Source organism: Oryza sativa, chromosome 7 (assembly GCF_034140825.1).
Source record: "Oryza sativa Japonica Group chromosome 7, ASM3414082v1".
Lineage (NCBI taxonomy): Eukaryota > Viridiplantae > Streptophyta > Magnoliopsida > Poales > Poaceae > Oryza > Oryza sativa.
In genome coordinates, this window is record NC_089041.1 from 16,528,519 (window position 1) to 16,600,607 (window position 72,089).

Below are 72,089 nucleotides of genomic sequence, written 5' to 3' on the forward strand. Positions count from 1 at the left end.
TTGCAGAATTCCTGCACCACTCAAGCAAATTCTATATTGTCGCTATGAACAACACATTCATGAAACAAGACAGAGTGGTCAAATCCTTCACCTACTACTAATCTATTTATAGCCACAATAAACACCTAACATTCAATTTTCTTGACAGTACTTCATAAAAGAATTTTCGAAGAAATATGTAGAGAATATGGGTACCGGATACCCACACGGCCTCCATATTCGACTAGAGATAGGAGGTGGGCCAGATTCATATATTATGTAATAGAGTAGAACTCGGTTGCTATGTTATCTTGTACCTTAAGGCAGGGTATAGAGCCCCGACAGGTACTACCATGTAATAGATTAGAAAACTGATGTCGTTTCTAGCTAGGTTTCTACTTCGTAACCCTGCCCCCCAACCTATATAAGGCAGGCAGGAAGCCCCCTCCAAGGGCACGAACACATAATCACACTTGAGATCGTCAGATCAATACCACAATTGACGGAATATTTCCCCAGACAAGAGTAGGGTATTACTTCTCATCGAGAAGGCCTAAACCTATATAAACCCTTTCTCTCATAACCCATCCACTTTTATATAGCTTGTTCACCACCCCCTTTCAATATTGCTGAAATCTAGTTTCGACAAAATACATAGCAAAATCTTGTGCAAAGCAAGACAGAGAGCATTCAAGTACAAACTGCATGCAGGAGGCCCCTCAACCGCCATGCTTCTTCACAAACCAATAAATGGTTTCTACAACCTCACAGCAGGATGGACACATTTTGCAGCAACCAATAACATACAACTACAGACGATATGTATCTTCCACTTCTACAAAACAGATCGATTGCAGGCAACAATATATCTTCTGTGAAGGTTATTTCGATGCCTTGTGCCATAACCATCCATCTTTGCCATCAAAGTGCAATGCCAGGCTCCACGAGAAGACCACTGCTATACTTATTGCTTTTACCCTTTATGTGCTAAGCTATGTGCGCTGAATTTTCCTGTAAATACTACACCTGAACCACCATGTCTACTTACCTTATCATTTTCCTCTGCAGTTTTCATTGTACTTATGCCAAGTGAACGATGCACCATGTTTCCCACAAACAGCTACCCTCTTATGTTCTGTTTGTGATGTGCTTATTTACTCTTCCTAATTTCAAGTTGCTACTGGAAACAACATCGTCATCTTTTAAACTACCTGTATACAGGCGGTGTGCCAATGACATGCCCCGACATGTAGTGCAGATAACAACAGATATTCTATATGAATGGTTGGCGCACAAATTCGTAGTCATAGGAACCGGCAATGTCCTCGACGAGGTTGATAAGGTGACCTAATTTCTGTAAGAGTAGTCCTCCTTCCATCCTCCTCTCCCAATATATATGTGTATGTGTACACGAAAAATAACCAATATCATCTCTCTAATTATATGGGTCCCCTCCCAATATATATGTGTACACGAAAAATAACCAATATCATCTCTCTAATTATATGGGCCTGACTCGTTAACATACAAACTTCCAATCTATCCCTAATTATATAAGCTTGACCCGTTACAACGCATGAACATGTAACTAGTAAAAATGAAAGTAGGAGGTTTGGTGATAATTGGCTTCGTCATCCTCTGCAGCTGTTTTAGAAGATGGATCAGTCGACAGCAAGGCTCCCAAACCACTAGTAACCGCACATAAAGTGGGGGTACGGTGAGGGTTACTGGTGCTAGGGTTTGACAAAGAAAAAAATTTGACCACAAATTTTAGAAAAAAAAATGAGGAAAAAATCCCCCCAAAAATTCCTAGAAGTAGTGTATGATTTGTAATGATATCCGGTGATAAAATTTTGTGAAAAATACTAAGCTAACTCCATGTGTTGGCTGGACTATAAGGTGGCATTACTTTGAAATCAAGGTTTTGATAGTCGTGGGCATTATTTTGGTAGTATTGGACATTATATTATGGTATTTCTATTGTTGTGTTATGTTTTTTTTATGATTTTCTTTATTTTCAAGTCAAAGACAACGGTTATTGTGCCTTACCACGAGATTACTGTGACCTTACCATGGGATTTAAAATTTTTGAATTCATTTTGAAGATAAAATTCATGTGGTTTTCAGTGGTTACTACGGTAACTGTGTTATTGTGGGGAGGGGGAGGGGGTGACAACCTCCCCACAGACAGTTTGGGAAACCCTGGTCGACAATTGTTACAAAATGGTAAGGGAATAATGAGTGCAAAGGGAGACAATTGATGATCCAATGTTATGCAATGGGGAATGGAAAGTAGGCGGCGCAGCTACACTAGTTGGGCATAAAAGTGGCATGTCCAATTCGCTTAGATTTGCTTTTAGAAAAAAGTACGAATTACCTCCCCCACAAACTATCGTGGTCGACCGAATTACCCCCCCCTGAACCACAAAAGCGGACATTGTTCACCTCCAACTTTGTAAACCGAACAAATAACCCCCCCCCCCGGCTCAATCCGTGGTGGTTTTAATCCTACGTGGTAGTCCAGTCAGCAATTCATTTATAAAAAAAAATAGGTGGGCCCCACCTGTCAGTTTCTCTCTCTGTCTCTTCTATCTCTTTCCCAATCTTTCACTCTCTCTCTCTTCTCCATCAACGGCGGAGGAGGCGAGGCAAGGCGGCAGTGGCAGGCGCGGCTGGGTGGCGACTGGCGGCACGAGGCGGCGACGTCGCCCCCCTCCCCCTCCCGCCAACCGCCTCGCCGCCACGCTCGCCTCCTTAGCCACCACGCTTGCCTCGCCGCTGGAGAGGACAGAGCTCAGGGCGGCTAGAGGAGGGGAGGCGGAGGACGGAGCTCGGGGCGGTAGGAGCACAGGGTGGCGGAGGGAGCTCGGAGGGAGTTCATGGTGGTGCTCCACCTCACCTCGGCCAAGTTCTTGACGACGCTCGTATTCTTCCTCATCGCCTTCACACTACTCACCCTCATCCCGCAGCTCACCCACGAGATCCGCAAGTCGCTCGACCGCCACACCGTGCTCTACACCACTATTGACGGTCGTTATCGACCAATTTCGACCGTCAATACTACCCAATATATGAAGACTAGCTATGCTTGCAATGCATTATTCCATAAATAAAATATTCTATTCCACTATATGCTTGGAAAACTAACCATGCAGGAGAAGCTATCAAAATGGAGGAGAATCGACAGTACAACAATCGATCAATCAAACAGACGCTGTCGAAAATCAGACTTATGGATGGATGGGCCAAGAACTCAGAAATGAGCTATCATTTTGACCCAAAACATTGTGTACCATAAAGTGGGGCCCACATGACAACATCCTGAAGAAGGTTGTGGGCCAGGGGAGCTAGCCAGGGTTCGACCGAACCCCCTAGTTCGGCCGAACCACCAGCTGGCCCAATCCAGCCCATCTTCGGCCAGGCAGTTACTACCAGCATCCTATGACGGTTGGAGCTAATTCTACCTGAAGAAACCGTCATGGACACATGGCAAGAGGAGATGAAATATGCCCTTTGGATGCTTGACCATGCCACTTGTCATGATGAGAGCAAAGATGCTCATAGGATGCTTGGAGCATCTCCACTCTCCCAAGGCACCTCATGGCCTATAAATACCCCTCCTCTCATTCATTCCCTCAAACACCTCAAGAAGAAGATCAAGAGCTCTCTGAAGTATTGTTTAGTAGTTCTAATATTAGTGGAGTAGGAAATAGAATAGTCTTCATAGTCCTCGAGTCTTCAGGAGAATTCGGGTATGGCTCTAGTAGCTTTTCTCTCTTCTTTTGTAAGACTTATTGAATTAATAGAATATTCTTCTTTATACACTTTTGGTAATTTATTCCATTCATATTACTTGAGTGCCGACTTTACTTTATACTTGAATCAATATAGTCGTGTAACTAGCTTTCCAGATAGGTGTATTGGTGTGGGTTTAGTGTCTGATTATTCGGTTGCTCTATGTCGGTTGCAAGGATGTAGAGTAGTATTTAGTAATGTAAGCACGGTGCTTAGATTATTAGATACCATTAATTGGGGTTATATATTGCGGATGAGAGGTGGGCCGCTGATGGTGACAGCTCAGTACGGGTATTCCTCCGTGCTGGTATATAATCCTAAGTTAATTCCCTGGGGAGGGTATTCCTACGTATTTAGCCCCGGTTGTATGGTCATGACGGGCTGTCGTAAGGAACTCGGCAGTGAGGGGTGGCTTCTCGAAACACCAGGAGGACACTGGGTACGGGGTATTGGTTGCATGACTATATAATAGCAAGTATAGATTAAAGATGTATGTATACTAGAAGTACAGGAATGATACTTTTCTTATTCTTTCTCCACTTAGCTTAGACTATATTTTAGTGAGAGTAGTTCTTAGTTCTGTCTTCTGTGTGTCACCCTACCCTTTGAACTGAATTAACCCTTGCATAGACTTTGATGTATATAAGTAATATATAAACTATTAGCATAGTACTCTCTTATCATATCTTCCCTTGGGATAAAATAAATACGATACCTTGCAATACTCTCGGGTGAAATGCTGCAATGGTATATCCGTGCGCTTGTGGATCACGTCTGTAACCATAGTATACCAGGATTATTTCTAGTGCTATTGCTCGGAATTATATTTCCAGTAGTGTCGCTAAGAAATACCAACAACCACCCTCATCGAGCTCTCCAGGGTGCTCGGCCTCACCAACTGCGCCGTCTGGATGCCCGCCGCCGGTGAAATGTGCTTGACGCACAAGCTCCGGAGGGGCGGCAACGACGATGGCGTTGAGGTCGGCGGCGTCGACAACGCGAACATCGTCGAGGTGCGGGGGAGTGATGGCGTCAAGCTGCTCGGGCCAGACTCGGCGCTAGCCTCGGCGAGCGGCGGCAAGGAGCAGGGCTCTGGCGCGGTGGTAGCGATCCAGATGCCGATGCTGAAGGTGGCCGACTTCAAGGGTGGACGCTAGAGGTGATCCAGACGAGCTACGCTGTGCTGGTGCTCGTGCCCCCAAGCGGCAAGAGCTGGGGACAGCACGAGATGGAGATCATCGAGGTGGTCGCTGGCCAGGTCGCCGTCGCACTGTCGCACGCGACTCTGCTGGAGGGGTCGCGGGCGATGCGTGTCCGGCTGGCAGAGCAGAACCGCGAGCTGCTGTAGGCGCAGCGGGACGCGCTCATGGCGAACGAGGCGAGGCAGGCATTACAGGGCGTGATGAGCCAGGGGCTGCGCCGCCCGATCCACTCCATCCTCGGCCTCGTGTCCATGGTGTAGGAGGAGACCCTGGTGCCAGAGCAGAGGCTCGTCATCGACACCATGGCACGCACGGACAACGTTGTCTCCATGCTCATCAACGACATCATGGAGATGTCGGTCGACAACCGCGAGCGCTTGCCGCTCGAGATGCGGCCGTTCCACCTGCACGCCATGATAAGGGACACCGCCTGCGTCGCCAGGTGCCTGATTGGCCGCACCGAGCTAGGGCATGTCACGCTCCGGGTGCACTCCGCCACTGACGATGTGCTGGAGGGTTTGGAGAGGGAGAGAGGGAAAAAAATTGGGGACAGATAGATCATAACTAAGGATAAGACCTTCAAAGATCTAATCTTTTACTGATGTGATGTTGGTACATTAATTCTGCAAGTTGATTAAGCAAGCAACCTATCATGGTTACATCACAACCCATCGATGTAAACCACGCGCTACACACACAAGCAAGAAACAAACGCCTAAAAGAAAACAATGGAACTCTTGGTAGCGTAGGTTCAACTTGAGGGTTCTTCGGGATCTTCACTCCTTGGCACTTGGAGGGGAAACTTTGGAGGCAGGTTCCTTCTTCACAACTAGCTCCACTGCTTCCTTTGCTTTCTTGCCACCTCGTTCAACTATTATGTGTTGAATCCAAGCAAGGGAGGGAGATATGAACACTTTGCAAATAGCATATGGGAAGAAGCAGAAAGGGATTTTGCAAAGTCTTTTACAAAATAAGTCCTTAGGGTTTGTCCGTTTGGCTTATCCTACAGTCGAGATGGCACTGATACCAACTTGTCACGCCCGGAAAATACCTTTCCCGAACACTAGTGTATTAATCCCCGTCCCAAGAGAAGCCGGGGTACACCACAACAAACTTGATACAGAAGACACATCTTTATTAATTATCACGATAATATTTACATTATTACAAAGGCACATTACGCCTGACAACAAAAGAAAAACAACTGCGGACTAGCGGGCCTACGGCTCCATCTTCACAGGCGCTCATCTAGGGTATAAGCTAGGACTCCACCTAAGACTTCTTCTTCAAACAACTTCTCTGAATGGAGGGGGGAAAATTGAGCAAGAATATAACCACCGTACTCAGCAAACCATGCTGAGAAATGAATTATAATGCAAAGGGGAACAAAGAGTTGGCATAATAGGGTTCATTTTTGCGTAAAGCCAAAGTTGCAATATTTTAATGTTTTTAAAGCATAGTTTTAAACTCGGTCCTATATCTAAGCAATATTATCACGGTTGTGAACCCACGCATACCAGCTTTAAACTCAGGTTAACCACCTGTCCAAAGTGTCATGAATTCCATCCATCGCTTAGAAGAAAAACACTAACTTGGGTACATTGCTAGGCTTGCCCATAACTGAGGGCGCGGCTATTCGGATAGTTTTACTCTGATCAGAGGTGTACATCTTTACCCACAAGACACAATACTTGACTTCATGTCAGCCATGAATCATGATACCTCAAAGGTACCCGAAAAGTCAAGATTGTGACAAGACTATCCACCTACCTCAACCCAAAACAGAAGGACCTGCTAAGGTTTCGCCGCCCGCCGGTCCCCGACAAGGTAAAGGTTGCCGGATCCCCCAGGATGAGACAGGCCCCTTCTTGCGCCAGGTCAAAGTCGGCCTCCCCTGGCCCCAGACCTATCATACCAATGGCCTTTGTTTTGAGATGATCTAGACTTCTAGTCAGGCCTTACCAATTAGACTTGTGGTTGCACTGTTATGTTTCGCAACAGAGGCCTGAAGACTGGTCCTTGTAGTGACCGAGGTGCTTCTAACAAAACCATGCACCTCGCGCCCCACCAAAAAAAATAGGTTTAGGGAGTTTTGAATGAGATTCCACCATGTCCAAGCTCAACCAGTCACCTAATCATCATTCTTACATATTTTAGTTGTTACCCACAGTCTAATTTATAGAAAGGGATTCTATGTTAGATCTAAGCATAGATAAGCCCAACCTAGAGCAACTAGTAAGTCCATCATATAGGGAACCATACTAGTCATTTTATCATTTTACTAAGGTTGACAAGAGCATGGGTAGCAATTCAATAACATGGCTATATAACGAGGATCACAGGAATATTAACTATTAAATAAATAATAGTGAACGTTATATAATTTATAAAAGTGATGCATATAGAAGTAAAACAACATAGTTTTTTTTGCAAAAATGGGATTCAATATGTTCAAGGAATATGGTATGACTTGCCTTGCTCGAAGAGAAGGTCTTCTGACAACTTGACCTGCACTTCGGGAACTTCCGAAACGACGACAGCTACACGAAAAAAAAACAGGGCTACAAATCTAAGAAAGAAACGATAACAATACATAACAACATCAAACACCGGTTCCTTAAGTTATAACAAAAATTAAACAATTTGAACGAGTCAATTAGGAGCTCGTATGGCCGAGAAACGACCAACCGAATTTTAAGTGCAATTAAAATGGATATTTCAGAGTTGTTTAATTATTATTATTATACCATTAAATTATGTGCAATGAAATATCGCTCGTAGAAAGAAAGGATCAAGCGACAGGCAGCCGGGACTACCACGTGAGCTGTATATGTGGGCAATCCACACGTCGACCACACGGTGAGGACGAGGATAGGGAAGCGAGGGAAGAGGTTCTCACCACGGGCACGACGCGGCAAGGGAACAACGACGGCGACCAGCGACAACCTTGGCGTGGTGACGACGAACGGAGGAGGGCGACAGAGATGAACGGGTCGACAACAAGGGGATGGCTCCGACGGTCTTCAGGCTTGGCATAGAGGCGGAGGACAACGGGCTTGGCACTGTGGACTTGACGACGATGAAGACGGGCAGCACTTCATCTTGACGGGAACGACGACCGGAGGGAGGCGAGGCGATGGGGCGGCGTTCCAAGAGTCTTCGGGCAGCGAGGAGACGTGGTCGATGATGAAGGTGACGAGATGAAGCCGACAGCAGCGACGGCGCAGTGAGGCAATGCTCCGGCGAGGAGGGAGGGCTACCAGAGAGCAAGGATGAAGGCTACATCACCACTGCTCACCAGCGAGGACGAGTTTCCGGCGGTCTCCAGGAGAAACGGAGGTGAGGCCGGGGAAGAGGAGGCCGCTGCGAAGCCGATGGTGGCGACGCCGGGCTCCGATGAGGACCCGACCGCCGGCGAGGGGCGGCCGGAGTTGCACGACAGCGGCGGCACGGGAAGAAGGCAGCACAGCGGCCAGGGAGAGAGGAGGAGGAGGGCTGCGGTGTGTGGGGAGAGAGGAGGCGGTCAGGGCTCCCTTTTATACGCCGGGGTGGAGGAGGGGGATGGCCGGGAGAGGAGGGGAAAGACCAGGGAGCTCGCTGGCCGGTCATCAATGACGGCCACAAATTTTACTCTTGGTTGATTATCCAAAACAGGGTGTGGACTGTAGATAGACTCCAAGCGAGACAGTGGCCAAACCAACTCCTATGCCTTTTATGCCGCTCTGTGCCAGAAACGGCAATCCACCTACTAGCCCACTGTAGGTTGTCGAAGAGAATTTGGAGTTCAATTGAAGCCTGGCTGCAGTTTGATCTCCACCTCTCTGAATGGACCAACTTCCTCACTGTGCACGACTGGTGGTCCTTCCTACTAAAAATTCCAAGCAGCTCGAGGAAAGCCCAAAAATCCCTTGTCATTCTTGTTTCCTGGGAACTTTGGAAGGAGAGGAACTCTAGAATTTTCAACCACTTGGCAAATACCCCGACCAATATCATTGCAAAGATTAAGGAGGAGGCTAAAATGTAGGTGACAGCGGGGGCGAAATGGTTGACGGAGATACAACTATTGGGAGAATAAAAACACTGCTTTCGGTCGGGGAATGACCTAAACTCCCATAATGTATATATTGTTATGTACTCCCTTCTCTATCAATATATAAGGCAAATTTCTTGCCTTCTTTTCAAAAAAAAATGACGGCAGTTCATCGGAGGGTAAATTCGGCGAATCAAGGCCGAATTAAGAGGGGAGAACGTGGGGGAATTGATGATGAGGAGGAGAGGAACCGATTTTTGGTAGAGGAGAACGAGTGGGGAGGGAGATCAAGAGGGGCCGCGGCGCTTCTGTTCTTTGGCTGGGAGAAGAACAGGCGGCGGTCAGCTGGAGGAGGAAGACGACCGGCTGCTGGGCCAGCTGGGCCGCAGGGGGAAGAGGAATGGACTTTGTCCGAGGGAGAGGAAGGAGAGTTGGGCCGAGCAAGGGAGGGGAGGAGATGGGCCACGGAGAAGGAAAAAGGCCCAGGAGGGAGGGAGAGGAGGATTTGGGGCCGAAAATGGCCCAAAGAGAAGAAGAGAATTATTTTTAGCTTTTCATTTTTAATTAACTCTTAACTTGGTTTTTGTTGCATTTAAATTATTTTTTGTGCTCTGAAAATTCAAGTAAAAAATTGAGGGACCAATTTAGAGCATGGAGGATTTAAAAAAAAATACTCCAAGCCATATTCAGATTTTTGTTGTATGCATTTTAATGTTTGCCTATTTAACTTCGAATTTTAATTAATTTTATTATTCCTTTTAGAGAATGATTTTTAATTTAGGATGGATTTATCAGGGCGTGACAAATTCACCCCCTACAAGAATCTCGCCCTTGAGATTCGAAGGGTTAGAAAGAAGGTGGGTTCGGAAAGTCTTTGATTTGCCTTCTCATTCTTTGAACAGCTTCCACTTTTATCTTGAATGATCTAACCAGATCCTTCAATAGTGAATCATGTAATCTTTCAATAATAAATCATGCGTTCCTTTTCCGTTCTATGTTTCTCTAGTACTCGTGTCGATTTTTGTCATAGTCAATAGCTTGGTTTCACCCTGATTCTTCCATTTTTAGCTTTTATCTGAGTTGCGAGCACTTGGAGGTGTTGCTTCAATTCTGAGTCTGAGATCTACAACATTTGTATATGTCTTTGATTTGGACAGGGGAGGAGGAGATGAATTAGGGTTAAGGGGTCTGCACGAATCTTAAAGCATATCTAATGGTCCAAAATTTAAAAGATAGGAGGTAGAATTTTTTGTAAACAAATATGTAGATAGTTTCTTTTTAGTATGGCCCAGCCCATATGTTCCAATGAGAGATGTTGGCAACGCATCTGCGCGGAATAGGCTTTCTCACTTAAAAGTGATAGGAGTCAGTACAAGTAGGATAGAGAGTATTGTATGCCCTGGATTTTGCGCACGAGCTACGGTTTGCATCATGTTCAAGTTCACATATGGTGAACACAATTTACTCTACAAATAAATTATGATAAAAATCTGAGAAATGACATTGACAAGCGTCCCAATCCATGAAATGCCATCGACAAACCCAACTTCCTAGAAATACCATCGTACAAGCGCTTGTGTCCCAGAAATACCGTCGCTGTTAAGTTTCCATTAGTAGACCTCCGTTAAGTGTTATAAAATATCATTTTACCCCTACAAATTGTTGAAAGATGATTACAACTTTTACTCTTTCTGACAATGTACAATAATTTAGTTTAAAGAGCAAACTACAAATTAGTATAAGCTAATGGAAAGAGTAAAAGTTTTAGTCAACTTTTAACAATTCATATGGGTAAAATGATCTTTTTATAGCACTTAACGGAGGGATGCTAACGGAAACTTAATGGCGATGTCATTTCTAGAATAAAAACGCTTGTACGATTGCATTTCTAGGAAGTTGGGGATAACATTTCTGAATTGGAGCGCTTGTCAATGATATTTCTTGGATTTTCTCATAAATTATTTAAAAAACTTCACATACAAAATATAAATTACTTTTGGTTACACTGTTATTTTTATGAAATTTGCCACTGGACCCACCTATCAAGGCTCACATGTTATATACAGCGAGTGACAAATTCTTAATTGCCACATTTTAAAAGTGGCAAATAGTTAAATGTCGCTATTTTTATACGGCAATCAGTTTTTAAAACCGAAGCGGCTGACAAGGTGTACAATATTTCTTTCTTTTATAAAACTGGCTAATGGAAGTTCACTTTTGTTTAATTTAATGAAAAAACAGAATTACTTTAAGAAAAAGGAGATTCGGTGTTCGAGCCTCAGTGGCTGAACTGAACTGAACTTACAAAAACTGACCGTTATCTCTTCTCCGCCTCACCTTTCCCCCCTCTCTCTCTCCCACGCACTCTCGCCTTCTCCACACAAAGCTCGCAAATGGCGATCTCCACCTGGAGCACGCGCCTCCTCCTCTCCCCCTCCGCCTCCGCCTCGAGCCATAGACCTAACCCTACCCGCCGCCTCGCCTTCCCCTCCCCCATCTCCGGCCCCGGCCGCCAGGCTCCCCGCGCCTACATCTCCGCGCCGGCGTCCGGCCCCGACGCCTACCCGTCCCCGGCCCTCGACGCCGCGGCGGCGGCGGCGGACGTCGCCGCGGCCATCGCCTCCTCGGACGCCGTCACGTGGGCGGGGGTCTGGGCCCTCCTGTCGCCGCACAGGGCCCGCATCGCGGTCTCCCTCGCGGCGCTCCTCGCGTGCACCACCTGCACCCTCTCCATGCCGCTCTTCTCAGGTTGGTTAGGTTGGGGTGGTTGGTTCAGGGCACACACACGCCTCTTGCGCGCTGATGCTGGTTTGGTTGTGAGATGTGTGATGTGATGTGATGTGATGTGGGCGTGTGGCTTGGTTTGGATGGCAGGGAGGTTCTTCGAGACGCTGATAGGAAGGGGCTCCGAACCCCTGTGGAGGCTGCTGTCCAAAATCGCCGTGCTGTATACGCTGGAGCCCATATTTACAATCGTATTCGTGATCAACATGACCGTGATCTGGGAGAAGGTGATGGCGAGGCTCCGGAGCCAAATATTTCGCAGGATTCTAATCCAGAAGGTAATTTTGCTTTAGCTCATTAGCTGTGTAACGGTTGCATTGCACCTACAAGTATTTACAGTAGCAATTACAATTGCCAGACTTGGGGTAAAAAGATGTTGGGTTATTCCATATGATCGCCTAAGTTCTGTTTGCTCATTGGGTATGCAGCTGCTTCAATCATGTCCAAATAACTAATTTTAGGCATGGTTGCGCTTACACACGAGTCCTTTGCTACTACTGTATCATTTGTATGATGAATAAGTTAAAAGCTGCTAAGTGGGTAGCAACTTAGTTCATATGCTTGTTTTTGGATTGTTTACAAATTATGCCCACATTAGTTTTAATACCATTATGAAATTATTCATCCCATTCTATTACCAGGTTGCATCAACACTTAGTAGGTTTTACTAGGGTGAAGTTGTTCGTTGAGGTCTCCTATGCTTTGCACATTGTACATTAATGAAATATGAAGGACTAGGGACATACTGTGTGGAGTTAACGTAGGTAGTACTAATGCATCGTGAAAATATATTTTTTTATTGTGCATGATTGTGTAGCCTTGAGGGGCGATAATGCACTGCTTCTTCATCTTAGCAATTTGGCATTCACCAACATGGTTATATCAGTTTTCATTAGTCATTTCATAGTTTATGTTGATAATGAATGATTTATTCTGTTTGGTTGTTTGCAGATGGTATTCTTTGATCGTCACAAGGTACCGACTACCAGCATACCACATTCATATTAAATTGTCACAATTAGTTAGAGAAAGATAACTTCATTTGTAAGATATTGTTCCTACTAAATTGAAAATCTTTGTATTTTTATGTTCAGTGTCTGTATTCAAGTTTTCAAATCATCCAACACGGATTTTGCTTTGTGAAAAATATAGTTGAGCAATGTAGATAGGTAGCTTGGTAAGCCACTTTTTCCTTCTTCCATTATGGAAGGCATGTAATTAATGTTGGGTTAGGGTTATGCAAAAAAAAAATGTTGGGTTAGGGTGTGTGGATAGTGATAACAGTGAAAGATTTACTTCTAGGTTAAAAAATAACTAGATCTAATTCAATTTACCAAGAAAAATGGTGGCTATGATCAGTGTATTATGCATTATCTGAATTAGTAAAGCAGTCATTGTTTAGCTTGGTCTGTTATACAAGTTATAGAGAATTTTCTTTCATACCAAAGTACATTTTTTCTGAAAATTATGCAAATGAAAGGATACACTGCTGATTATTCCTTGCGTGTGTTCTATGTTGCTTCAAAAATTTTACGAATAAAAGAACCTTACTATCATTTGATGGCAGGTTGGCGAGTTGACTGGTTTGTTGACATCTGATTTGGGTACTTTGAAGAGTGTCGTAAGTGACAACATATCAAGGGATCGTGGGCTAAGGGCACTCTCTGAGGCAAGAAACTTTACACTATGAGAATGTAAGCTTGATACTGCTAATGGCCTAGAATTTGCGCTATACAATCACTGAATCACATATTCTCTCTGTGCTATTAGCAATGCTTTCAAAAATACTGACATCTCGAAGCATTATTGACCAGTTAGTCCATTTATATCATATACTTGATTATTTGGAAATCATGCCATTACCTGTAAGGTCAATTATCTCAGCATCTTCTAAAGCAGTTTTTCCTCTTTTCTTTTTCTCCAGATCACCGGTACACTTTGTATACTTTTCACATTATCCACTGAGCTAGCTCCTGTACTAGGACTCCTAATGGTCTCTGTCTCCGTGCTAGTTGGTAATTATCCAAATGATGACTGATGCCATTTACTATTCATTATTCTCTATATCACATGTCTTTAAGCGTAGAATGACTTTCAATCTTTCATCATCCTGAGGTCCATCATATGTTCTAGAAACAAGCTGATTTGTGGTAAATATCACACATTAGTTTTGTCAGGTCCTTACCGTGGAAGCTGGTCCCTCATGTCTTATACGTTTCTAGTTAGCTGTTGATAATGAATTGGGCCTAAATTTAATCACCACACTTGATTTTTTATTTCTCTGTGAAATATATGGGTGCTATGCTGAACCATCCCTGGTATTTTGCTAATGCAAAATAGAAGTCCTATTTAGGAATTTGCATGAGTGGAATGATATTGAATTATTGATTTGGGAGCTTTTGATGCAAATGTCCATAATGTTATTTTTTAGTTTGAAGTAATTGATTAGACATATTTGAGATGATACAGAACTTTGCAAATAAGAAATAATACCTTTTTTACTGGCTCGTAAAGTTTCACCTTTTGCTCTGCTTTTATTTCTTTCTTAGATCATTGCCGCGGATATTTCCTTCATGTTATTCTTGAACTTATATATGTTCGATGTTGTTTGATTATAGTATTTTACAATTTCATTGAGTGATTTGTCTTCCAAATATATTTTTGTCTTGAAGGATTAACATAGTGTGGCCTTCTAAAAAGATATTATTTACTGAAGTAGTGTTGGCAGTTGTATGTCAATTTTCAAAAGCATTTATGATCTGACAAGCTATTTTTATTAAATCAGCTCTTTTCAAGAGGTCAACTGTTCCCACATTTAAATCTTATGGAATTGTCCAAGCACGTATATCAGACACTGCATCAGAAACATTTTCAGCTATTCGTACTGTGAGTATTTTTTCGTCAGAATTGTATACTTCCTTGTAATACTTGCATTAATAGATTTTATCTCTTTATTCTGTTAAATACCAGTCCACATACTTGGGGGTTATCCTTATTTTAGTCAAAAATACATTTGCAGGTTAGGTCATTTGGGGGTGAAAAACGACAAATTTCTATGTTTGACAATTTGGTAAGTCTTATGGCCTTTCACCTATGCACTTCTCGGGCCATCCATTAGAATATTACTCTCATTGTTCATTTCTCTATTACGTAGAAGGAAATGTGTCATTCTACCAATCGTTATTTATATTAACTGGAGATTTGTAAAACTCCACATTAATCCTAGGAGGTAAAACGATGATAAATCCCCACTATGTAAAATAAAAGGGTAGATATGCCCACATTAATTGGAAAAAGAGAGAGAGAGAACATCATATCCATCCAAGTTATTGCACAGACATCATGAAGCGTTAATTTGACTTATGTGTTATTGTAGTATTGTACTGGTCCCCATATAATGTGTTGAAAAATGTCCAAGTCTTTATCTGATTTGGATTTGGCAGATTCTGGAATGAAGGCCACATGTCTAACATACACTAATAGAAAAGCATTTGTAAAGTAGCTAACTATGTTATTTTCTTTCCTACAATTTAGTCTACTATATATGTTATAGACACAATACAAGAAAGGGTTACACATTTGTTCTTGAGGGCTAAATTTTTTTATATCAATTGGTGGAAAAGAGAGATTTACATCGTCTTTTGTTGTGAGCCCAAATTATAACTATGCATATTTCATGTTAGATTAATAATAATGAATTCCATGTTTTGCTCAGCTAATAATACTAACCTATACCAAAAAGTCAAATAGTTTACAACAAAATCAGACTACTTTATGTATTTGAGTAGAGTTATGATGGGTGGCTCTAAATTCTCTAAACCTGTTTGGTTTGCTCTCCATGCATAGTCACATATCCACAAGCTTGATAATAGTTTCTTTTTATGTTTTTTCAACATATTTTCTTCAAATTTTTAAACAAACTCTTCAAATACCTCTTATTAAAAATAAATCTTTTGGCAGCTTTGCTAGCAAATGTTTACATGCTATGAACCATGGTGTGGCAACAGTGACTTGCCACACCAACGTAAGTGCTGTGCCCAAATCCTTGCCAAGCCATTGTTTTTTAATCCTTGGCATTTTATGTGGCCATAAGGTTCAGTCTGGAAATAAGTTTCAAGAGGGTTTTGACAATTACATTCAAAAAAAGTACAAAAAGTAATAAAAATTTGATGATACTTATCAGTCATGACCTGCACTTACTACACCCATGAATCGATGCACAAGCTGTAGTGCCGCACCACGATCCAGTAAGGCATGATGTGGCATAACTTGGCATGGTTGCTAAGTGCTTGCTAGCTGTGTTGTCTGACCATGGTAATGCGTGCCGCTGCCAATTTGTGCTTACTATAAAAGGATCTTGAAACTGTAGATTTAATGCCATAAAAATTTAATGCATCTTGTCTATCAAATCCTGTTAGACAAGATAAGGTAAAACAACTATATTACAAAGGTTCATGCCTTTGTGGATGTGATCTTACCCTGTGAGAGCTTATATATATAATTGTATGAACCCATGCTCTAAAATGGTGGTAAGTAGTAACCAAACTTTCACCCCACCTCTTAACACTTAAAGCTATGTTAATCATTTGAGTTTTGTAAAAAAGTGGGAGCATTATATTTTGAAGGAAAAGAAGGTAATATTTGTAGCTTCTACATTGCCTTCGATATCTTGTTAATTCAAGTTTTTGTTTGGCAGGCACTTGCTTTCCAGAATAGTGGCACAAAACTAGGCGTGCTGAAATCTGCCAACGAGTCATTGACTCGGGTGGTAGTCTATGTTTCCCTAATGGCACTTTATGTTCTTGGTGGAAGCAAGGTTAATGCGGTAAGCCTCTGAATTGCTTGGAGTGTGATATTTACGTGTAACCTCATTTTCTAAAGCTGCAACACATTTCATGTAGTTTGGTTCTGCCATAGAATAAGTTCCATGTTATCCTGTAAAACATCCTGATAGTTTTTACAAGTACAAAACCGGGGGGGGGGGGGGGGGGGGGTGGGCTAGATTTCTGGTGGTTTTTCTGAATAGTAAAGCTATTCTATAAAGCATAATGGCCGTGTGAAGTGTCCTGAAGTATTTCCTTGTACAATGTAGAATGATCTACACTTTGATAGATGTCCCATCCCACCATACATGGAAATCTTAAAAGATGCATGAACAGTTCTTTAGATGTACAAGTGTGACTCATACAACAGCACTGAACCCCTGGACAATGGCTATCCAATGCTGAAATTTGCATAGATATTTTGTTGCTTCTGGGTTCTGGCCAATTCCATGGAACTTAGGTGCCCTCTAGTTTCTCCCTATGCGCAACACTAGGTCAGCTGCAGCCCGGAAGCCCTTTACCATGTGAATTTGTGCTATATGTATTGAATAAAATATTGTTAACACTTCTGGCAGCAAACATAACCACAGCTGTAGGATTAAGGACCTGCCTAAAGCTTCTCTTCCTTTTTGCCCGTAACTTTTGTTTAAGAAAATAATAAAACCACTTCAGCTTTTAGATCTAGCATGTGTTATACAAGAATTACCCTCAATTTGTACCATTGATATTCAGTATCTACAAGTAAACTAATTCACATCAGATACATCATCCAAATATTTCAGTATCAATACTAAAAATTGATTCTCTTGTATGCGCCGGTGCTCTCGAGTTGAATATCTATAGAAGTTCTCATTTTATTTAGGACCTCAATTTTAACTGTTGGAAACACATTTTATGCCTATCAAAAGACCACATGCATGCAACCATGTCAATTTTACTAACCTGTATGGTCATTTAGATATTTAATAATCATTTGTCTTGTCATTGAAATCTGAAAATATGATACACATGTATTTCAGGGAAAATTGTCTGTTGGAACCATGGCATCTTTTATTGGTTACACATTCACACTGACATTCGCTGTAAGTATCAGATTTTACTTATTGCATGACTTTTTGTAGCTTGATGTGTTTATTGTATTTTGGTCATCTTACTTGTCAGAACATGCATTTTAGGTTCAAGGAGCTGTTAATACTCTTGGTGATCTACGTGGGACATTTGCTTCTGTAGAAAGAATAAATTCTATTCTATCAGCAGAGGACATTGATGATTCACTTGCATATGGTTTAGCCAAAGAACTAGAAGATTCAAATGGTGCAGTGCACGAAAATGGCACTGCTAACAAACATTACATGTCAGCACTAAAATCATCAAGCAGCTGTAGTAATCTTGCCTGGTCTGGTGACATTCACCTAGAAGGTCTGCTCGCCACTATTCATATTTGTTTTATACATGCAGTTCTTTTTCCATTTCAAAATATTTTTATGCATATGCATATTTCTTTCATACTATAATCTTCTATACAATAATTTTTCTTAAGTAATTTGTCTCTAGTTCCACTAGGCAAGATGAAGAAGTTCAGAACTGGGATGCCAAAAAGAGCCAATTTGCATCTCACATAATAGGTTAATTTCCTTTTGTATCATAAAAACTACTAGATTAAGACAACAAAGGGGACACTCTCCTCTTCAAATGTTGCTGGAGTCATATCACTTGCTTGCCTAAACTACATTTGTTTTAGCTTATGTAGCATTTACATGGATAAGTTTATGTCGATGTGGCATCCATGTAGACAAATAACTCAGCAAAGCTCAATGATATAAAATAGCTCTGGCTGTCAGCTATCTCAGCCAAAACTCATGGGGCTTTACTTTGGTACTGCCTACACCCAGTTAGCTCTGCACTTGAAAAGCCAAATCAGCCACTGAACTCTTTTGTGTCAGTTGCCCCTGTTTGATTTTTCTATTCATGAAGCTTTCATCTTCCTTGAATATTGATTCATGCAAATGCGTAGCGCCATGACAGAGCAACCAGAGTAGGCAGGTCTAGTCTGTGAGCCTCAAGACAACTCCACTCATGTACATGTCACAGGGGCAGGGTAGTATGGGGTTGTGGTGGCTGGTAGTTTTGAGCTATAGAGCATAAGGCAAGGACATCAAGCAGTCGCACTGAAGCTCTAATGTTTGTGCAGAAGGGGCACAAAGTAGGTAGCCTTGCTATGTCCAATGAGAACTAGCTAGTATTTCTGAATTGTAAACGTCCAGGCAACAGGTTGTTTAGCGTGGAAACAAGCTCCTCCAGTGCCTAATATCTAAGTAAGAAGAAAACTCCATGAAAAGCAAGAACGAAAACAAATTGAGCTGTATGAAGCATAAAAGTCCACATCTTTATTATCAAAGACAGAAATTTGTCAACACCTTCATGTGGTGTAGCTCAAAGTTGCTGAAGCCAAGCAATTTTGCAAATGATGGCTCGAGACATGCACTGTACCAGGATGAGGCAACAAGTGAGGTGTAGATAGAAAAGAGGGATGTATATCAGTGTGGAGATTATTATGTCTTAAGATATAATTTCATCTTTGAATGTATCGGTACTTTTTTTGTGTCCATTTTCCTTGTGTTTTGCCTTTTTTGTGTGAAAGCCTAACATAAGAGGTGTTTCCAAGAGACACTTAAATGAATAATGAAGTGCACACTTATGAACATTGGCCTTTTTGTGTAAATCTCTAACTTATATAGATGTTTCCAAGATGTACTTCAATGAATAATAAAGTGTGTAGTTATGAACTCTATTTACTAAAAAAACAGAAAATATGATTAACTAGATTATTCTTGGACCATTGGCATGCAACTGATGCTCATCTATATTTTGGCAGGTGTCCACTTTTCTTACCCACTGAGATCTGATGTGGAGATCTTAAATGGGCTTGATCTTACAATTGAGTGTGGAAAAATTACAGCACTTGTTGGACCTAGTGGTGCTGGAAAAAGCACAGTGGTGCAACTTCTTGCACGGTACTATGAGGTACTTCTGTGTATCCACATTAATGTTACAATGTTTCATAATTAGATCAACATCTCAGTTTTTATTCATTTCCCGCAGCCAACTCATGGTCGCATCACTGTGGCTGGGGAAGACATCCGTGTATTTGATAAAAGAGAATGGTCTCGAGTTGTATCCTTAGTGAATCAGGTATAGTGGTACATTATCTGTCTTTTTATACCACGTATCATCCTCCTGTCCTACATATTAATTGAGGTACACAAGTTTTAGTTTCTCTGGTAAAGTAGCATTTGGAATAGTATTTTGTTCTGGTGATATTCATTATGTGGTTGTAAGTTCATGTGAGAAGGGGGAACACAATATATTGTACCCAGTCTTTTGGTTTGCCATTAATTATTCTGATTAGGTATAGAGAACAGCTCTGTTAGTGGGATGTGTGGGACTGTCATCTCTAGCATATAGGTTTCAGTCCTTTTATTTAGAACTTGGGTGCTTGATCTTTTATTCATTTTGATGCAAAATTTATCATGGAATGAAAGATGATTCCACTTTTCTTTAATTATATTATTTTGGTATGAAAATTTCAGGACCCTGTCCTATTCTCAGTTTCTGTCGGAGAAAACATCGCTTATGGTCTTCCGGATGATGTTGTTTCCAAGGATGAGATAATAAAGGCCGCTAAAGCTGCCAATGCTCATGAATTCATTGTCTCTCTTCCACAGGTTGAAACAATATTTGTCATACATTTTAGTTGTAGTTCCTGGTGTCCAAATGATATGAGATATGACAGTAGTTTGATTCTCATAATTTGTTTGGGATTTAGGGCTATGACACACTTGTTGGTGAACGTGGCAGCCTCCTAAGTGGGGGACAGAGACAGGTAATTTGCTACTCCCTCCAATTGGACACATTGGTATAGGAACAAGATCTGTTGTACTTTCTAAACTTGGCTATCAATATCTTGGACTGGACCGTTGAAAGTGATACATGTGGATTGTTCTGAAAATCTCTTTTATAATACTGTAAATTTATTACTCTATGTAGATATATAACAGTGGAAGTTTGTAGTTTTCTTGGGCACTATGTCAGTGTCCCAAATATCACTCACTTTGTGACTTGAGGATACCTTAACATGTAAACACTCTCTTTGACCATATATGTTCACTTGGGGTCCATATGCTCAAGGTTTCAAAATATTGTCCCTGGGTATATGTTAAAATATATAAACTCACAATACAAAAACAGTATTGTTGGATTTGTTTTAGAAAATACATTCATTGTTTGTTATCATTACTACTTTACAATTATTTTGTTGTTTTGCAGAGAATTGCTATTGCTCGTGCTCTTCTGAAAAACTCTCCTATTCTAATACTTGATGAGGTATGTCCTACAAAAAGTTCGCAATTTTGTTGTTAGTTACTATTCAACGTGTCTTATATCATACCTACTTTTTACTGTGATGTCTTATACCCTACATAGCTATACAACATTTTATCTTGATAGGAGGCAAGCTTTAATTTTTGTGTAGTACCATTGACAGGCCTTGCAAAATGGGAACCCAGGCATAGCACATTTGGGCACGGCCTAATTAACCCACTTAATTAAGGCCATGTTTGATTCAGCTTAGGATTATTATAATCTAAATTATTAGTAGTAAGCTGAAACAAACAAGTAGATTTTTATGATAGATTATTATAATCTGTAAACCAGATTACTATAATTTAGTAATCTCCTTTGAAGGAGCTTTTTCCAGATTATTGGGTGGCTAAAGACCCACTACCCTCAGATGCCTTCAATAATCCAGAGAAACAAACAACTCGCAATTTATTTTATATTAGCTTATTATAATCCAGCTTAGAGTAATCTGATTTAATAATCTAGATTACAATAATCTTAAGCTGAAACAAATAGGACCTAAGTGCATTCTTTTTACCGTGATGTCTTATACCCTACATAATTATAGAGCATTTTATCTCAATAGGAGGCAAACCTTAATTTTTTTTGTATAGTGCCATTGACAGGCCTTTCGAAATGGGAACTCAGGCATAGCACATTTGGCCACGGTCTGATTCACGCGCTTAATTAAGTGGGCCAAGTCGCGCTAGCCACCAAGGTCATCCTTCGGCGAAGGCACAGTACAATGAAGTTCATGGGCTTTGTCATGCTCGCACAGCCACTGTTATATGCTCTATTGGAGTAGCCAATTCTGCTTGTCTGGACTAAAAAAATAGAACATACAAAAACACCTTGAAAATTATATGAAATCACAAAATAAATGTTTTGAGCTTATAAAATGCTGCGGCTCACGTTACACTAGTCTAGTTGGGCAAGGTTGTAGTGCAACCACAACTGATTAATCGGAATATCCTCATTAGGCTATGGACTATTCTTTCTTCCGCTGGTCCAACAGTAGCACACGGTGCACACCCTTGACCAGTCTGGCTAGCGGTCGCCCATTAGGTCATTTCTGGGCCCTGGCCATTGAAGTATAATCATGGGATGCCATCAGTGCCTTCAATGGTTTGCCTTCAACTGATGTTCAGCAAGTTTGGTTATTTTTGTTTAGCCAAGCAAATCAATGGTAAGTTGCATCAAACATACCAAAGAAATTAACAAAAACTGCCCTTTTGAGATTAATGATTAATTTGGTGTTGACTACTTAGTCACCCAGACCACAACTCATGCTAAAATGTATATCACCTTGCATTAAAATAAAAAAATATACTTACAGGAACAGTTAATGCCTGCAATGCTTCATCTGCGGCAAATTTCTTAGGTTTGGTTATATGTTTGTGTCTAGGGAAACTCAGAGAACATTCAAAACATGTGTTAGGGCCAAGATTCAGGTAAGCTGCTGGTCAATTTAAGCTGGCATCAAGTTTCAAGTTCAAAATTATTCTTGGGCTGAGGCCCTTGCTACCTGCGAGCCTCTAGTTTTAGTTTTGGACATGAAACTATGGGTTAATGTGACTGTGTGTTTGTAGTTGTACTAGAACAGTGGGGACGGAGACAAACTGACCAATATTGATGAACTTTGTTTTTGTGCATCCCAATATTTTTAAATTCAGAAGCTAATGGCATGCATTATTGTGTTGTTTTTGTCCAATGTTTTTGGATAGGTCTAATTGCATGTTATGCATTAGCTTTTTATCCCTCGTTTTTGGTCTGTCAGTGTTCATTTTGTACTCATTGAAGGAACTTGCGATGTTTTACAGGCTACCAGTGCACTTGATACGACCAGTGAACGGCTTGTACAGGAAGCTCTCAATCACTTGATGAAGGGAAGGACTTCTCTGGTGATCGCGCACAGATTGAGCACCGTGCAAAATGCGCATCAAATCGCTGTCTGCTCAGATGGCAAGATAGCAGAACTTGGGACTCATGCTGAACTGGTTGCTAGCGGTGGCCGATATGCGTCACTTGTTGGTACACAGAGGCTCGCATTTGAGTAAGCAACTTCAGAAAATTTCTGTTTCCCGAAAGACGTTGCCGACGAGCTCTCTCGACCATATTTTACATCATCTGACATAATATACGGTGATAGGTTTACGAAACACATGTACATGAATTACGAAAACCACATGTATCAAAGTTTACACTCAAAACACCGAAGGTCTCAATAGGCTGTGCTCACAAAATCAATGTTGTGTTCTGGAACCGCAGTTTCCCCTATTGTCCTGGGATGGCCAGCAATATTTTGTTTACGTTGTATTTACCTGATCTGTTACAGAAGATCCAAAAGAAATAACACCTCTTTTCCTTTTGGAAAGGAATAACCGTTATTTCCGTCGGATTTCCCGTGAAGTTATCATGAGTACAGAGGTTAGATAATAATGCAAGACCAATAATACAATTGCTGGTGAACTATGATGATGTTCAGATTCATTGTAGTAGAATATATCGTCACATTCGGTACGAGATTGGTTTATTTACTGACGGAGGGAGTGGTCATTTGAGTTGTTCTGTGTAGTAAAGAATAGACTACATTATGTAACTGTTGTATTGTCACTATACTTCCCTTTGACCACCTCCGTGTCAAGCAAGCAGTATCATGGCCATACCCAAAGGAAACGATGTAACAGTTCTATTGTCTCATTGTCAGACTTGCTTCCATTGGGCGAGAATCTGTATGGCACAAAACAGATCTGACTAATTTAATCACGCTCAAATGATTTAGACTTATCCAAACAGTGCGTGCGCACTATTTAATCTAATCGCGCGGCCAGTCTAGTGAGATTCAAGCACTGTTTCGTGCGAGCCGGACAAAAACACATTGATTGAACGTGCCGCACGCTACAGCTTTAAACTACGAGAGCATCCACAATGTAACGATTTGGTAGTAAGCATTAAATGTTCCTCTATTATCTAATATAGTAACTATTCTAAAACTAGTAAATAAATACTATTGGGTAATAATAGACTTGCTATGGACGATAGTGAAATAAACAAAGCTATTTTCATAATTGAGAGAGAGAAAAGACCGAGGCTTGGAAGCATCTACCTCTCCTTCCAAAAAAGAAATCCAATCCTTGCTATGAACATGAACATATGTGTGTCCAAGTTCGTGGTTAGGATTTTTTTTTCTGGAATGGAGTAGTAGCTCACGAGAGGGTGACTGATGAATATTTAATTTGTGGATTCCGCCTATATTTATCTATATACATTATACATTATGCAATATGGTTACAACTACTACTATATCTGAAAAATGATTCTGATCCTATTACCCACTTCGGTCAAATACCTTCTTGTTGCTATCACACGTAAGCAAAAAAAAGGCTGCACGTGAATTGATTTGATCTACATGAATACATAATATCATATTGCAGCACCATTACTAAAAACTCATTGCACCTCGTGCTCTTTTTTCGTGATGCCTACTGAAAAAATAGAACACCAAGATTAATAATGATTCTGTTGCGTCCCTCGGATGCTGTCCTATACAAAGGTACTTCCAAAATTTATATGAATTACTTCTATACTTTATTAATTTTATTTCCCAGATAAACTTCTGGGATGATTCCTCGATATCATGTACTCCTAGTTATCTACTTACCTTTGTTAGAGTTATCCAGCTTTGTGTTTTCATAGTAAAAGTAACTTTGGTTTTAGATAACAACTTTGTGTTATCATATCTTACTATAAAGCTGATGCCTATTACTTCTAAAGCTCAACATGCAAGTGTGTCACATCATCACTTATTACTCCCTCCGTCCTAAAAAGTAAGCATTTTTAGCTATGAATCTGGACACTTGTGTGTCCAGATTCATAGCTAAAAATGACTATATTTTGGGACGGAGGTAGTAGCAATTAATTTTAAATATCATGTAAATATGACATATCATTTACATTTTTTTTATATTTTTAGAACTCAATATGCAATTTATGTCAAATTATTATCTCCACATCATTTTTCAATTATTTAAACATGTACATATATCATTTCTGTATAACATACATTCATCCACATATCCAGCGGCAAAAGCGTAGGGTATCAATTAGTAATAGAAGTAACTTTGATCATAAATAATAAAAGCAAGTTTATACTCCCTTCGTCCCAGAATATAAGAAGTTTTAGAGTTTGACATAGTTATTAAAAAAGTAGGTAGAAGTGAGTGGTGGAGGGTTGTGATTGGATGAGTAGTAGAGGTAGGTGGGAAAAGTAAATGGTGGAGGGTTATAATTGGTTGGGAAGAAAATGTTGGTGGAGAAGTTGTTATATTTGGGACAAATCCAAAGAGCTAAAAGTTGTTATATTTTGGGACGGAGGGAGTAACTTGTTAATTTTATATAGAAGTAGCTTTGTTTTAGATGTAAGTAACCTCTAGTTACCATTCACCGAAAGCAGATCTAGAGATTTTTAGCAACAATTATATTTTGGGAAAATAATCAAATCAATACACTACAGGATTATGCATAAAGAAAAGAGATTGATGATCAGTATAATGTTTACATATTTTTTTTAAACAACATGCACCAAGATAGTGCTTTACCATCCTATCCGATCCATATGTGCCATAGTACTGCACATAATAATACTTTTTTTTAGTGAAATCATACACCAGGAAAGGAGCTAGTTGGTACAACAAAGGATAACCTGCCTAGGCGAATAAAATTTGCTGCTGGATACCGGAGTAATAATGGACTTTGTTTGCAGGACATCATAATATGTACTATAGGACACCATGAAAACTACTTCCTCCGTTTCATAATGTAAGTCATTCTAGCATTTACCACATTCATATGTATGTTAATGAATCTATATGGATATATATATATATATATATATATATATATATATATATATATATATCTAGATTCATTAACATCAATATGAATATGAGAAATGGTAGAATGACTTACATTGTGAAACAGAGGGAGTAGGTAATTAGTTGCTGGATACCGGAGACATTATTTTATTATATCCATGCAAATTAATAGAGAAACACCGTGGAAAGTACAAATATGCCCCCTAGGGATATCCGTTGGGAACTGTCCTTCTTCCTATTCTCCTTCGTGCTCCAGCTCAATACTGAGTGAAAGATATGATGGGTTTAGGCGGCGATGCTCCGGCAGCCAAATGACAATTGTGGCAGCGGTAGGGTGCGTCCCATAGGATGACGCTCCCATGGGAGGTGGCAATCGACAAGGAGGATGATGATTGCGGCCGAAATAAGAGCACTAGGGTTTTGGCCTTGGAGGAAAGAGGGAAAGGGCCGGTGATCTCCGGTGAGGATCTCGGCTAAGTGAGCACATCAAAATGCGTTCCCGGCAAGGGGGAACTCATTTTTCTGGGAACTTGTTGATGGAGTGTAAGTGGCTGGTGGCTGCATGAATTTCATAATTGAATTTGATTTATTTTAATTTTTGGTACTGGCACAAACAGGAGAATAGGATGTTTGAAAAATCCAATAAATACCAGCATGATGCAAGTTAGAAAAGGGATTTGATTATTCCAAAATTTTGTTTCTAGATTTTAAATTTAAATTATTTAGGATGTTATAAGAGATAGGCCATGGTGGCGGCGACGCTCACTGACTTGGGAGAGAGCCTCAGTGGCAGCGACGCTCGATGGAGTGAGGCAAGAGAGGGGCGGCACGTGTAAGGAGAGAGGAGGCGAATGAGAAGAGATAAGATCGAGAGAGGAGGCTCGCTCGGATCATTGGCTCGGCTACATCCTTATCGGTGCCTGTTTAAAATTAAAAACCGACAACTATATCTTCTTATAAATATCGGTTTATTTTAAAAACTGGTACATAGTGCACCACGCTAGAGCAATTTGGACAAAGGGGATAGAGAAAAGAGAGGTGGGAGAGCTGATATGTGGGTCCATGGATATTTTTTATATTTTACACAATTTCTCTGTCCCGATCAACAAAAAAAAAATAAATATTTTAATGGATACAGTATTTGCCAGTAAATATCTTAGTGTTTTGAGAGTGTCTTCCCTTTATTTTTTTTTACATTGTCATACATCTAAAACCACGATGTACTTTCATACCTTGTGTTGTGTGCTTCACCACATCACCACCAGCCGTCGTCATACATATTTGGGGAGTTAGTGAGTGGATAGGGAGGGAGATCGAGAAAGAGAGCTACGTATGGGTTGGCTAGTTGTCACATTGAATTGCCGATCCAATCTATTCTCCATAGTTCTAAAAAAAATAATCTATTCTCCATCCCTTAAGTTTAGGCAAGTTTCCTCGATTTCTTCTAGTAAAAAGCTATAGGCTCAATCAGGCGGCAGCCAATACTCGCTGGAGGAGCTTCTGTTTAAATAGCTTAATTAATTGTTTAAATATCATAGTTGTTAAGACTAGTAATTGGCATATGCCTAAATCTAGTATATTTATGTTGGTATTATAAGACATTTTGAGTTTTTAATAGATTTATGTATGGATCAATATATGTAATTTATATGTGTCCAAATTCATACGGATGTTTATAGAATTTAAATTATGCACTTCGTAGACATTCGTCCGTGTGAGAGTGAGATTCTCTACCATAATGCCACTACCTTTGTAGTTACTTATATATGGGTCCAACCCTCCTATTGCACACACATCAGTGGCTGTAATGGAAGTACCATTATGGTAGAGGATGTGAACCCCTCACGCGGATGGATGTCTACTTATTGCATAATTTAGATTTTATAAACATCCGTATGAATTTGGACACGTATATAAAATACATATATCGATCCATACATAAACCTATTCAAAACTTAAAATGTTTTTATAATAGAAACATAAATATACTAGATTTAGGGATATGCCCAATACTAGTCTTAACAACAAAGCTACTTAAACAATTAATTAAGCTATTTAAACATAAGCTCCTCCAGGGAGTATATATTGGCTGTCCCCAGATTATTGAGCCTACAGCTTTTTCCTAGAAATCGAGGAGACACTAGTCTAAACTTAAGAAGGGATGGACAATTTTTTTTAAGTGGTCCAACTGTTCCAACAAAAAACCAATCAACAAACTAGCCACGTACGCTAAGCAATGGTGCACAGTCGCACAATGCCTAAACCCACAGCCACAACCCCTTCTTTCTATAATTAGGCCATTCCCAACCCAAGACACTAGATATAGTTTACATAAACTCCATATCATCAAGAAACTAGTACTAGACACCACTCTTCCAATACAAACACCACTATTCAATCCTTAAATTTAATGCTATTTATCTCACATGATGTCTTAGATAGACATGGTTTCTTTTTCTTTTATCATTTATTCATTTGCCACATCATTTTTCATCCTAGGTGCAGCTTATTTAATGCTATGGACACTATCCTATTCATTGGGTTAGGAATAACCTTAGCATCAACTTAACTGAACCGAAGCTTGCCCGCTTCCCAAAACCAGAAGCGCTTGCCGATCCCTCATTAGCCCTTTCGTACCTTTTGTCGCTAGCTAAACAAAATTCTAACAAAACAATACGAGATGATAACACGTAAACATTTTATGGAGTTGACAGTCAGTACTCACCCTCTCCCCCCGCGTTGTCCACGCGCGGGCGACATGGGAAAATCCCTAGCCGCCCCGTTTTTCTGATGGAGCACACCGCCGGAAATCGGGCAACATGCTAGAATGGCAGGGGTGGGGTCATAACCCGACGATGCTTAGTCTCTAGTGCGGGGCAGAATGAGTTAAGCTAAAGCAGCGGCGACGCGCCCCAGCAGAGGGTGGTCGTCGATACGGCGCTGAAGCCACTAGATCCGGTCTCCTTGGCTCAGATCTGGCCAGGGTTGTAATCTGGGTGGCACGGCTGGTAGCGGTGCGACTGGCACTGCCAGTGGCAACTGGAGGTCACATGACACAGAGGTTGGTGCAGCGGGAGTGCAGGTCACGTGTGTCCACTGGTGGGAGGCAGGCGTGGCACGGGAGCTAGTGACGCGAGGCAAGAGTTGCCATGGCATGGGCAAGAGGATGGAATGGTTCAGACAGTGCTCTGGTAGGAGTTCCAATGGAGTCAGGGAGCAACGGGGTGAGGCGACAGTGATGGCGATCCAGACGGGCGGCCAGAGGCGGCGATGATGCGGCAGTCCGGCGTCGGTGGCGATGATGATGGCGCCATGAGGTGGGCATTGCAGGCCTGCAGCAGGCTCTGATTTAGATGATAGTCCTCTTGTGGCTTCACTTTGCCACCACAAGATGGTAAAGTTAGGTGGGCTAGTACGAGGGAGAGGCGATCCATTCTTCTTTCTCACCCTCTCCCTCTCTAACCAATTGCTTGGATGGATTTGGAGCGCACCGGATTGCGAGCTCCTAGCGATGAGGCACTAGCATGGTGGCCGCACACCGAAGGTGTGCATTTGGTCGTGGTCACTGTTTCTGGGAAGCAACCTCAACAAGGGAGGGCAAAAAGATTACGGGCGAAAGCCCAACCCTTTGGGCCAGCAATGACGACGCATATGGGCATCCCTTTCCTCTTGGGGCATTGTTTACGTGAACTTTCCTGCCCTTTTAGATGGATTTCTTCAGGGGAAAACCACGTCCTGGCACCTCAAGGCGAGTGGCGGTAGCACTCTCGATATTGCATCTTTCGTGGAGGTGTCATTCAGAAGATCCTTTCCGATGTCGTGTTCTGCTTTGATCTTCAGTGGCGGGTTTAGGCCTTAGATACGTGGTGGCTGTTTTTTTTCTTTTCTTGGCTATAGCCTTATAGGGCTGTGGACCTATATTTTTTACTGCTCTATCAATATGAAACATAATTTTTATTTTCGCACTCTGTTTGGTGTAACCATCTTATGGAAGATAAGAAAAACCAGGTGAACCAGCATATGATTAATTGAAGCTCCCATCGGATGGCCTATTCAGCCAAAGAAAAAGCCAAAATTTGAATTTTCAAACTTAATTTTGACATTGATTTTGAGATATTTTCAACGTAGTTTCTTTTTCAGCATTTGCTTTAATTTTAAGTCACCGAGAACACATATATAAAAGTTTTACCTACAAATTCATTTTTATTCTCTAATAAGCCGTTTTAGCTTATTACGGAAAAAGCCAACCGATGAGGCCCTGAGTATTAATTATTATAAAATTAAAAAAATAGATTAATAATATTTTTTCAATTAACTTTTCTATATGAAATATTTGGAAAATAATATGAAAGCATCAGCAAGGAAAACGAGTGAATTTTTATCCTTATCTTCTCCTAAAGATCGAACGCTAAACATAACTATTTAGTTGTTCAAGTCATGTTGTGACGGTGAAAGTTTCTGGGTCATTTTTCCCCTCAATGAGATTTGACTCATCATACAATAATGAATCTGAACAGATGCCCTGTGCAGATTCGTTGTCCTAAAATGAGTTGAATCCTATTCCATATAGCAATATTTTGGATGAAGAAAGTGTTAGAATAATTGGGCTAGGCCCAATTTATAATATTAAATCTCAAAGGCCCATAATAAATGTTGAGGATAATAATACCACCTCAGGATTTAAGCGAGAAATATCTCAACCTAAATAGGGAGTTATTAGAGGCTCCCTGTTGACCAGTTGAGGTGGGGGTCGGAATGCCACACGCGCGCGCGCGCGCCGGGCCGGGCCGGGCTGGGGCGAGGGCGAGGCGTGGCTGGCGGCGTGCGTCACGTCGCTATCCTTTTGCAGCCACTAACCCACGTTCCCACGATTCCCTCCACAACAGCGCGTCCACGTTCTTTCTCCTGATAGATAAGGAGGCCGCGAGTCCCACGTTCCCACGATTCCCTCCGCAACAGCGCGTCCACGTTCTTTCTCCTGATACACGTTCCCACGATTCCCTCCGCAACAGCGCGTCCACGTTCTTTCTCCTGATAGATAAGGAGGCCGCGAGTCCGATCCGACTTCTTCGCTTCTTTTCCCGGTGTTAGTTTCTCTTTCTCTGCGCCTGAGTTGCTCTCGCTTCCCCGCTTCTGATCTCTTGCGCGCACGAGAGATTGGAAGGAGTAGTGCCTCCGAAACCACACCTTCGCCTGAGATCTGCACCGGGTAGGCGGGTGATCAGGTTTTTGGGGAGTGCCTCCCGCACGACTGCTCATCGCCATGTCTGGAGTTGCTGCCGCCACTGCTGGCGGAGGTGGTACGCTGCCGCCGACAGGAGCTGGATCTGGATCCGGAGCTGGTGCGCCAGGAGGAGGAGCTGGTGCGCCAGGAGGAGGTGCCGTGAACGACTACAACAACGGAGGCAATTCTGCCTCACCATCCAGCGGAGGGCCATTCTCGGGGTATAATCTTCTCCTCCTGCTACTGCTGTTAGCGCTATTCCTGTTCCCATTGTTAGCGCTATACTATGTGCGCTATGTTCTTGTTCCTATTCTACATGATGCCTCTAGCATGTTATCGCGTTACTGGTATGTTCCTGTTTCTGACATTCATGATGCGCATAGTATGCTACTGGTTATGTTAAGATCACCCTACCCTACACTGCTTATGTCATGATCATTGTTTCATTTTCTTGGATTAAAATATGCCGATTAATGACTATATTTGCAACAGAAAGTAGTAATTAGCCGTTCTGAAAAGCTTAATAATAACGCACCAGTCTAGCTTGGCATGGCTCACGACAACGACATAAGATATGCTATAATTGTTTAGTTTGGCTAGCGGAACAAGGTACTATCTGAGATTTGTACAAATTAAAGCTCCAATTCATGTGGTAAACGTGCATGCATATTCCAGCTACCCTGTCAATCATTTCCAGGCTTGTTGGCCGGCCTGTTCCAATATCCCCCATATATATATATATATATGCGTATTTCTCTTATCCCATTATAAGTGAGTTCGCGCTTCCTCTAGTCATGAGACACTTCCTGATCAAGGTAAGCTCAGTTGGTGGGTTCTTCAATTAATTATATATCAATGTGCGTGCTCTATCCATCCTGTGCAACACAAAACATTTTTTTTTCTTTTTATCGGAAGTACAACCTCCTACGTCTGCACTAACTAGAATTGTGCATTGTCACAAATTTGTAAGCATCGGAAATTTAAACTCTGGAGGCCGCACATACAGATCATATATTTTAAACTAGGAATGAGTATAATGCATAATGCACCCTCCTGACATGCCTATTTGTGTTTTTGTAAATGTTTCAACTAGTATTGAACATCTGAATGATTTGCTATTGGAAGCAAAATGTTGCAGCAACAATTTCAATCGTTGCAACATTTTCCAAAATCAAGTCCATAAAGGCAGTTACCAAAACCGAAACAACATTTCCAAGTTCCCAACAATTTGCCCATTTTAAGATATACCCCCCCCCCCCGCCCTCCCCAAACTAAATTTAAACCAAATAACCTAGACCTAATTCATCTTCATTTGTGCAATACACAGCTAACTCGACGCTCAATTCCATTGGCAAGCATGGATCAGCTTACAAGTAGCACCGTGTTCTGGCTCACCACCGCCGTAGCTTTCCTGCTGATCAACACGGTCATACTGAGAGCGTTGCAGAAGAGAAAGAGCAGCCCGGCCGCGGCGGCGGCGGCGGCGCCGCCGCCCGTTGTGCAGGGAGTCGGTCTTGTACGGTTCGTGCGCGCCATGGCGAGGGACGGGCCACTGGAGGCGATCCGCGAACAGCAGGCGAAGCTGGGGAGCGTGTTCACGGCGAGCGCACCGTTGGGCCTCTTCAAGGTGACCTTCCTCATCGGGTCGGAGGTGTCGAGCCACTTCTACGTGGCGTCGTACTCGGAGATCAGCATGGGCAGATTGTACGAGTTCACCGTGCCCATCTTTGGGCCCGGGGTCCTCTATGGCGTGGACCTGGAAACCAGAAAAGAGCAGATACGCTTCAACTGGGACATTCTCAAGCCACGTAGCCTCAAGGCCAGTGTAGGTGCCATGGCTGAGGAGGTCGAGGTAATTTAATTTTTAATTAGTTTTCACCTTCAACTTATTAACCAACGTGTGACTCGAGGTAAACTCCGAAGTCAACACCGTGTCCCTTAACATTGTTTTATAAGTCATTCGGGAGTTAGTGCATGTCAACTTTTAAACTGGAGTAACTCCTGATGTAAAATTAATAAAACTTATTTTCTTGATTGGGTTATATCATTTCGTCCTCTTTCATCTTTGGATGAATGACTGTTCTTTATTATTGTAGAACTACTTCTCAAGATGGGGAGATCAGGGTACGGTCGATCTGAAGCACGAACTGGAGCAGGTACTGATGCTGACCGCGAGTCGGTGCCTGCTGGGAAAGGAGTTGCGAGAGAGAGCGTGCCAGGCAAACTATGCGAGCTCTTCGGTGAGCTTGACAATGGCTTGCATCTCATCAGCGGTCTGCTCCCATACCTCCCGATCCCGGCGCACCGTCGTCGTGACAGGGCACGCCAGAGGCTTGGGGAGATAATAACCGAGGTGATCAGGTTACGCAGGAACTCCAGCCGTGGTGCTGCTGGCACTGACGAGAACAACGATGATATGTTGCAATGCCTCATCAACTCCAGATACAAGGACGGGTGCGCCATGACGGACGCGGAGATTGCCGGTCTGGTCGTGGCGCTCATGTTCGCGGGGAAGCACACGAGCTCCGGTGTAAGCATCTGGACCGGTGTCCACCTGCTCTCTAACCCAAACCACCTCGCTGCCGTCGTCGCTGAGCAGGATAGGTTGATGGCTTCGTGTCCTGGAAGAACCGATGACTATCATCGCCTCGACTACGACACAGTGCAGGAGATGAGATCTCTGCACTGCTGCGTCAAGGAGGCGCTCCGGCTGCACCCGCCGGTGGCAGCGGTCCGTCAAGCTTACAAGCACTTCACTGTGCAGACCAAGGAAGATAAAGAGTACACGATCCCAGGAGGGCACATGGTGGTTAGCACGATCTTGGTGAACCACTACTTGCCCCACATCTACAAGGGACCCTCATGTGTTTGACCCTCAAAGGTTTGCGCCTGGTAGGGAGGAAGACAAGGTTGCTGGCCGCTTCTCTTTCCTCTCCTTCAGTGCTGGGAGGCATGCGTGTGCAGGTGAATCCTTTTCGTACACGCAGATTAAGGTGTTATGGAGCTATTTGCTTAGCAACTTTGAGATCAAGATGGTATCCCCTTTCCCTGAGACAATGGAGCACGGTTATTCCAGAGCCTAAGGGAAAAGTGATGGTTAGCTACAGGAGACGTACGGCACCTAAATAGTAAATAAGGGCGTAGGTAATTGTTTTAAGCAGCCGTCACTAGTAAATAAAGAGAATTCATAATAGTTCAAGCGACGCTTATTTATATAACGTAATCTCCATATTATGTATAAACAACACTACTAAAGTTGTAACTACAATGGTCCTAATTGTACTGGTCTACAAAATAAATGAAATAATTCCCCTTTTCTCATCACCTCTTTTACTCCCATGACCCTCAAACTTCAGAACACCTTTCATCTATTATATATGGCCTTTGATTTGTCACACCCAGGACCCTCAAGACCATCATGGTCCTTCCAACCTTGGTAACTAATTAAGAAGGCACAACTAATTAAACAAATTGCAAGGATACGGGAATTGAACTGATCTACGTTCACCATGTGAATTACTTTGTGATTTGAGAATGACAATACAAGAAACCGTGCGCATGTAAATCCAAAATTGATCATTTCAGCTATGGATGGAACATGCATTATTACTTAATACCTCTTGCTCATTGACACCTTCGATGCAATATTATTTTCACCCTACTTCAATAATATATATCAACGTCACTCTAAATTTGTCATATACTCCCTCCATTCAAAAGTTATAGGTGTATTTCACTTGTCACCAGGACTAAGGAGAAATTAACTCATCCTTCATGTAACAACAACCAAAGAGTTGTATGCATGCATGAAACCAACAAGTATTAACATGGCTGCTCAGATCAATAATTTAATCTAGCACTAAAAAACGAAAATATAATCTTTTTGTTTGTTAAGTATTGAATGCATTGAGACTACAAATATGACCATCTTACTTAGAAAAACATTCCACTGGATCAATACTTGAAATGCACCCTTCAAGAGTCACACCGGTAAATATTTATGACTGGTTACAAACCTTGTAAATTCTTTCTATTCGATTGTTTCTCTGTAACTCTGTAAATATTTTTTGAGTTTTATAAAATTAACACTGCTGGGCAAAGCCCTGGCAGTATTCCCAGTCAAAAAAAAAAGAGCCGCACTAGTAAGGGTTTCTTAGGCGCTGATGCCACCGCGCCATTGTGTATCAAGGGCAACATTGGTGGCAACTCTGGTGACGATCCGACAAATGGCTTCAGGACACCCACATGGAACACATCATGCATGCACGCTCGAGGTGGCAGATGAAGATGTACCGTGACCTTATTGAGTTTCCCCTTCTTGTAGGGTTCGTAGAACCTGGGCTTTAGTTTCCCCTTCTGGCCTTCGGTGAGTGATGTCGGCATGTGGTGGCGCAGGCATGGCCATGCCCAATCACCAACAGAAAATGGCACAGGGGCCGATGGCCACGATCGTATGCCTTCTTGGCCACCATATGTGCATGTTCAAGTTTGCTGCGGACGTCGGCCAGGAGTTCATCATGTGCAGCCTTGCTGTATGCCACCACAGCCACCTTGGTGTCCACGGCCTCGTACGAAAGGATGGTCGGCGGATCACGATAGTAGACGATCTTGAATGGCGTTTCCTTAAGAGCCGTCCGGTAGGAGATGTTGTACATGTATTCTAACAAAGGGTGTGACCGAAGCCAGTGTCGCAGCCGGTCTAGTGAAGGTACACCATGATAACTTTGTTCACCTTCTCAGATTGGCAGCACGTTTGTGGATGGAACGCTGTGCTCATGCGTATCTTGGTGCCAGCTGCTGAGAACAACGTCCTCTAGAATGTTGAGGTGGAGACGGGGTCATAGTCGCAGACGATAGAGATAGGGATGCTGTGTAGATGAATGATGTCGTTGAAGAATGACATGGTGACAGACTCGATTGGCATAGTATAGGTGCAACATCAGGATGAAGTGGGCATACTTGGAGAACTTGTCGACAAACATGAGGATCACAGACTTGCCCGCCACCTTTGGTAACCCCTCAACGAAATCATGGCAACAGTAGTAGGCCAGGCAGTGGGAACTGGCAATGGTAGCAGTCGACCAGCTGGGTGTAGTTGATTTGTCTTATTGCATTTATATGGGAGGCACACAGCGATTTCATCCTGAATCACCCAGCGAGCTTGCGGCGTGCGGAAGTTCTTGTTGAATTGGTGCAACATCTTCTTGATGCCCTCATCCCTGTCTACATGAATACCGTCCACAATCGACACTAGGAGGGGCGACGAGGATGGCACATATAGCCAGCATCGGAATGTGCCAAGGCCGTCAACTAGCGCCCACGATGCGGCGAGAGAGCTAGCCAATAGTTCATCCATGAGAGCGTAAAGCACTAGGTCGGAGTTCATCTCCACTTGGAGCTCGTTGACGAGGTTGAAGCTTTGTGGGGACATGCCATGGAGGGCTGGCATGTCATCGTTGTGTGCGTGGTGTGACAGGGCGACGAAGGCGACATAGAGGCGACCTAGCTTGTACTTCACTATAAAATCAAATCTGAGAAGTTTACTCACCCAATGGTGCTATGGGATTGTGGCGAGGCATTAATCAAGGAGGAATTAAGGTTGTAGTGGACCATTTTCACCACGAACATCCGTTCCCACAAGTATGGCCGCTAGTGCCGAACTGCCTGCACCAAGCCGATGAGTTCGCACTTGTATGCCACCAACCCTTGGTGTCGTGATGAGATTGACCAGCTGAAGAAGACGACAAGCCCAACACCTTGATGGAGGATTGCCCCAAAGACTGAGCCCGACATGGCACACTAGATGACTTACAACATGGTAAAGTCGGGCAGCGCTAGGATTGGCCCCAACATGAGCACCATCTTGAGGGTGGGCAGAGGGTGCACGGTTTTTCCTACATAACTGTTGATGCGAAAAAAACACACTGCCCTGGGAGGTCTGCTTAACTCCAGTGCAGGTCCTAAATCTTGCTCTTGGGTTCAAAGGCGTGCCAGTTGATTTGATCCTACAATCAACAAGAAAGAAAGACAAGAAAACTGAGGTTAAATCCATAAACGATAGCCGATCGGTTAGGAGCCGATGACATATCATCAATCGTTGAGCCGATGTTATTGGCATTAGATCGGCAATTCAGAATAAAGCAATATGAAGTTAGGTCTACACGATCGGCTGTAGAAATCAACGATATATAATCCTTTTCTCGAAATATATTTAAACTAAGTTATTGGGATAGATCGAACAGTAAGTCGAGACAGTATAAATCACTTATGCTTAAAAGTACTTTAAGATAATGATTATACATACGTTTATAGCATAGCCGATCAAATAAATCTAACATGTATCGGCTAATACTCCGATACCACTCTATATTAAGATATCAAAACAGACAAAATATATCAAACAGAGGGCTTAATATACTTTAATGTAATAAGATCTTAATACAAAGGGCAGATTTAGCGTATCAAGCAAGCATATAAGGTATAAAATAGCTAAATTAAATAAGATCGGCTGAAACCCCGATACTATCTCTATTGGTAATCATAAAACGAGTTAGATATTGCAGTTATGAATATTACTTAATAGATCGAACTCAACTGATGCAGCATTAAGCATAAGAATAAATACAAGATCTGGACAAGATGATGAAAACCTCTAAGAGATAGTAGATATGCCCTATAATCTAAATTAACAGCAAAATCTAACTATATTGGCTACTCTCCAATGATAGATATCAACCGACTACAGGTTAGATTGTGAAACTAATGAAGATTATGAAGCATATATGATAACTCAACGATTTACATAAATAAGATTAGAGTATCATAATGATGGAAGCACTAATCCCGAGAACACAAGTGTTGGTATTTCTTAACGACATTACTAGAAATATAATTCCCAGCAATGGCGCATAAATAGTTCTGGTATATTACGGTTACAGAGTTCATCCGCAAGCGCATGGATATACCATTGTAGCATTTCACCTGAGAGTATTCGAAGGGTATCGTATTTATTTTATCCCATGGGAAGATCATGTAGAGAGAACTCAACTAATAATTTATATATTACTTGTGATAATCATATTCTAAGCAGGGGTTAAGATAATCTAAGCGTAGAGTGACACACAAGCATTAACTACTCATTCTCATAATATATCATCTAAGCTAGGTGGAAAAGAAAAGAGAAAGAAAATCTATTCCTATACTTCTAATATACATATAACTGATATACTAGCTAATACCCTCTATCCGATACCCTCCTGGTACTTCGAGAAGCCACCCCTGACTGCCGAGTTCCTTACGACAGCCCGTCATGACCATACAACCAGGGCTAAATATGGAGGAATACCCTCCCCAGGGAATTAACTTAGGATTATATACCGGTGCGGAGGAATACCCGTATTGAGCTGTCACCATCAGCGGCCCACCTCTCATCCGCAATATATAACCCCAAATAATGATATCCCGTAATCTAGACACCACGCCTAAACTTCCAGATACTACTCTAATATTATCGTCATGACATAGAGTAATTGCATAAGCAAACATTATACCTGCACCAAAGCATCTCCCAGATAAGCTAGCCGTATATTCAATATAACACGAACATAATGTAAAGTAAGTACTCATATACTCGGAAAGTATTTCAATACCATAAATGTATTTAGAAGAGTATTCTAATGAAAGTACAAAGCTTACAAAAGAGAAGAGAAAAGCTACTAGAGCCATACCCGAACTCTTCCGGACTCCTGATTTCTACTTTATTCCTATTCCACCAGCTAGATACTACTAAACTAAACTTGAGAGAAATGAGAGAGCTATTGCTTGAGGTGTGTGAGTGAAGTGAGAAGGTGAAATCCTTATATAGTCTGCCAATGACGGTTGTGGCAGTTGGAATGGTCAGAATTGCCCTCAAACCATCATTGGGGAGTGATCCACGCCGTCCAGCCAAAACCTGGATCCAACGGTGCCAGGGGAGGTTCGGCCGAACCAGGAGTCGGCCCATCCTGGCCCGAAATCAGCAGGTGGCCTCCTGAACTTCTCCACTCCACAGACTTGTGAATTTTGGCCCAATTCATCGTGTCAATTCTAAGTTCTTGGCCTATTCATACATATGTCTGGTTCTCGACATCGTCCGATTGATTTATCGTCTGAGTTGATGTCGATTCTCCTCCACTTTATTGTCATTCTCTGCAAAAGGTTAGTATACCTAATAGTAGTGGAATATTATTATTCTAACAGATATATGCATTGCAAGCATCACTAATTCTCCTCTATTTTGATAATATTGATGGTCGAAACTGATCGATAACAAACGTCAACAACAAGCCGCCATGACAAGTTCACCTCTTGTTGAAGATCAAAATCGATGCAGCTCAAACCGAAAGCAAGAACTCATCGAAATAATGAAAGTAGAAAAAGGGTGGCGATGCGCTGAAAGTGTTATTGAACTGTCGTTGTAAATTACATGGGATCGGGTTATATTTATACCCGAGATTCATGACTGGTCCTTGCCGGACACGACTCTTATCTCTAACAAACTCTAAGATACGAACAAGTCTTTACAACAGACTCTTGCCGAAATATATCTCTAAAGAAACTATTTAAAATATCCTAATTAATAGATACAATTACCTATCCGTGAGCTTATCTCCATAGTGGCAATCCTTGCGTAGCACGTTGATCGATCCCGGAGACGGTTCTATAACCATCTCAACAAAATCGGCTACATCGGCTGTCTTCTGTCCAATCCATCTCAGCCGACGCGGCCTTCAGCCGATGCCCTCGCAGCCGATGCGCACTCTGTTCTTTGAACACGATTCTCCGCCGAATCCACTTCGATTCTGATGTTGAACCTAGTTCATGATTTACCAAATTTGGTCGTTAACAATAACGTGAGCTTACGTCCCACACCCTTCGATGGGCACAGTTCGTGACAAGGCCTTTACAAAGCACTCACAGGATAGCTGGTCGACAACTGAACAAGTCCAAGACCAAGTATCGGGCAAGTCCCAGACTTCCCGTAGTTAGGATCCCGCGGGTGCATCCCAAATGCCACCTCGGCGACGTAATGTCCAAAGATTTCCTCACTAATCTCAAGTCCACTAATTACATGGATGGGGATGTTTCATTCTACCCATATGATCATACTGTGAGATGCTCGGAAGGAATTCTCGAAACAGTCCTTATATGCAAATACAGAGCATCACCACAAAGGTACTTACTTGGCATCACCACAAAGATACCACTTTGCATTACGGGTTTTCACAAACTCGCCAACACCTTGTATTCGTTTTTCAAAGGTTTAGTAACCGGTTTTCCCGTTTTGACAAACAAAATGTGAATTGAGTTGGACTATAAGTACTATGATCAAGAGCATCGAATCTGCAGGGTGCCTTAGTTTATCATTGGCATTTCGATTTATTGCATGCAAGAAAACTAAATTATCTTCGTTGTTATTTGCCAATGTTCAATTGAAACGATCGGCGTTAGGGAGATACAACACAGCCTTTATAGGACCACCCATCTTTGATTTTTTTCCCTTCATCATAACTATTCTTTCGCTTGTATTGAGAAGCCTTGCATACATGACACGCATCTATGTCAGCGTATTCCTTATAGTATAATATGTAATTGTTTGGACATTCGTGAATTATTGGAATCTCCAAACCCAATTGGCATAGCACATGTTTTGATGAGGATGTTAGGTCTCGATCTTCCGATAGGTATTGAAAACTCTCGATTTGTTGGAAACTTGACACACACCATCCGGCTTCCGATCAACACGATCCGAACCCTGCAATCGCAGCACCACGTATCCTCTGGTTAGCAACAGTGCACTACCTAGTTGACCTCGCCGAGAAGGCTAATCCTTGCATACGAATCGAAGAACACAATTAAGAACAAGATAGATTGCAACACAATTGCATATGAATGATTAAGCATTCGAATTTGGGGTTCCACAAACCGATCTAGCGGCGAAACTGCAGTGGCAGAAATAATCTAAGCAAAACCCGCCTCTAAACTATGACGGCTACTGAATAAATATGATTTGGGATGTCCTACTGTTGCCCAATGGCGCACACCCCATTGGGCCAAGCCCACGATACAATTACAAGGCCCAAAAATATAAATCAGATTCGGACTGGATGAGGTACTTGGCTTGTTTTGCATATTCTCGATAGCTCGGTGGGAATTTTGACGTGGGACCAAAACCCCTGAAAGTAGGCTCCATAAGCTTTCCAACAAGCTAAAATTCCTACTAGATCAGTGGCTAGTTCCGTTTGAAGTTTATGCTGTCAGCAGGCCCGAATCTGAATCCAAAACATGTAGAACTTTATCTCTTGTCTTCTATGACCCCAAAGTGACGTGGTGAAGTAGTAGTGGACTTGGAGAAGGTCTTGGTTTGGTCCCCAATTAACTTCTTTGATCATCCATGCATTCCTTATGCTCGGTCTCTTTTTCTTTACCCAAGTAAGTACCTCTGCAAATGAGAACACACGAAACTCATTGTTGTAGCAATGTTTGTTCAAATATACAACAAGTAAATCTAATATAGAACTTATGCACCTTTAGTTGATGAATACATAAGGTAGTCATGGTTATATCCGAGCTAGTTGTGTCATCATCATCCTTCCCTTCTTGATTGGAAACCGTCCCCGGTTTTACCTTGTCATTGAACCAATTGAACTTATTTTTATTTATCATAACATCAGGTGAGTAATATTTCTTGATGGCCATATGATTGGATCTTTAAATCTTTGTAGTCGAAAACCACAACACTCCCCTTCTTGCAAACCGACCTGTAACTCATTTAAACAACTAGAGGAACTAGATATATAGATAATTACTTATACACTTGTGGTTCTCTAGACAATACATCCCATCAGGAAAAAGAGGTATAGCCAAATTCGAACAAATATATACTTGGTGCACATTATATTCTCCTTTACTATCGTAATTGCCATTAACATGAAAAATCACATCAAAAGGTCATGGCAATTCAAATCTAGCAAATAATTTCTTTTTTAAACAATTGAGTGGACAAAGATCATCAAATTGAATATAACCCCAAGTATTTAAAGAAGATAGGAATTTAAGCTCTTTATTCTTACTAGCAATGTGAATAACATGTTTAAACTCAACACATGGTGACTCAATTACTTATACGCATGTGGTCCTCTAGACAATAGATTTCATCATGAAAAGGAGGTATAATAAAATTCGAACAAATATATATACTCGATGCACATTATATTCTCCTTTACTATCATAATTTCTAATAACATGAAAAATCACATCAGAAGGACGTGGCAATTTAGATCCAGCAAATAATTTCTTCTCTAAACAGATGAGTGGACAAAAATCATCAAATTGAATATATCCCCAAGTATTTAAAGAAGATAGCAATTTAAGCTCTTCATTCTCACTAGCAATGTGAATATCATGTTTAAACTCAACATATGGTAGCTCAACCATAGAACTAACATGTCCATTCACTAGTTGTGGCATGGATATAAGTGAAACATCGCATAATTGTTCTTTATCATAAGAAATATCAAGCAAATTTTTTTGTGACAAATGTATTTCAACAATTATTTCCACTACGGGTTGCTCTAATGTAGCACAAGTAGTGGACATATTTAACACATCATAACTATGCGTACCTTGAGTCGATGTAGCACCATTATTATCTTCTTTGTTCTCATCTTCAGAAATTATAGGTGCTTGGTCAATTAAAAATTTCAAGTATGCATGGAGCTATGGATAGGTCTATTTTCTCTCTGCCATTCTTCTCTTCCTCATTAGCTTGGTTGCTCTCAGATACCTGCAAAATATTAGTATCCAAAGAAAGAGGCACAACAATATGTTCATTTTGTAATAACTCAAATTTAGTTGAAGGCATCGCAATATTAGTATCATTCCAGATATCTATAAAAATCTCCTTGATTCCATTCTTCAACCTTTCAAGATTATCTTTGAAAATTTCAGCAACACTCATTGGTACCAATTTTATTTTTTGACCATTATATCAAAATGTTTATGTTTTAGAAAGATCATTATGCAAAACATCATTATCATATAACCATAGTTGACCAAACAACAAAGAACATGCTTGCATAGGCACAAGATCAAAATTTGTAGTATCATAGTAACTTCCAATCGAAAATTTTACTCTCACAATTCTATTTACCTTGAACTTACCACAAGAGTTGAACTCTTTAATGTAATATGGATTACGATGCGGTTGTGTTGGCAACTAAAGCTTCTGAACCAAATTTGAACTCACAATGTTACTGTAACTCCCACTATCGATTATGACACGACATGCTCTATCCTTAACCACAAACTTTGTTTCAAATAAATCATGGTACTACTTTTGCTCCGCTTTCTCCATTTGAGAACTTAGCACTTGTTGCACCAAAGTACTTACATAACATGCATATGTGGAAGGTGATGTAGCAACTGCTGGTATTTCTTACGATTACAGATAGAATCTGCAAGCGCACAGATATACCGATGTAGCACTTTCCCTACGGAGTATTCTAAGGGTATCGAATCCAAGGGAATGTGTGTGATTAACTCTTCCTGCGGTTCATCCAAGGACACCAAGCAAAGGTAGGCTAGGATAGAGAGGATTTACTGGTGAGAAACAGTGTCTAGGGAAAGCTTAATTTTAATCCTAACGCAATACTTCAGGCACTAGCAACCCGTTGTTCCCAGATGTCGCTCTACTACGTACCCAGACAGGGATGACTTAAGTGCTATCAAGGGCTGTCACCACCTCTACACCCGCCTCAAACGTACCGTGGGATACACATCGGTTACTGGATAATAATTACCTAAACACCACGTCTAAGCAATTAATATCTACTTTAGTGTTTATAACTCACCAAAGCAATCACTATATTTTAGTTGATTATATTGAACGATAATCCCGTACGCTGATTAGGAACTAACCAAGAAATAATTCTCACAAGATAAATCTAAGTTACTCAAGAAGATAATTCTATTAATATCAGAGTAATAAACAGAATAAAAGACATAGGAGAATATTACCGATAGCTCCAGAATTCTTCTGACTTCTTCTACTCTGCTCTCTTCCTAATTCTAGTATACAAATAGTACAATAGAGCCTCTTATAATTCAGCTCAAGTTTGAAAGTGTGTGAAGAAATGAAGGAGTGAAGTTTATTTATAGGACATATATGACGGTTGGAATGATGCGACTTGTCTGAACTGCCCCTCAACCGTCATCAGGAGCACATCCGGAGCGTCCACACCAAAACCTGGATCCAACGGCAATCACCAGGGTTCGCCGAACCTCGGCTGGGCCAGATGGCCTCCAAACCTAGTATGGGCCTCCTCCTCGTCCTGCCTTATCCAATTTTTGTAACTTTGGGATGTTTCTTGGGCAGTTTAAAAACCCATTCTTGCATGGATAGATTTCTCCTTCACTTTTAGTCTAGATTTCCTCCTAACTTCGGTGGTTTATGTCCTGCATCGAATAAATACCAACACTCGTAGAATATATTAGAAATAAGTCCTATCACTATGTTGGATGTTTTGTTATCTAAATATTATGCAGGTGTTGGCGGTACAAATTTGGCACTTAACAGCCGACAACAACAACTATGGTTTGTCTCCCATCCTACTTTATCTCATATCCACAAGAGATGTAACCTGCCATTGTCTGTAGAAAACAGAGAACAAGAGAATAGTATAATCCCTATTAACTACAGAACATGTATTATAGTGGAGGCTAGCAAATGGAAGCGTCTTACCAAGTTCTTACAAGTGTCTTACCAGCAATGCTATCCAACGAATGCATGGGTCGAAATTATACTGATCATAAATATGTATGTGGAGCTTGGGATGCACAATATATAGTATAGCAAAGGAACGCAATTGTGCTAATCAGAAAATGATAAGCTCAATAATAGTTCAAAGTACTAGTCGTTGTGCTGGCCTAGCCTATACTCAACTCTAACTCAAGCAAGCACCCGACAATACTAAGGATTAGATATGAATCAATGCACAACTCTGCACTCTCAAAACGTACTCAAAAGATGAATGATTTGTTTTTCTTTTTCTTTCTTGGTGCGGTTTTTTAAGCACCTTCCTGCCTTTTTTTTTCTTTTTTTAGGTGCGGCTTTTTCTTTCTTTTTCATTGCACCTTTCTGCCTTTTCTTTTTTATTATTTTTTTCAATAGGAACCGATCAATGACCTCGACCAGGGACTCAAACGCAAAGTTCAAGACTAAAACTGGATCACCTAAAAAATGGAATGCTGATATCATGTAGGTTCCATTTTTACAAAAATATCTCAAATCCGCTCCTTAACGATTTTAGTGCAACAATACTAGATAGAGCAAAATGCGGACGAAGAGGTGGGACAGTCACGGCATAGATCTGATCTGATCCGCTCCTCTCCCCTCACGCGGACTAGCACGACAACATAGGAACTCTAGAAATGGAGCAACTCCAAAACCGTTGGACAAAAATTTCTTCAAATCACAAAAACGGAAACCCGACGATGATTAGATTCGATTTTTCAACGTCTCGACAACAACCGACGAGATGCAAAACTAGACCCAAATTGATGGACTTAAGTAACCCAAAGTGATGAACAATTGAAATACTCAAAACTAAAAATTAAATCTGAAACTAAAGCAGCACTCGACACGACGATGCAATCTAAAATTCAACAACGCAGAAAGTAATAGAACAATGCAACGGCTCAAATTGGCTACGTAATTGATGCAATATTTTTGTGTGGCAATTTTCTTGTTATGGATAGATAAATTACCTAACGGTCAATCTGGTGCTCTGACACCAACTGATGAGGATGCTAGATCCCGATCTTCCGATAGGTATTGATAACTCCTGATTTGGTGGAAACTTGACACACATGGTCCGGCTTCCGATCAACACGATCTGAAACTTGCAATCGCAACACCACGTGAAACTTGACACACACGATCTGGCTTCCGATCAACACGATCCGAACCCTACAATCGCAGCACCACGTCTCCTTTGGTTATCAACCATGCACTACTCAATTGACCTCACCGAGAAGGCTAATCCCTGCATGTGAATCAAAGAACACAAGCAAGAACAAGACATATTGCAACACAATACAGCTACTGAATAAATATGATTTGGGATGTCCTAGGGTTGCCCTAGCGCGCATACCCCCTGGGCTAAGCCCATGACACAATTACAAGGCCCAAGACCCAAATCAGATTCGGATTGGATAAGGTACGTGGCTTGTTTTGCAGATTCCCAAAAGTAGACTTTATAAGCTTTCCAACAAGTACTCATGGGCCCCGAAATTCTTTATAGGTCAGCGACAAGGTCCGTTTGAAGTTAATGCTGTCAGGAGGCCCGAATCCAAATCCAAAACATGTAGAACTTTTTCTCATATCTTCTATGGGCAAAACGTGGCGTGGTTAGGTACAAGTAGACTTTAGAAGGTCTTGATTTGGTCTGCAATTAACTTCTTTGATCATCCATGCATTCCTTATGCTCGGTCTATTTTCCTTTACCCAAGTAAGTACCTCTATAAATGAGAACACACGAAACTCATTGTGTAGCAATATTTGTTCAAATATATAACAAGTAAATCTAATATAGAACATATGCACCTTTGGTTGATGAATACATAAGGTAGTCATGGTTATATCCGAGCTAGTTGTGTCCTCATCATGTTTTGCTTCATATGTCGTCTTGGGCAGCGAGTTCTCCTCAAAAAACAAGGCATTCAACAAATCCATCAGTTGTATCAAACTCTTGTCTATCCATCCATTACTTGCCTTAAGCTTCACAAGATCCAAGACAACAAATAACTTTGTGTGTTTTGCCTTGCATTCAACATATAGAGGTGTCTCTGAATCAAACACTAACCTAGTGAACTTATAGTATCTCTCGTAATAAGCTAGCTCATCAACGCCATTCATCATTGGGTTAAAACTATCATTGTAGATATCAACCATACCACCACCAAACGGAAAAGAAAAAAACATGTAATCTTCATCTTATTCGTCATTCGATCTACCGCTCACTTCATCCACAATATTCAGCAACTTTTGCTCCTCATACCTAGTCCAACATGTATAACCCTTCATAGATCCTCGATGTATCAAATGAGGGTGTATCTGTACTCTTTCGATAAACCTCTTCTCATTTTTTAATCAACGCATGCATAACCGATTGTTGATTTATAAGATCGACAATAAAATTTATAGGGTGCGCAAGATCAAGGAGATATGGTGACACAGATGTTTATACTGGTTCAGGCCCTCGATATGAGGTAATACCCTAGTCCAGTTGTATGTGGATTGGATCTGTGTCCGGTGTAAAGTGGAGAATGTGTATGGAGTCCGACTCTAATTGCTTCCCTCCTCCTGTTCTCGGGACCCCTACCCCATCTTATATAGGATGAGTGGGGAGGGTTATAAGGAAAGTATCTAGTTCATTGCAACTAGATCTCCCTATTCTATCTATAAAAGATATGCATGATCCCCGAGATTTATATTTTATCCCGGGAATCTCTCTTTCTTTATTTACAGGATAGCCGCATAGGACTAGGGCTCTTGGCCCAACCTATGCCGCACGGCCCAAAGGCCTTCTGTGGACTACTTGGGTACCGTAACATCCACAGTAGCCCCCCCGAGTACTGAGCTTGATGAAGACTCTGAGGTTGATGACGTCAGCCTGAAGAGGTAAGACTAGCTAAGTACTTAGCCCAAAGATTACCTAGTGGAAACATCATGTAACCCAGTTCTTATGCGGTTGATCAGTCAAATAATTGTTTTGCTGAGGAAATATCGCATCCGTCATGGTGGCGAAGGCAGTTGGCTTGGAGATATAGCTGCTCCCAGTTGGCAACGAAATGGCCATCCTACACGGGGACGATGTCACCCAGCAGCGGCGAAGACGACTAACCTAGAGGTATAAACCTCTAGTCAGCAACGGGGTAGTGGCTGTCCTGCACGGGGACGATGTCACCCGGAGGCGGCGAAGGCGGCCGAGTTGGAGCTATAAGCCCCCAGTCGACGACAAAGTGGCTGTCCTGCTCGGGGACGAAGTCACCCGGCAGCGGAGTAGACGGCTAGCCTGGAGGTTTAAACCCTAGTCGGTGACGAGGTGGCCGTCCTGCATGGGGATGATGTCACCCGGCGGCGGCGTAGGTTTCGGCTCGGAGGTGCAAGCCCCCAGTCGGCGACGAGGTAACCATCCTGCACGAGGACAATGTCACTTGCGATGGTATAGGCGGCTGGCCTGGAGTTGCGAGCCCCCAGTTGGTGACGAAGTAGCTGTCCTGCTCGGAGACCATGTCACCCGGTGACGGTGTAGGCGGCTGGCCTGGAGGTGCGTGCCCCTAGTCGGTGACGAAGTAGCCGTCCTGCACAGGGACCATGTCACCCGGCGATGGGGTAGGCGGCTAGCCTGGAGGTGCTAACCCCTAGTCGGTGACGAAGTGGCCGTCCCGCACAGGGGGCATGTCACCTGGTGGTGGCGTAGGCAGCCGGCCTAGAGGTGCAAGCCCCCAACTGGTGACGAAGTGGTGGCCGAGTAAGATGGCCCTCTAGAGCACATCTCCTTCGGCGGTACGGCGCGAGGTCCCGAGTACGGATACCCAAACCTAGGCCTCTGCATTAAAACATAAAAAAAAGAGAAGTATATTGTATAGAAAAATACCGACTCGAGAAGAATATAAGTATGTTTAAATGTACGCAAACATTCGTTCCTCCTCATATCAGGATGAATTTTACTGAGTAGTTGACTCCTTACGTTTAAACACTTTGTTTTAGTCATACGGTGAATATTGAGCCACCCTTTTAGGGCCGGGCTGAGAAAGTTGGGCCACCCTTGTAGGGCCAAGACAATAAAGCTGGGCCACCCACGTGGGGCCAGGCTGGGACCGCTTGAGCCGTTAGAAGGAAACAGAGCTTCACGGATCAGAGTTTGTGCTACTCAGGTACTTTTGCAACCGTTAAGAGGAGGAAACGAACGAACGTGAAGTATGAACAACTCTTAGGTGTAGCCCCTGACTTTCTGCTTAGTTAGGTGACAAAGTAAACGGGAAGTCAAAAGCGAAGTAAATTACTCAAATGAAAATTCATATGAAAAGCGACTTAGCTTGCTTGGTACTCCATGAGTTGAAAACAACCAAAAGAGGCGTAGCCGAGTCCGCATGAGCTGCGCTCGTGTGTATACGCAGATGCAAAAATTGAAGCATGCATGTAGTGTTTCCCTGCTCCTGGTGGTCTTGGCATGTTGCACACATGCATGCATGTAGATTGCTCTCATGCGTGGACTGTGTAGCTGCAGGCCGTCGTACACGCGCGCGGCACCTGGCCAAGTCCAAGCACGTGGCTCTGTTGTTGGCAGCATATACAGCTCCAGCGGCACATACGCAATCAAAAGAACAAATTAAATCAATCTGCTAGCAAACATATATATATATATATATATCGATGTATGGGGTGATTAATCGGCTTGATGGCCATGCATGCCCGTGTGCAAGTTAACAGATGCCGACGGCGCTCCAAAGCCTTCGATTGATCGGTGCACCGAAACAATAGGGTAGACCGATCGACCAGAAGCCCTCGCACGAGCCGTGCACTGACGATGCCGCAAGGCTCGCTCCTAGGCGGGCGTCGGCTTCCCAGTGAGCGGCTCCTGATCAATTGCCGTCGGTACATGCGAAAACACAGAAGCAACCGTGCAATTCAATCTATCATAAAAAATAATCAATCTAAAGATAATAGATTGGAACAACAAACTTGTGAAGTTGAAGATTGGATCCATCTCCTCCTTGAGGAAAAGATCTAGCGCACCCCTACTTGGCGGGCCAACTGTCGATTTATAACATCGGCAATAAAATATATAGGGTGCGCAATATAAGAACAGATGGTGACACAAATATTTATACTAGTTCAGGCCCTCGATGTGAGGTAATATGGATTGGATCTGTGTCCGGTATAAAGTGGGAAATGCGTATGGAGTTCGGCGCTAATTGCTGCCTCGGGACCTCTCCCTACCCTCTCTTATATAGCATGAGGGGTGGAGTTATAAGGGAAGTATGTTGATTGCAATTAGATCTCCCTATTCTATCTATAAAAGAAATGCATGATCTCAGAGATTTACATTTTGTCTCGGGAATATCTCTTTCTTTATTTACAAGATAGCTGTATGGGCCTAGGACTCTTGGTCCACCCTATGCCGCACGGCCCAAAGGTCTTCCGTGGACTACTGGGTACCGTAACATCCACACCCATATATTAATTGTTCCTTCTATTTTTCTCCTCCACAATATTTAAGAAATCCGCAACAACAGTTCTATACTCTTGGTTCAATCGATCACTTATATACATCTAACTTCGGTGCATCGTCAATTGTGAACAATATTAAATATAATGTCTCTTGTGATATATACTAGAAAATTTTATGTTGTGATATATATTTATTATTAACTATAAAGCCTATTTTTATACTTTTTTCTTCAAGTAAAGAGCAAAATTATGTCTCCCTAGCCCTCCCACCCCAAATGTCATAGTACACTGGATTGGGATAATCATTTTACCCAAGGTTTGGGGTATATATAGTCATAGCTACCTGTGACGGTAGTGAACAGGATCCTGTCAATGTTGACTATAGTCATCTTTAATGGATGGTTAGTTCACAGCCGTAACTGATCACCCCTCATCGGTGACTAAGGTTTTGTGGTGGCCCATCACAATTCACAAATGTCATGTGTTGCACCGCAAATTTGCCTGCCCGTCAATTATGCAGGGTCATCGGTGATGGGTGCGGCCGTGAGGCCATATCTTCAATGGGGCGTATAATAGCCCATCACAGGTGAGTGCCTATATGATGGGACACAGGGCTCTGTCACAGATGGACCATCCACAGTGCCTGGTGTTAACAAAAAAAATGGTACGATTTTTTAGTAGATTCAGTTAAGAATGATAGATGGAAATTTCTATAGATAAGACTGAATTCAAGGCGGAATCGTGAAGACCACGGTAGGATAGTTTTATATTTTCTTAGTATGTCTCTTAAGTAAGCATGATCAATTATTTTCTTTTTCTTGTGAGGATATCCTATCTCGTGTACGATAGAGACTTGTACCAACCTGGGGTACAAATATATACACCCAAGGTCCTTTGAAATCATCATCCATAGATCAATACAATCATATTTCGGCGCATCGCCAACCTTTCAATGGGTTCTTTCTTTTGAGCAGGGTTGCATCAGTTAAGTTTGATCTCCGGCAAGAAATCAAGTTCGGAGGCTTGCTCTCGAATTGGGCTGCATCGATTTTGCTATATATTTGGAGTACAGGGGCTTTACTAGTACTTGGTAGAATTCTATAGCGGCAAATCGTTCATGAGAGAATCGAATTTGGAACTCATAATAGATTCTATCTTCCTATAAAAAAAAGAAATCATAGCGGCCTCTAGCTTATTATTGAAAGCGGTGATTATAGATTGATCTAGGAAACTCGCTACAGGTTGCTAAATATATATAAAGGGGTACGCTATCGGTATTTACCTCATCGGAGATGATTCGAGGTAGAGGACTGGTCTTTCGTGAAATCTCTTGGCATGTCTTTATGTAGCTTGCAAGGACCACCTCCCCCAACTCATTTGTTTGCTTCTGGAGCTCTTGAAATACCGCTCCTCGGATAAATCCTCCATGGTGACGGGCATGATGTTGCTGGGATATAACACATTGTGCTTGACCATGATATCGATGTTGTCGTTACCTATTGGAGTAAGCAAAAATTGTGTTGGCAACTTTTTTGTCACGCGGCCAATCATGATGACAATAATGCTTTGCGGTGATATGGAGTCACCAGCCACCTTGATCTAGACAAATCTCGTGTAAGTCAAGACCGGCTAGATTTAGATGAAATAGGGATAAACACTCATCTCGTGGTTGGAATGGATCGAAATGTTTTCACCACAAACCTATAAAGAGCATTCACACTCTCACGGTGAGGACAGACGGCTTTCAGTGCGAACCTACCAAGATGGATATAAATTAGACTAGAATTAGGCGAAAAGTAGATGTGATATTGAAAAAGCGATTCAATTAGTTAATTATGTTGGGAGTAGATTGTGTGATCAATTGAACCGGCCATAGCCCTTATAAGGTTGGTTTTTCCTCCTACAGGACCTTCTCCACGTCTTACTTGGGAGAACACGGAAAATCTCAGCCCAAGTAAGGAAACTTGAGACCCGATAAAATTCGACTCGTAATCGGACTCAGTCGGTCTTACCGGTCACATGCTACCAGTTTGACCGCACCATATCGGTCTGACTAGCACACTGGCAGCGATTAGATTAACCCTGTGAAGGAATCCTGTGCTTTTCAAATTTGACTACGTTTTTCTATTTCGTGTTTAGATGTTAATTTTGGGTGTTCACACTAGGATTTCGGGCCGAGTTGACACCGTTTCTGAGTCAGTGATGAAAGCGGATTGATTGATAATATCGCTCATCAGACGTGTGGGCGTGCGGCCGAAAATTATATTTGCGTACCAAATTTCAGAGTCATGCATGGCTGCGAGACAAAATGGCACAATTTAAAATCATATGCATTTGTGATGAGTGATGAATTTATAATTTGATGATTCCGCCACATTCCTATCAGTGAGCGTACGAACACTAGTACATATCCTTCTATCTGTGACAGGTTCTAATATGCCTAGAAATAGCGGACCGTCACAAGGAAGTCATCTCAATCGAGCTGAAAAGTGTCCGATTAAGATATGGTCGCACAAACATGTTAGATGGGTATAAAACTTAAGCCCGTCACGGATGACAACTATCAGTAACGGGCCGTAGTTTAGGCCCGATTGAGATAACATTCCATATCTCAAACGGGACTAAAGTTGCGGCCCGTCACATACAACCATCATCTGTGACGGGCACTAACTTTAGACCCGATTGACATAACATTCCACATCTCAAACAGGCCTCAAGTTGTGGCCCATCATCAGTGACGTGCACCAACTTGAGACCCGTTTGAGATAACTACTAGGGCCGTCACAGATGACTCATCAGTGACGGGCCATATACTTAATCTCTATCGGGTATTAACTAAAGCCCGTCACCGATGACTATTTTTTTATTTTTCATATGAAATGTTTATATTTGTAAGTTGAACTATAGCAAAATAATTAAGTGCAGTATAATAATTCATTTTATGAGTCAAAATAATTTTACGGGTAGTAAATGATTTCAAATGAAAAAAATGTCAACAACAAAGTTGTATAAATTATCAAGATTTACAATTTTTAGTTTGGTCATTTTTCTATATAACATTTTTTTAACAATTTGATTTTGAATTTAAAAATATGACAACTTCAAACAATATTTTCAAAAACTAAATGATTTCAATTGAAAAAGTCATCAACAAAAAAGTTGAATAACTTATCAAGATCTAAAACTTTTATTTTTGTTATTTCTTCATCCGACGAAATGTTAGTAATATTATTCACAAATTTTACATATATGTGTTAAAGTTTATAAAACCAGATAAGAGATATGACAATTTTATAAATAATGTTACCATCACTTTGTCGTATGAAGAAATAACCACAATAAAAGTTTTAGATCTTGAAGAGTTATTCAACTTTGTTGTTGATGACTTTTTCAGTTGATATCATTTAGTATTTGAAAATATTGTTTGAAGTTGTCATATTTTCAAATTCAAATTCAAACGGTTCAAAAAATGTTATATAGAAAAATGACCAAAATAAAAGTTATAGATCTTGATGAGTTATACAACTTTGTTGTTGATGACTTTTTCAGTTGAAGTCGTTCAGTGATCTAAAATTCTATTTGAACTTTTCATACTTTGAATTTCAAATTTCAAATTGTTTAAACTGAGTCATATGGAGAAATGACCAAAATAAAAATTTTGCACCTCGATGAGTTCTACAACTTTGGTTTTGGTGACTTTTCCATTTGAAATAATTTAATAACCCCAATTTGACATCTTGGCCTAGGGATTAATAAGATTAATAGAATACTTATACTAATAAGTTACAACTACTTTTCCGGAAGCCAAGCTTGGCTTGGAGCAATTTTAGGATGGGTGTTCAGTACTTTGATGTTAAGCGTGTTTATCTTGGAGCAATTTTAGGATGGGTGACCGACTGGGAAGACTGGCCTAGGAGAGGCCCGAGGCTAGCCAAAAAATAAAATTAATTTTTTTTATTATACTCATCTGTGAAGGATGGGTGACCGAAGTTTAAACTTCTCGGGTGGGTGCACATGAGTGAGGACAAAAAAAAGACTGGCCTAGGAGAGGCCCGAGGCTAGCCAAAAAATAAAATTTATTTTTTTTATTATACTCATCTGTGACGGGCATTAACTTAGGCCCGATTGAGATGAGAGTCATCTATGACGGGCCATAGTTAATGCCCGTCACAAACGAGTCACTGTGACGGGCTATAGTTAATGCCCGTCACATATAAGGGTCATCTGTGACGGGCGCTAGTTGTGGCCCGACTGAGATAGGTCATCCGTGACGGGCTATAGTTTGACTAGTTGTCTGAGTCAAAGCTATCGGTGACGGGCTTTAATTAGGCCCGATTGAGATAGATTCATTCGTGACGCCCGTTTGTCCGATTGAGATAACTCTTCACATCTGTGACTTCTAGCCTGTGACAGATGCCGTGCCCAATTGAGATGGGGTTTACCGCCCGATTGAGATGATGGTATCCCTTCTAGTGGAACGGAACGGACGCAACTGCATGTGGTAGTTAAAGGTGATGGTTACCTCTGAATATACATAGTCATAACAAGAAAATCATAAACCGAGTGATAGTCCGTAAGTAGCTAGAAAACCAAATTAAGTTGGAGAGAGATGTTCTAATACTGACAAATCTACTCTATAATTCACCAACTACGGCTTACATCCTTCATACTTCATTCGTCAAATCCAACGATCCAAAATCATCTGCATCTAATTGAATGGACCAGATTATGTCCACCCCTCCCGCGGCCTCTTCCGCGTAATGCCCACGGGCCACGGTCCACCACCAGCAGTCACGCCCGCACATCACGCGAATTTTTTTTATTTATAATTTTTTTTATTAAAAGTTTTACAAAAATAATTTTCCATTTTGAAAATTGACGGAAGGAGTCGCCTACCGCCCTCTGGGAGGGCGATTTTTAAAAATCGCCCTCTCAGAGGGCGGCGAAAATGACGTGGCAGACGGCCGTTCGCTCTCGGGCGACGGCCGTCAACGAAATTTGCAGGCGGCCCCCTTGCCGCCCTCCGCTAGGGCGATTTTATACTGTGCGGGGGGCCGCCTGCAAATTGGCGGCGAGGGGGGGCATGGAATTTTGCAGGCGGCCCCCTTGCCGCCCTCAGCTAGGGCGATTTTGTACTGTGGGGGGGGCCGCCTGCAAATGGGCGGCGAGGGGGGCATGGAATTTTGCAGGCGGCCCCCTTGCCGCCCTCCGCTAGGGCGATTTTGTACTGTGGGGGGGCCGCCTGCAAATGGGCGGCGAGGGGGCATGGAATTTTGCAGGCGGCCCCCTTGCCGCCCTGGGGGAGGGCGATTTTTGCCTCTCCCCCTATAAAGCCCAGTCCCTCCTCTGTGAAATTTCATTATATTCACTAAAAATCCAAAAAAAACAAAAGAGAGAGAGGGGAGGGCAGCAGAAGGGGAGCGGCGAAGCCCTGCTGGTTCGCTCAATTCATCACAGGTATGCTCCCATACATCTTTTGTGCATTTGTACTAATATGTTATGTTTGAGTATATATGTTGCGTTTTAGTTTTAGTTCCATATATTTTAGCACATCTGTAGCACACAGCACATATGTGTAGATCCAGAGCATAGAATATAATAGTATGAATTGAGACATAGACAGTAGTGTTAATTGTAAGATGTAGTTTAGTTTGATCTGGAGAATGTAACGTAATTTTAGAAATTTAGAGAACAATATTGTAGAGAATGTAACTTAGGGCGTAGTACAGAAATGCGAGGTTAACGCAGTTATTGTTTTCATCAGGCACAATGTCAAGTAAGGTCACATTTCAGATAGTTCACGGTGAAGGAAATATTAGATTTGGTCCAGATGGTGTTGATCTGTCAGATTTTGTAATGACATCTAAGGGCATCGATAGGCCTGCGGAGAGAACATTTCAGTCAATTTATAGTTGGTTGTTGAGAGGATTTAGAATAGACCAAGAAGTCTACACAATGTCAGTGTCAGTTGTAGTGAGTCGTGCAACAGAAGGTTATTTTTGGGAACTAATGCCGATGGACAGCACTGATGCTTGGAGACGGTATGTGGAAATGGCTTTTGAACGGTCATGGCCCCTCGTTATATTTGTGTCGGTACAAGAGAAAGATATAAATGTTTCAATGCAAACCGAAGATGTAGAGGGTCCTATCAATGCAGGGGATGTTGTTGGACCATCGATGCAAAATGAGGAAAATCAACCAAGGGAGGAGCAGGCTATGGGCATGGCGGATGAGGGGGAGAGAGTCGGTATAATTGTTGATGAAATGGAGAGGGAAGATTCGGATAATGAGGAAGTGGACGACGACGCATCATCCGATGAGGAAGGTGATGTAATGGCCACTGATTGGGCAAATGAGGACTTCTCTGGACTTGTTATATCAGAGGGTGATCATGTACCCTGGGAGTATAAGGAGAACGAGGTAATTGAGGGTGCAAGATATGCTCATAAGGATGAGATGAAGGAGGCGGTGAAGCATTGGGCAGTTTCCTTGCAGAGAGAGTTTAGGGTGGTCAAGTCAACAAATTATGTGTATGAAGTGAGGTGCATGAAGGAAGATTGTCCGTGGCGTGTCCATGCATATAAGGGTAAATGGAATGATTATTGGAAAGTTAGCATTGTGACCGAGCACAAGTGCTACTTACAAGGGGTGGAGAAGTATCACCGAAACATCACTTCAGCTTTTGTGGCAAGTGAGATGTACAGCAGTGTTGTTGGTAACATTGGCTTTGAACCAAAATCAATTATTAGGCACATCGAGAACAAATTCAAGTACACCATAAGCTATGCAAAGGCCTGGAGAGCCAAACAAAAGATCATTGAGATGAGGTATGGCACATTTGAAGCTTCTTATGATAATTTGCCTCGTTTGTTAGCCACCATTGCCCAGAGGAATAATAATACGTACTATGACCTACATACATTTACATCGGTTGATGATCGAACAAAGAGTGTGCTGCAAAGAGCCTTTTTCTCATTGGGTGCTTGCATCAATGCTTTTGTGCATTATCGACCTGTTCTATGCATAGATGGAACTTTTATGACAGGTAAATACCGAGGTCAGATATTGACAGCAATTGGGTGTGATGGGAACAACCAGGTTCTACCTATGGCTTTTGCATTTGTAGAGAGTGAGAACACTGAAAGCTGGTACTGGTTCCTAGAGAGAGTGCACATTGCAGTGGTGCGTATGAGGCCCAACGTTTGCCTTATACATGATCGTCATGCGGGTATGTTGCGGGCTATTGACTACTTGCAGAACGGTTGGGATGAGAAGGGACTTCCAGCTAAGTGGCCTGATGTTCGGAGTCGGTGGTGCATGCGTCACATGGGTGCAAATTTCTACAAGCAATTCAAGAACAAGCATCTTATGGAGCTCTTTAAGAGGCTCTGTGCACAGAACCAAGAGAAGAAATTTAATGAGTTGTGGGACAAGTTGGATGAGTTGACAACGAAGCAAACAGATGAGCAATCTCGCAGTCCACTAGTTGAAGGTGACGAGCCTCCCATACCTCTTGGTGCATTACATGATGACCCACCAACAATGAGAAGGAGGTCAGGGTCGTCCATCAGAAATTTCACTCAGTGGATTGAGAATGAGCCTAAGGAGAAGTGGTCTCTATTGTTCGACACCGATGGATCTCGGTATGGCATAATGACAACCAATTTGGCAGAGGTGTACAACTGGGTAATGCGAGGAGTTCGGGTACTTCCATTGGTTGCTATTGTTGAATTCATCCTTCACGGCACGCAAGCGTACTTTAGGGATCGATACAAGAAAATTGGTCCGTCCATGGCCGATGACAACATAGTGTTTGGCAACGTAGTGACAAAGTACATGGAAGATAAAATCAAAAAGGCACGGAGACATCGAGTTGTTGCTCAAGGCACACAAGTGCATCGGTATGAAATAATGTGTGTTGATAGGAGCAGGCGTGGTATCTATCGCAAGCAAGCCGTGCAGGAATGTGTCTTGAAGGCGGATGGTGGATGTACCTGCAGTTGTATGAAGCCGAAGCTTCATCACCTTCCTTGCTCACACGTTCTTGCTGCTGCCGGTGATTGTGGCATATCTCCCAATGTGTACGTCTCAAATTATTTCAGGAAAGAAGCAATCTTTCATATATGGAGTGAGGAGATATATGGGTTCGGGATCTCAGGATCTTACACAACGCTGAGTGCCCAAGTTTTTTATATTCCAGATCCATCTAAGTTAAGGGTGAAAAAGGGTCGACGCCAAACTAGACGCATCAGAAATGATATGGATGAGTCAGAAGCAGGTGGGAGGACTTTACGCTGCAGCAAGTGTGATCTGCGCGGCCATACTTACAAGAAATGCCCGAAGAATGCAGAAGTTCCAAGCGGCGCAGATGCTAGTCCATTTGGACAGGCAAGTGATGGTAGGCGACCACCTGGTGAAGGAACAACAAGCAGGCGCGCAAGGCCAAGGCGTCGTCGCGCAGCAGGCGATTCCATGGTGTAACAATGCTTTCGATTTAGGAAATAAAATGCTGTTGTGATGTAATGAGTGTTCGGACTAAATACTTCTATCGTGTAATTTCAATTCAATGTTGTTGTAATGAGTACCTCCGACTATTGTTGTACTAGTAGTATTGCGAATTATTCGGTGTTGTATCATAATGTTATCGTGATGAGTGTTCGGAGTAAACACTTTTGTTTGTTTGTACTCTTGTTTAATATGTGTTAGTAATTCGCTTAGTTCAACATTTATTACTTATGTTGAACTAATTATTTATATGTTTCTGATCAACCTATTTGATGCAGGTATGGCGTACGACACACCGGCGCTGTTGAACCGTGGGATTGACAGGAACCACCGCTCGTTCCTGTCAGCAGTCGAGGGTGCACAGCTCGGCACCTTCCGTCCACGCACGTCGCGCGAGTGGTTGCGTGTCGACCCCCGTCACGTTCCTTGGTACGCGTATGTTCACATTTCAACTCAACTTTGCTTTGTGTTGTACTTATGTTTGAAGTTTGCTCTATACAGGTTGCGTGCGGCAGGCCTTCTACCACTTTGTAGGCTTGTTGAGGCGGCGGCGGACGACCGTGACCCAGCGAAGCGGTGGGATGCAGATCGGTCACTCCTTGCCGCTCTTGTAGACCGCTGGAGACCTGAGACGCACACGTTCCACCTTCCCTGTGGGGAGATGGCTCCGACACTGCAGGACGTGTCGTACCTGCTCGGGCTACCGCTGGCGGGAGCAGCAGTTGGTCCCGTGGACGGTGTTTTTGGGTGGAAGGAGGATATCACTGCGCGCTTCGAGCAGGTGATGCGCCTTCCACACCTAGGACCGACCACCACCCTTCCTCCGTACTCTACAGTCGGGCCTAGCAAGGCTTGGTTGCTCCAGTTCACTGTAAGTAAATAAGTTGTTATTATCATACGTGCTTATTTGCGACCGAATGAGTGTTTTGTACTAACATTTCATTCTTAATTGTAGGCGGACCTTCTACACCCTGACGCTGATGATTACTCGGTCCGACGCTCCCTTGAGGCGTACCTGTTGTGGTTGTTCGGGTGGGTGATGTTCACTAGCACCCACGGGCACGCTGTGGACTTCCGGCTGGTCCACTACGCACGGTCCATCGCGGATGCTCAGCCACAGGACGTGCCGCAGTGGAGCTGGGGTTCTGCCATGCTAGCAGCCACGTACCGTGCCCTCTGTGAGGCGTGCACGAAGACTGACGCGGGAGCGATCATCGCTGGCTGCCCTATGTTGCTTCAGCTTTGGGCAGCCGAGAGGTTTGCCATAGGTCGACCAGTGGTGGACAGCGCACCCTATGGGGTTGGTCCCAGCGCGCAGTGGCCAGAGGACGGTCCCACGATGGGGACTTACTGGTGTCGACGTGGGGTTAGTGCAACTTCGCTGCGTTATAAGTTTATCAGTCGTCTTTTTTTTTTCTTCACATAACATGTCTAATTCCGATCATGTTTATTGCAGCGTCGTTACGCTCACGTCCAGGTGAGACGTGGTTACCCGGACTTCGTGTTCGAGTTTGACCGTCTCCAGCCGAGCGACGTCATCTGGGAGCCGTACACAGAAGAGGCCGTCGCTGCGAGAGCACCGCTAGGACTTTCGTCCTTGTGCACACGCGACCAGGCTTACTGGCTCACCATCCTGCCGATGGTGTTCGACATTTTCGTTGAGCCTCACTGCCCGCAGCGTGTGATGAGACAGTTCGGACTTAGGCAGGTGTTTCCGGGCAACGTGCAGCCGACCGTCCTCCCTGCCGACCACTCGTGAGTTCGGATTGTTCATTTCTAAATTTTTATGATAATTACTTCATCGAGCCATATAATTTACCTCTCTTCACAGGTTGACTCGACCGGGACAGCTAGCAGGCGCACTTTGGGCTCCACGTGTACAGCAGTACGTTGACGACTAGGTGTTAGCTACAGAGGAGGTGATCAACGAGCTCTTCCCACACACGGAGGAGAACTACCGTGACTACCTTCGTTGGTACCTTCCTCGCACTCGTGCGCGTGTGACCTTCACTCCAGACGCCCCAGAGCCGCACGTTGCCGCTGTCACGGACGCGTATCCCACGCACCGTGACCGAGACTACTTCGTGGCGGTACATCCAATTTGTATTACTTCTTAAAATTATTTCATTTATCTTGCATAATATAGGACAACTACTGAATTTGTTATTTCCATCTTGCATAGGCTGATGCCGCACGGGATATCAGTGCCGATATCACCGCAGTCCAAGTGAGGTTGAACAGAGGTTTGCACTTGACTGACGTTGAGCAGAGGGTGACCTTCGACCGGATGCAGGAGAAGATGCGTGCGGTCATGCGCGTCTTCTCCTGTCGCAGCGCCGTGGACGTCGTACCTCCAGCTGGTCCGGTACAACCACGGCCTCGCGCGCCTACCGTCGGAGCAGGACCTCGACCTACGGCACCTATTTCGCACGGTACTGCTCAGCCCAGAGGTTTCTTAAGTTTTGTTTCTGTTTTTGTACGAAAACATCACCCCGTCGTAACTTGATGATCCATCCTCGCAGGACCTCGTTTGCCTTCGAGCGCCCCTAGCTTCGGATCAGTGCGACCTACAGCACCGGTTTCGCACGGTACAGTTCAGCCCAGATATTAGTTCATTTTTGTTTCAGCTTTTGCATGATTATGTCACCATGTTTTAACTACACGTTTCCTCATCGCAGGACCTCGTCTGCCTTCGAGCGCGTTCGCAGGCACGACTGGCGCTTCCACGAGCTCCGCAGGGGCGTTCGCCACCTCTTCGGGCGCGTTCGCCAGCTCTTCCTCTCACGGAGCGTCGATCCCTCGCCCACACGGTACTTTACTTTTTATTAATACTGTTAAATACCTGTACGAAACTGATGGTCCTTGTCCAGCAGGATTTGCAGCCGGGATCTTCGGTACTGGGGCCTCTTCGTCTCACGCCGGTAGGACTGGTCCTACTAGCCAGTTCTACGACGACGACTTGCACGGTGCAGACCACCACGACGTACTAGGCTCCTCTCAGCTTGGAGGAGCTCCAGAGGCACACACTCAGGAGCAGCCAGAGGTCACACCTGTACAGGCAGGACGGGTTGGCCGTGCCGTACCCCCGGACCGACTCACGTACTCCCACGGGCACATTAGGGCGCAGGGTAGGAGGGACAGGGGTAAGAGGCCTCGTCAGTAGTGTTCTACCTCTTCAGTCCTTATGTGACCGTTTCTTTTGGCTTACAAACTTGTAAAGCAGTACTACTTTTGCTATTACTACTGCAGTACTACTTGTGTTTGTCTCGTCTACATAGTTCTTTTCATTCATATGGTGCTAGAACAACTTATGCTCACGACAACACACTTTCGGCACTGCACGGTAGTGTCAGATCCAGTAGCGCGCACAGTCCACAACAGCACACATGAAAAGCGGCAGCTCAAGTTATCACTATCAACTTTCGGCGCTGCCTGTTTACATAAAGTGAATCACGCCCACGCGTGATCGTCTTGTCACATCTAATGAATAATGTATCTCATTGAGTTCACATATATTGCAGTGAAAACGACGCTATATAATTGACAATCTGAAGGCAACCTCTTCATATCTTCTTTCCCACTAGCACACAACACACGAAAATGGAAGCCTATTCATTGGTAATACGTAATCTAGATTTGAGATTATGTAGAACATTCTTCACTACAATTTTACATTTTGGCAGCAAACCAAATATGATCAAATGCAATTTTACCTTACCAAATATTTGGTCGTGAAGAAAAATTTGGCACTAACAATCCAAATATGCCCTAAAAATTAATAAAATATTTGTACGGTAACAATCCAAATATGCCCTAAAAAATAATAAAATTGTATTTTACCAGTCTTGGAGATTTTAATCTTGTATAGTTTTCAATATAAAAAGATTTGATAACTATTGATATTTATACAAAAATATAGAGCACAGTACAAAATCGCCCTTGCGGAGGGCGGCAAGGGGGCCGCCTGCAAAATTCCATGCCCCCTCGCCGCCCATTTGCAGGCGGCCCCCCGCACAGTACAAAATCGCCCTCGCCGAGGGCGGTAAGGGGGCCGCCTGCAAAATTCCATGCCCCCCTCGCCGCCCATTTGCAGGCGGCCCCCCGCACAGTACAAAATCGCCCTCGCGGAGGGCGGCAAGGGGGCCGCCTGCAAATTTCGTTGACGGCCGTCGCCCGAGAGCGAACGGCCGTCTGCCACGTCATTTTCGCCGCCCTCTGGGAGGGCGATTTTTAAAAATCGCCTTCCCAGAGGGCGGTAGGCGACTACTTCCGTCAATTTTCAAAATAGAAAATTATTTTTTAAAACTTTTAATAAAAAAAATTATAAATAAAAAAAATTCCACATCACGCCGCCCTCCCATCTACACATCGCGCAGCCCCACCCCTCTCCTCGCGCCGCCCCCGATCTTTGCCGGGCGCCCGCCTCCGCGCCGCTACATCACCATCGCCCGGAGTTGCCAGGGTCGTCGTCCTCCGATCTCCTTCGCCCGAGCCGATCTCTCCACCGATTTGCTCCGCTCGTGCCGATCTCTCCCGTCCGCGTCGGCAGTGACGGCCGCCTCGCCGATCTCCTCCGTGCCACCGTCGGTACTCCCTCACCAATCTGCTCCGCCCGCGCCGATCTCTCCCATCCGCGTCGCCAGCGAGGGCCACCCCACCAATCTCCTCCGTGCCACCTCTGGAACACCCGCGCCCGCGTCGCCGACGACCTAGAATTAAGTAGTAGTTGCTAGCTCTGGTTGGCAGCACATACACATTTCATCGAGCACGTCTTGAGCGTTCTAGAATTCTTGAGTGCTCTATATTGTGGTTAGATCAACAAGGTATCCATCTGGCATGCAGTTTTCTCATTTGTTGACCATCCAAGTGATTGGACCAATCTTGTATTTTGCAATTTGTGGTGTTAAAAAAATTATTATTCAGTTTACTTACTAAAAGCAATCTATCTCTTCTGTCATGCAGATGAGAGGCCTCCTGTGATTTACCTGTAGGATCATGTGAGAATACACCAATCTGCAGGTGGTATACATTCATTCCTCTGTTTTTTCTGCATATCCTATAGGAGATGCAATTCTGTCAACATAAGTGTGTATAGTGTGTTGTGGAGTCTGATCGAAGTGCTAAGCATTCATACTCAGTTCTGTGTCCCTGAAACTTAATTTTGTATGTAGATTAACTATCACAGTTGTCTCTGAAGTGATGATACACTTCTTTTTTTAAAAAAAAAAACTTATATCTCGCAAACTGACTTAACCTTTGATATCAAATTATTTAATATGTAGGAAAAAAAAGTTTAGATTGTCGAAGCAAAGCTGACCGGACACCATGCCAATTGCTATTGTTTACTGCACAATCAAGGAGATTTTTGGCTGATTCTACTAAATTTCTGTTTGGTAAAGGTAATTTCCTTCCATCATGATTACCCCTTACAAATAGTGCAAATGTCTCCTGCATGGATCAATCTTCGCTAAATGGTCTATAAACATTTCTACTGCACCATGCAAAGGGTTAAATTGTAGCCATCCAGTGAAGAATTTCTTTCTTTGAACCTACAGTACCTTGGACATACAAGCAGATTTCTCTTTGTGCTGATGTCATGTGCCGAATACTTCGTAACAAGGGAGTTGTGTGGGCTGTTAGGATTCACGTCTCAGTCATTCAGTTTCTATTCTAGATAGCAAAATTTGCTATAGGGCATCCAAAAAACGTGTAATTTCACAATATGTCTGTGATTAAATTAAACTGATTCTCCAAATAAATTACAAGAACTACATCCACGCAGCTTATTAATTTGCATAGGATTACAAATGATTCCGAGCGCCACAGTCAGTCCTACAAGATCAGCGTCGGCAGTCCTCTCTGCCCTGGTACAATGCGAGCTCCTTCCTCTTCTTGATCTATCCTCAATTGGACTGAAGTCTTAGAAAAAAATGCAACTTGTTGATCGTGCAGATTAAGGAGTGCATGAACAAGGTTTCCTAAACGGTGTTTTTCCTCGCTCATCCTGAAAGCCCTGATCCTGAAGGTTCATTCCTTCTATTACTGACATCATAACTGAAGCTTGCAACAGTTTATGTGTCATATTAATGCCATTGGTATTCAATCCATTTCCTGATAATATAGAATTGCTCTTATTTTCCTTGTAAAATTATGTGCAAGCAGTAAGATTTTAAATTGGTTATTGTCTTCATGATCATTGGATCTTTTTTTTTCCAATGAAGTGTATCAAACTAGAGCAAACTGTTACTCTGAACATGTCAAATTGGTCATTTATCTGAATTTATAAAATAGCGTTAACTTCCTTTTTCGTTCACAAATTTCTTGCTTTGCAATCAATATAAATTCAGACAAATTTACAAGCTGTTAATATATCAATGACCACTACATATCCTATAGCAACTAATTAAAGCTTCTAATAATGGAGATATTTACTAAAAATAAGATGGTGTTACTTATTTCAGATTCAGCACATGATTTATATTTTAGATTTTGTATATAACTCAGTTTAAAGTTCAGAATGTAAATAGGCACAATATTTAGTTGAATCATTTGGAAATAAAACATGCTTATGCTGAACTGCTGGTATCCCTATAGACTGAACAGCTAGAAAAACATGCGTACACTGAACTGCTGATAAGACAGTTTAAGTTCAAACATTTATTAAGTATACTGAATCATTGGGAATTCCTGTAGATTGCTTCCCCATTTGAATTTTACTGACATTACCCATGACTGTATCAATGTTAAATTTTGGTTGCATCAATAAATCTTCTACTTGTTACCAGCATCCTTATCGCACCTACTTAATTTGTTTGATATAACAAAATGAACAAGGATGTGAACTACAGTTGGTACACTGAATTGCTAAGAGAAATGCTTGTAACAACATGTATATTGTTGATAATATTAAGGTGCTTTCAGTGAATTTCACATTTGCTATTTACAGCTCAGGTACTTTCAGTGAACAGGAAGCTTACTCATAAGGAATCAAACCAATCGTGAAGATAGCGGGTACTCTGAGAATTGACAGAGATGAGAGTCTGGCTAAATAGTCAGCCATGTGAAATGCCTTAATGAACTCTCTATTTCGATAGATGAGATATGTGAAATGCCTTAATGAACTCTGTATTTCGATAGATGAGATAGCTCATTTAGGCAGTACATACATGACGTGGGTTCTTCGATCCATTCAACTCTGTAGTGCTGATCCATTTATAGATATTTCTCCCTTGCATATGCACTTTTCATTAACTCCCAACCATATAACATTGCGGGGCCCTAAAATTTATATTACTACCTACACGAAATCAGTGTGATGCACAATTTATTTTTTATGTAGATATATTGTACTCTTAAATTTGTTTTATACAAATGATTTTTATTGTTAGGTAATACAATATTGCTGAAGTACCTAAATGAAATAAATGTGACATGATATCCAACTAGCAATTTTCGATTAGATGAAATGTTATGTGATTTGTTTGTAAATCACATTATATGTTTGTTGTGGACTAAGGTAGATTGATGTTTTATCGGATAGGAATGGATCCAAATGGATCGGCGTTTGAAGAACGCGCCCCATTTCGAGACAGCTAATATTTCTTCAGGTGTTGTGACATGTATATATTTTGGACTTTCTTTGTGATCTCTACATACTCCCATCGCATATATTCATATACCTTGTCTGCTGGTTTTTCGATAATCATAGATGCAAGAGCTGGAAGTACAACTTCTACTAAGCTTCAATGTAAGAAGGAGATGCTTATTAATATCATATTATTATATGCATTATGACATGGGGGAACATATATATGCATTATATATGTGCATGAATTGGCATATCATATTATTATACTTTATGTTAAATATATTTGATGCACGACATAAATTGAATTAAAGCTAAAACGTACCGTTCATATAGTAATATTTTTTGCTAACATGAAAATTTTAAAAATTATTAAAGTACCGTTCATATAGTAATATTTTTTGCTAACATGAAAATTTTAAAAATTATTAAAGACAAATAGAATTACACCGTAGCGTTTAGCACGGGCATATTACTAGTAGATATATGACACAAAAAGGATAACTTAATTTATACACATGTACATATACAGGTACAGGGTGAGCTTGGATGACATTGCTAGCTAGGGTGCTAGGCTGAATATCTACAATTAAGGAAGTGCAGCCAAATAGAGCATTAATCAGGAGAACCACATCTGCATGTGGTAGATTTGAAGGTGTATAGCTTAATCTCATGAGGAGCTATGTGTGATCATCTACATTAATGTCTCCACTGACGAGTGAACACGTATTTCAATATAAAATCTTTCTCAGCCAAACTACTACTAAATACTCCCTCTGTCCAAATATATAAGTGACATTGTCATAATTCTTTATCCAAATATATATATATATATAAGGGATTTTGGATCCCTAGACAATATTTTATCTTTCATCCATCAACTCATGTACTAGTTTAAATCCATATAACAACTTATGTACTATAGTTTATTTCTCCAACCTTTACTTTTTTTTACTTATTTATTTTCTCAATCACCATTTTTTACTATGATTTGACCCGCTTCCACTTTCTTAATTCTTCCTAAAATAACGTAATCTCCTATATTTAAGGATGGAGAATAACGTAATCTCCTATATTTAAGGATGGAGGGAGTACTTCGCAAAGCGCTGTCCTTTATGCTTGAATTCATCTCATTCTATTTGTTATCATCACTAGATATGACCTTCCGACCCTGCCCTTGTGTAATTTGCCAGGGGCTTGAAAAGGCGCAGCCCCAAACTGAACCAGAGGTACCCCACCAGCCTAACTAGCTATCTTGATTAGCATCAGCACCTACAATACAGTTTGTAAGCACTGACCTGAGGAAAGAAGCTACTCCCTTTGTCTTAAAATATAAATATTTCTAATTATATATATATATATCTCCAAAAATAATTATCTAATTCGTAGCCAGCAATGCTTGTATATTGGTAAGATAGCTTACTGTTAGTTATTAGGGCGCAATGGTACGGTAGGCTTGATGAACCAGCTTGCTTCCTTCTTCGCCTGTTAGTCGTAACCCTCAACCAATGAGCAGAAGCTGTAGAACATGAGATGTTCTCTGATACGCCAATTCGATCGATTTTTTTTTCAGTATTCGTAGCTTCAAAGGTGATTGATAAATTTGGAGTTAAGTTAGATGGTTGCATCTTTGGTATTGCAACAGGTTGAAAAAACAGGTTTGAATTGCAATTCGGTTTGACAATACATATTTGTTTTCATTACATTTATGTATTAAATTCAATTCAATTAGCAAATGATGGGCATATATGAAAACAGATTTATGGGTTGAATTGGTGGCTAGCCTATCAAACGTGTATCTATCAAATATCAATGGACAATGATCACTCTTTTAGATATATAGGGCTTTCAAGGTAATATTATTTTCTTTGTTCACTCCATATATGATTCTCTTTTGAATTATGGAGTATGTCATTCCCTTAATAAGAGGATTTGGAAATATAAGACCCCACTTGGAGGTCTTCATGTAATTTCTTAAAAAGAGAGTCATATTATAACAAGAAAAAAACACCATTTTGCTCGCCCTCATCCCCCGAAACAATTCCACCTGATCACTTAAACCCCTAAACAATTTTTTAGCTAAATTTACATCCGGAGCTATTGAAAATGATTCAGTTCACTCCCGGCCTAAACACTATTTCTCTTTTTCTCAAAATGAGTTAAAAAATAAGGAGTTTAAGGGGTAAAATGAGTTAAAAAATAATCCAGGGGTTAAGTGATCTATTGAATTAGTTCGGAGAGTAAAATTAACTTTTCTCTACCAACAAAAGATAACCTTGCAAAACGGAAATAGAAAAGCAGCAAACTGTGTTGTTTGTTTAACAATAAGAGATTGTCCATCATCTTTTTCTCAAATGAATTTACTTATGTATAGAACTAGTGCTTTGATGTTGGGCGTAATTTGGTAAATATTGTTTTACAAATCTGATGTTGGTCACCTTCTATTATACCAACTGCATCATTTTCTGGTATATGATGCTTGCACTAGAAGAACATGTAACTACATGCAGTACTGTGGCACACATGGAGTGGATAGTAAAGACGGCTATCGCACTTTAGAAGCTATTGAGTTGTTCAAATTATTACAAAATTGTAACTTAATTTGTGAAATGATGAGCAAAAATAGAATGAAATAATAAACATTGTAATACAAATCTATGAGATATCAATGCAACTAGCACAAAATCATAATACAAAATCTCCATTCATGTGTAGAAAATATTTCCATGATCGTCATCACAACAGTACAACTGCCATTTTGATTGCTACTTAATCTATCATTTTTATTTTATAGAAATGAACCGTAACAGAGCCAATAGTAGAAGCAAATTAAAGGCCAGCCATCTACACAGTGTACTCTCAATCATTTATACACAGTACTAAAGATAGCAACTGCAATAAGGGTGTTATGTTCCAGACTATACAATTAATGCAATGTACAAGTGTATTTCTTTCTTCTCATAGTACTGTGAGGATATCAAAAGCAGAAATAATTAATTCATTGTCTACTATTCAGGCTTGATTCTCCGTATCCAATCCACAATTACCTTTATCGTGACGATATCAATGAAAAGAAAACCCTGTCTACTTTGATCTGTCACAACCAGGGTGATCGACATCGCTAACCAAGCTAATTGGTAATTGCATGAGCTAAGAATTTTTCTTCATCGTCCTCATTTTGTAGCAACGACCAGTATGAATCCCATATGTTTCCCTCTAGATGATCTGCATACAACTTTGAATCATTTTCGTTCAAAAACATGTCATTGCAATTTTGTTAGATCGCCCAACGTATAGTAGTGGTACCAATTCAGACTTATAAAATGAACTTTTTATAGGAAATAGTTGTGCTAGCTAGTTAATTGGAAAAGTCAAGTAATTTTTATATCCCAGTTTAATTTTTCAATCTTTCATAATCTATAGTCCTTAAAAAGAAGGTGATGATGGTAGCAGGAATCTGCCACCCCACCTACTCCTTTCATAAATTTTACAAGTTACTCTTGAACTTCTTAATACTAAAAAATGTCAAATCTAAATGGATAGCCACATGAAAATTAGATTAAGATGAATATTCCCTATAGCGAAAACAGGGTAACTTTTATCCGAAGCAAAGCACGGGCATTTAGCTAGTTCATTTTAATTCTAAAATTCCATAATTTTCTGAATCTGTCCAGGAATAATGAAATCAAATTGAAATTACTATATTATGATAAAGCAATGGCCTTGTTGTACTCATCATCTGTTGGATGTCTCACCACTACAGAAGTAAGCATTCCAGTTGGTTCATTTCCAGCATCACTATCACATTTTGAGCTATCACTGGTGCTGCCAAGAATGATACTCTACTATGTCACTGTTGGTTGTTAGTATCACTACCGGTTCAACACATGAAATCCCTTAAAATTAAGTAACCACGGATTGGTATTGTGTTACGGAACTGCTTTTAACTCTTTCTGCTCCGCAACAACTTTTGCAAAACATTCCTTGCCAATGTATAGCATGCTTGTTTGATCCGTGTACATCAAACTCTGATCCTTTGTACTAAACCCATATACAAATGTTTGAATAATCATTTGAAAATTAAAGAAAATGTTATTTCACCCCACATTGCCAGACAACATTTTCTCAGGTGGCTAATATACCATTTTAACAGGCGTTTCTTGACCCACCTCGGCTCTAGCTGAAGGCTTGTAGAAATAATTGTACAGTCGCACGATAATATCATCTGTGAAAATACATTTACATAGGCGGATATTTTAAGTTTCTGCATGCCAAATATGTTTATATAGGCGGATTTGTAGAGGAAACCGCCCATGAAAACCATTTTGGCAGGTGGTTATGACTTATGTCGTGAAAACCACCTGGGTTGTTGGATTATGGAAAAAATCCAGCTCCTATGCTTATCAGCATTGCACACGTTCACAAAATTCAGAGTCATACTTTTTGAAAAGAAATTCGGAGTCATATTCACGTTCACTGAGCATTAACGCAGGTCGAGAGTGAAAATGAAGTTGATCATACACATTATCCACATCTAAACTTGGAAGCGAAATACATGCATATTGACATACACAGTTTTAATTGACAAAATCTAAATAGGAGTAGCTATATTTATGGCGCCATATTTTTCAACAAAAAATAGTCGTTGTATTTATATTGTAAGTCCCTAAATTACATATGTAATTTTAGTGTATTTACAATGTAAGTTTCAAAATTACATATGTAAGTATCTAAATTATATATGTAATTTTAGTGTATTTACAATGTAAGTTCCAAAATTACATATGTAAGTCCCTAAATTACACATGTGTAATTACTGTGCAAATAGAGTAATTACATTCGTTGATGACCAGCACGTGTCATGCAAAGCAAAATAAGAGTCGCCAACTTAGGAGCAAGTTGTTCGATCATTATCAGATGCACTTTGCATGAATCGTGAAGAAGATCAGATGGCAGACAAACTGACTGTATTTGGCCTAGAAATATGTCGACATAATTTTAGCAACGCCGATCTAAATAGTGCATACGTACTATTCAATCTAAATAGAGAAGCACCCCTAATTAACTACAAGTATGCAATCTAATTAAGTATCTCTTTGACTAGATCATGCAAGTCTTTTTGTTTTTCTTATTGTAAAATTTTCTCCGCAATTACTTATCTAATCTACAATCCGATTACTTATCTGATTAAAAAATGTCCCCTAAAATTACCTCAACCTATACCTGATTTATCTCCTCTCGTTTGTCCATACAGCTAATTAACTCTCGTCACTCAAGTCGATTGGCAAGCATGGATCATCTAACAAGTAGCAACCATCAGTGACACCATGTGGCTCACCACCGTAGCTCTCCTGCTGACCACCGTCGTCATATGGACAGCGCTGCAGAAGAGAAAGCGTGGCGAAGCCTGCCCAGCCGCGGTGGCGCCGCCGCCGATTGTGCAGGGAACCGCTCTTGTACGGTTCTTGCGCGCCATGGCAAGGGACGGGCCACTAGAGGTGATCCGCGAGCAGCTGGCGAAGCTGGGGAGCGTGTTCATGGCGAGCGCCCCGTTGGGGCTGTTCAAGGTGACCTTCTTGGTCGGGGCGGAGCTAGGATTTTTGATTGATGGTGT

The 72,089-nt window shown here is 41.9% G+C and overlaps 3 protein-coding genes, 4 long non-coding RNA genes and 1 pseudogene across 9 annotated transcripts; all 8 read left to right on the plus strand.

Annotated features, from left to right (window-relative positions):
* The first annotated feature begins 2,858 nt into the window (after positions 1 to 2,858).
* On the plus strand, positions 2,859 to 5,533 carry LOC136357424 (ethylene receptor 3-like; annotated as a pseudogene).
* Positions 5,534 to 11,341: 5,808 nt separating this feature from the next.
* Positions 11,342 to 23,402, plus strand: LOC4343172 (ABC transporter B family member 28). Of its 2 annotated transcripts, XR_001547197.3 has the most exons (17): positions 11,342 to 11,754; positions 11,881 to 12,068; positions 12,742 to 12,765; positions 13,358 to 13,459; positions 13,715 to 13,805; positions 14,576 to 14,676; positions 14,810 to 14,860; positions 16,487 to 16,615; positions 17,633 to 17,695; positions 17,789 to 18,032; positions 19,489 to 19,637; positions 19,716 to 19,805; positions 20,204 to 20,338; positions 20,440 to 20,496; positions 20,940 to 20,996; positions 21,626 to 21,729; positions 22,832 to 23,402. XR_001547197.3 is itself a non-coding variant. In XM_015789460.3 (16 exons), exons 1-16 carry the CDS (start codon positions 11,400 to 11,402, stop codon positions 23,066 to 23,068), a joined length of 2,073 nt encoding a protein of 690 aa, XP_015644946.1. In that variant the 5' UTR covers positions 11,342 to 11,399; the 3' UTR covers positions 23,069 to 23,402. The 2 variants fall into 2 exon arrangements, 1 of the variants encoding a protein (XP_015644946.1); XM_015789460.3 differs by lacking the exon at positions 21,626 to 21,729.
* Positions 23,403 to 31,876: 8,474 nt separating this feature from the next.
* LOC112939725 (obtusifoliol 14-alpha demethylase-like) lies at positions 31,877 to 34,423 on the plus strand. Its single transcript, XM_026027297.2, has 3 exons — positions 31,877 to 31,924; positions 32,437 to 32,961; positions 33,206 to 34,423. Exons 1-3 carry the CDS (start codon positions 31,904 to 31,906, stop codon positions 33,452 to 33,454), a joined length of 795 nt encoding a protein of 264 aa, XP_025883082.2. The 5' UTR covers positions 31,877 to 31,903; the 3' UTR covers positions 33,455 to 34,423.
* A 21,230-nt stretch (positions 34,424 to 55,653) lies between these two features.
* Positions 55,654 to 60,158, plus strand: LOC136357425 (uncharacterized). The gene is made up of 3 exons (XM_066312680.1): positions 55,654 to 55,842; positions 56,150 to 57,384; positions 60,141 to 60,158. The coding sequence occupies exons 2-3, from the start codon at positions 56,155 to 56,157 to the stop codon at positions 60,156 to 60,158; spliced, it is 1,248 nt and encodes a 415-aa protein (XP_066168777.1). The 5' UTR covers positions 55,654 to 55,842; positions 56,150 to 56,154.
* A 205-nt stretch (positions 60,159 to 60,363) lies between these two features.
* On the plus strand, positions 60,364 to 61,486 carry LOC136357380 (uncharacterized). Its single transcript, XR_010742716.1, has 4 exons — positions 60,364 to 60,645; positions 60,722 to 60,980; positions 61,073 to 61,322; positions 61,413 to 61,486. It is a non-coding gene; the product is annotated as an uncharacterized lncRNA (long non-coding RNA).
* Positions 61,487 to 61,609: 123 nt separating this feature from the next.
* On the plus strand, positions 61,610 to 62,157 carry LOC136357487 (uncharacterized). The gene is made up of 2 exons (XR_010742795.1): positions 61,610 to 61,700; positions 61,764 to 62,157. It is a non-coding gene; the product is annotated as an uncharacterized lncRNA (long non-coding RNA).
* A 1,127-nt stretch (positions 62,158 to 63,284) lies between these two features.
* LOC9267576 (uncharacterized) lies at positions 63,285 to 66,197 on the plus strand. Of its 2 annotated transcripts, none has more exons than XR_010742523.1 (6): positions 63,285 to 63,713; positions 63,853 to 63,909; positions 64,173 to 64,289; positions 64,446 to 64,757; positions 64,843 to 64,985; positions 65,837 to 66,197. It is a non-coding gene; the product is annotated as an uncharacterized lncRNA (long non-coding RNA). The 2 variants fall into 2 exon arrangements; XR_010742524.1 differs by having other exon boundaries at positions 64,673 to 64,757.
* A 295-nt stretch (positions 66,198 to 66,492) lies between these two features.
* Positions 66,493 to 67,232, plus strand: LOC136357298 (uncharacterized). Its single transcript, XR_010742525.1, has 2 exons — positions 66,493 to 66,637; positions 67,008 to 67,232. It is a non-coding gene; the product is annotated as an uncharacterized lncRNA (long non-coding RNA).
* The last annotated feature ends 4,857 nt before the right edge of the window (positions 67,233 to 72,089 follow it).

Bases quoted from the DNA above. Each gene is read 5' to 3' on its own strand.
- LOC4343172 (XM_015789460.3), top strand. From the start codon at position 11,400: ATGGCGATCTCCACCTGGAGCACGCGCCTCCTCCTCTCCCCCTCCGCC. The intron at 11,755-11,880 runs GTTGGTTAGGTT...TTTGGATGGCAG, and splicing joins CTCCATGCCGCTCTTCTCAG to GGAGGTTCTTCGAGACGCTG. The intron at 19,806-20,203 runs GTATAGTGGTAC...TGAAAATTTCAG, and splicing joins TTGTATCCTTAGTGAATCAG to GACCCTGTCCTATTCTCAGT.
- LOC112939725 (XM_026027297.2), top strand. From the start codon at position 31,904: ATGAGACACTTCCTGATCAAG. The intron at 31,925-32,436 runs GTAAGCTCAGTT...TGCAATACACAG, and splicing joins TGAGACACTTCCTGATCAAG to CTAACTCGACGCTCAATTCC. The intron at 32,962-33,205 runs GTAATTTAATTT...TTATTATTGTAG, and splicing joins CCATGGCTGAGGAGGTCGAG to AACTACTTCTCAAGATGGGG.
- LOC136357425 (XM_066312680.1), top strand. From the start codon at position 56,155: ATGTCAAGTAAGGTCACATTTCAGATAGTTCACGGTGAAGGAAATATT.